Here is a 72,089-nt window from a genome sequence, read left to right as displayed (position 1 = left end):
TGGGCTATAGCCCATCGTCTCGGAGTCATTTTGGTCTTTTTTTCAAATCCTTGTTTTTCATCATTTATGACCATGGCGATGGGCTATAGCCCATGGTCTCGAACGGCATACTATAACATGCCGTTTGGCATCATCTTTGAGGATTTGAAAAAATGACAAAAATCACTCCGAGACCATGGGCTATAGCCCATCGTCTCGGAGTCATTTTCGTCTTTTTTTCAAATCCTTGTTTTTCATCATTTATGACCATGGCGATGGGCTATAGCCCATGGTCTCGAACGGCATACTATAGCATGCCGTTTTGCATCATTTTTGAGGATTTGAAAAAAAGACGAAAATCACTCCGAGACCATGGGCTATAGCCCATCGTCTCGGAGTCATTTTGGTCTTTTTTTCAAATCCTTGTTTTTCATCATTTATGACCATGGCGATGGGCTATAGCCCATGGTCTCGAACGGCATACTATAACATGCCGTTTGGCATCATCTTTGAGGATTTGAAAAAAAGACAAAAATCACTCCGAGACCATGGGCTATAGCCCATCGTCTCGGAGTCATTTTCGTCTTTTTTTCAAATCCTCGTTTTTCATCATTTATGACCATGGCATAGGGCTATATAGCCCATGGTCTCGAACGGCATACTATAGCATGCCGTTTTGCATCATTTTTGAGGATTTGAAAAAAAGACGAAAATCACTCCGAGACCATGGGCTATAGCCCATCGTCTCGGAGTAATTTTCGTCTTTTTCTCAAATCCTCATTTACATCATTTTTGACCATGGGATGTAGCCCATCTCAGACGGCATACTATAGCATGCCGTTTTCCATCATTTTTGAGGATTTGAAAAAAGACGAAAATGACTCCGAGACGATGGGCTATAGCCCATCGTCTCGGAGTCATTTTCGTCTTTTTTTCAAATCCTTGTTTTTCATCATTTATGACCATGGCGATGGGCTATAGCCCATGGTCTCGAACGGCATACTATAGCATGCCGTTTTCCTTCATTTTTGAGGATTTGAAAAAAAGACAAAAATCACTCCGAGACCATGGGCTATAGCCCATCGTCTCGGAGTCATTTTCGTCTTTTTTTCAAATCCTTGTTTTTCATCATTTATGACCATGGCGATGGGCTATAGCCCATGGTCTTGAACGGCATACAATAGCATGCCGTTTTGCATCATTTTTGAGGATTTGAATAAAAGACGAAAATCACTCCGAGACCATGGGCTATAGCCCATGGTCTCGGAGTCATTTTCGTCTTTTTTCAAATCCTCGTTTTTCATCATTTATGACCATGGCAATGGGCTATAGCCCATGGTCTCGAACGGCATACTATAGCATGCCGTTTTGCATCATTTTTGAGGATTTGAAAAAAAGACGAAAATCACTCCGAGACCATGGGCTATAGCCCATCGTCTCGGAGTCATTTTCGTCTTTTTTTCAAATCCTTGTTTTTCATAATTTATGACCATGGCGATGGGCTATAGCCCATGGTCTCGAACGGCATACTATAGCATGCCGTTTTGCATCATTTTTGAGGATTTGAAAAAAGACGAAAATGACTCCGAGACGATGGGCTATAGCCCATGGTCTCGGAGTGATTTTCGTCTTTTTTTCAAATCCTTGTTTTTCATCATTTATGACCATGGCGATGGGCTATAGCCCATGGTCTCGAACGGCATACTATAGCATGCCGTTTTGCATCATTTTTGAGGATTTGAAAAAAAGACGAAAATTACTCCGAGTCGAGACCATGGGCTATAGCCCATCGTCTCGGAGTCATTTTCGTCTTTTTTTTTCAAATCCTTGTTTTTCATCATTTATGACCATGGCGATGGGCTATAGCCCACGGTCTCGAACGGCATACTATAGCATGCCGTTTTGCATCATTTTTGAGGATTTGAAAAAAAGGCGAAAATCACTCCGAGACCATGGGCTATAGCCCATCGTCTCGGAGTCATTTTGGTCTTTTTTTCAAATCCTTGTTTTTCATCATTTATGACCATGGCGATGGGCTATAGCCCATGGTCTCGAACGGCATGCTATAGTTTTCCGTTTTGCATCATTTTTGAGGATTTGAAAAAAAGACGAAAATCACTCCGAGACCATGGGCTATAGCCCATCGTCTCGGAGTCATTTTGGTCTTTTTTTCAAATCCTTGTTTTTCATCATTTATGACCATGGCGATGGGCTATAGCCCATGGTCTCGAACGGCATACTATAACATGCCGTTTGGCATCATCTTTGAGGATTTGAAAAAATGACAAAAATCACTCCGAGACCATGGGCTATAGCCCATCGTCTCGGAGTCATTTTCGTCTTTTTTTCAAATCCTTGTTTTTCATCATTTATGACCATGGCGATGGGCTATAGCCCATGGTCTCGAACGGCATACTATAGCATGCCGTTTTGCATCATTTTTGAGGATTTGAAAAAAAGACGAAAATCACTCCGAGACCATGGGCTATAGCCCATCGTCTCGGAGTCATTTTGGTCTTTTTTTCAAATCCTTGTTTTTCATCATTTATGACCATGGCGATGGGCTATAGCCCATGGTCTCGAACGGCATACTATAACATGCCGTTTGGCATCATCTTTGAGGATTTGAAAAAAAGACAAAAATCACTCCGAGACCATGGGCTATAGCCCATCGTCTCGGAGTCATTTTCGTCTTTTTTTCAAATCCTCGTTTTTCATCATTTATGACCATGGCATAGGGCTATATAGCCCATGGTCTCGAACGGCATACTATAGCATGCCGTTTTGCATCATTTTTGAGGATTTGAAAAAAAGACGAAAATCACTCCGAGACCATGGGCTATAGCCCATCGTCTCGGAGTCATTTTCGTCTTTTTTTCAAATCCTCGTTTTTCATCATTTATGACCATGGCGATGGGCTATAGCCCATGGTCTCGAACGGCATACTATAGCATGCCGTTTTGCATCATTTTTGAGGATTTGAAAAAAAGACGAAAATCACTCCGAGACCATGGGCTATAGCCCATCGTCTCGGAGTCATTTTGGTCTTTTTTTCAAATCCTTGTTTTTCATCATTTATGACCATGGCGATGGGCTATAGCCCATGGTCTCAAACGGCATACTATAACATGCCGTTTGGCATCATCTTTGAGGATTTGAAAAAAAGACAAAAATCACTCCGAGACCATGGGCTATAGCCCATCGTCTCGGAGTCATTTTCGTCTTTTTTTCAAATCCTCGTTTTTCATCATTTATGACCATGGCATAGGGCTATATAGCCCATGGTCTCGAACGGCATACTATAGCATGCCGTTTTGCATCATTTTTGAGGATTTAAAAAAAAAAGGCGATAATCACTCCGAGACCATGGGCTATAGCCCATCGTCTCGGAGTAATTTTCGTCTTTTTCTCAAATCCTCATTTACATCATTTTTGACCATGGGATGTAGCCCATCTCAGACGGCATACTATAGCATGCCGTTTTCCATCATTTTTGAGGGTTTAATAAAAAAGACGAAAATGACTCCGAGACGATGGGCTATAGCCCATCGTCTCGGAGTCATTTTCGTCTTTTTTTCAAATCCTCGTTTTTCATCATTTATGACCATGGCGATGGGCTATAGCCCATGGTCTCGAACGGCATACTATAGCATGCCGTTTTGCATCATTTTTGAGGATTTGAAAAAAAGACGAAAATCACTCCGAGACCATGGGCTATAGCCCATCGTCTCGGAGTAATTTTCGTCTTTTTCTCAAATCCTCATTTACATCATTTTTGACCATGGGATGTAGCCCATCTCAGACGACATACTATAGCATGCCGTTTTCCATCATTTTTGAGGATTTGAAAAAAGACGAAAATGACTCCGAGACGATGGGCTATAGCCCATCGTCTCGGAGTCATTTTCGTCTTTTTTTCAAATCCTTGTTTTTCATCATTTATGACCATGGCGATGGGCTATAGCCCATGGTCTTGAACGGCATACAATAGCATGCCGTTTTGCATCATTTTTGAGGATTTGAATAAAAGACGAAAATCACTCCGAGACCATGGGCTATAGCCCATCGTCTCGGAGTCATTTTCGTCTTTTTTCAAATCCTCGTTTTTCATCATTTATGACCATGGCAATGGGCTATAGCCCATGGTCTCGAACGGCATACTATAGCATGCCGTTTTGCATCATTTTTGAGGATTTGAAAAATGCCACCCTGTAGCATGTGCTCCGAGACCATGGATTATAGCCTGTCGCTTTTCAGTGATTTTCACCTTTTTTTCAAATCGTCCGAAACCGTGAAAAATGCCACCCTGTAGCATGTGCTCCGAGACCATGGACTATAGCCTGTCGCTTTTCAGTGATTTTCACCTTTTTTTCAAATCCTCCGAAACCGTGAAAAATGCCACCCTGTAGCATGTGCTCCGAGACCATGGACTATAGCCTGTCGCTTTTCAGTGATTTTCACCTTTTTTTTAAATCCTCCGAAACCGTGAAAAATGCCACCCTGTAGCATGTGCTCCGAGACCATGGACTATAGCCTGTCGCTTTTCAGTGATTTTCACCTTTTTTTCAAATCCTCCGAAACCGTGAAAAATGCCACCCTGTAGCATGTGCTCCGAGACCATGGACTATAGCCTGTCGCTTTTCAGTGGTTTTCACCTTTTTTTTTAAATCCTACGAAACCGTGAAAAATGCCACCCTGTAGCATGTGCTCCGAGACCATGGACTATAGCCTGTCGCTTTTCAGTGATTTTCACCTTTTTTTCAAATCCTCCGAAACTGTGAAAAATGCCACCCTGTAGCATGTGCTCCGAGACCATGGACTATAGCCTGTCGCTTTTCAGTGATTTTCACCTTTTTTTCAAATCCTCCGAAACCGTGAAAAACTATAGCCTGTCGCTTTTCAGTGATTTTCACCTTTTTTTCAAATCCTCCGAAACCGTGAAAAATGTCACCCTGTAGCATGTGCTCCGAGACCATGGACTATAGCCTGTCGCTTTTCAGTGATTTTCACCTTTTTTTCAAATCCTCCGAAACCGTGAAAAATGCCACCCTATAGCATGTGCTCCGAGACCATGGACTATAGCCTGTCGCTTTTCAGTGATTTTCACCTTTTTTTAAAATCCTCCGAAACCGTGAAAAATGCCACCCTGTAGCATGTGCTCCGAGACCATGGATTATAGCCTGTCGCTATTCAGTGATTTTCACCTTTTTTTCAAATCGTCCGAAACCGTGAAAAATGCCACCCTGTAGCATGTGCTCCGAGACCATGGACTATAGCCTGTCGCTTTTCAGTGATTTTCACCTTTTTTTCAAATCCTCCGAAACCGTGAAAAATGCCACCCTGTAGCATGTGCTCCGAGACCATGGACTATAGCCTGACGCTTTTCAGTGATTTTCACCTTTTTTTCAAATCCTCCGAAACCGTGAAAAATGCCACCCTGTAGCATGTGCTCCGAGACCATGGACTATAGCCTGTCACTCTTCAGTGATTTTCACCTTTTTTTCAAATCCTCCGAAACCGTGAAAAACTATAGCCTGTCGCTTTTCAGTGATTTTCACCTTTTTTTCAAATCCTCCGAAACCGTGAAAAATGCCACCCTGTAGCATGTGCTCCGAGACCATGGACTATAGCCTGTCGCTTTTCAGTGATTTTCACCTTTTTTTCAAATCCTCCGAAACCGTGAAAAATGCCACCCTATAGCATGTGCTCCGAGACCATGGACTATAGCCTGTCGCTTTTCAGTGATTTTCACCTTTTTTTCAAATCCTCCGAAACCGTGAAAAATGCCACCCTGTAGCATGTGCTCCGAGACCATGGATTATAGCCTGTCGCTATTCAGTGATTTTCACCTTTTTTTCAAATCGTCCGAAACCGTGAAAAATGCCACCCTGTAGCATGTGCTCCGAGACCATGGACTATAGCCTGTCGCTTTTCAGTGATTTTCACCTTTTTTTCAAATCCTCCGAAACCGTGAAAAATGCCACCCTGTAGCATGTGCTCCGAGACCATGGACTATAGCCTGTCGCTTTTCAGTGATTTTCACCTTTTTTTCAAATCCTGCGAAACCGTGAAAAATGCCACCCTGTAGCATGTGCTCCGAGACCATGGACTATAGCCTGTCGCTTTTCAGTGATTTTCACCTTTTTTTAAATCCTCCGAAACCGTGAAAAATGCCACCCTGTAGCATGTGCTCCGAGACCATGGACTATAGCCTGTCGCTTTTCAGTGATTTTCACTTTTTTTTTAAATCCTCCGAAACCGTGAAAAATGCCACCCTGTAGCATGTGCTCCGAGACCATGGATTATAGCCTGTCGCTATTCAGTGATTTTCACCTTTTTTTCAAATCGTCCGAAACCGTGAAAAATGCCACCCTGTAGCATGTGCTCCGAGACCATGGACTATAGCCTGTCGCTTTTCAGTGATTTTCACCTTTTTTTCAAATCCTCCGAAACCGTGAAAAATGCCACCCTGTAGCATGTGCTCCGAGACCATGGACTATAGCCTGTCGCTTTTCAGTGATTTTCACCTTTTTTTCAAATCCTCCGAAACCGTGAAAAATGCCACCCTGTAGCATGTGCTCCGAGACCATGGACTATAGCCTGTCGCTTTTCAGTGATTTTCACCTTTTTTTTAAATCCTCCGAAACTGTGAAAAATGCCACCCTGTAGCATGTGCTCCGAGACCATGGACTATAGCCTGTCGCTTTTCAGTGATTTTCACCTTTTTTTTAAATCCTCCGAAACCGTGAAAAATGCATCCCTGTAGCATGTGCTCCGAGACCATGGACTATAGCCTGTCGCTTTTCAGTGATTTTCACCTTTTTTTCAAATCCTCCGAAACCGTGAAAAACTATAGCCTGTCGCTTTTCAGTGATTTTCACCTTTTTTTCAAATCCTCCGAAACCGTGAAAAATGTCACCCTGTAGCATGTGCTCCGAGACCATGGACTATAGCCTGTCGCTTTTCAGTGATTTTCACCTTTTTTTTCAAATCCTCCGAAACCGTGAAAAATGCCACCCTATAGCATGTGCTCCGAGACCATGGACTATAGCCTGTCGCTTTTCAGTGATTTTCACCTTTTTTTCAAATCCTCCGAAACCGTGAAAAATGCCACCCTGTAGCATGTGCTCCGAGACCATGGATTATAGCCTGTCGCTATTCAGTGATTTTCACCTTTTTTTCAAATCGTCCGAAACCGTGAAAAATGCCACCCTGTAGCATGTGCTCCGAGACCATGGACTATAGCCTGTCGCTTTTCAGTGATTTTCACCTTTTTTTCAAATCCTCCGAAACCGTGAAAAATGCCACCCTGTAGCATGTGCTCCGAGACCATGGACTATAGCCTGTCGCTTTTCAGTGATTTTCACCTTTTTTTCAAATCCTCCGAAACCGTGAAAAATGCCACCCTGTAGCATGTGCTCCGAGACCATGGACTATAGCCTGTCACTCTTCAGTGATTTTCACCTTTTTTTCAAATCCTCCGAAACCGTGAAAAACTATAGCCTGTCGCTTTTCAGTTATTTTCACCTTTTTTTCAAATCGTCCGAAACCGTGAAAAATGCCACCCTGTAGCATGTGCTCCGAGACCATGGACTATAGCCTGTCGCTTTTCAGTGATTTTCACCTTTTTTTCAAATCCTCCGAAACCGTAAAAAATGCCACCCTGTAGCATGTGCTCCGAGACCATGGACTATAGCCTGTCGCTTTTCAGTGATTTTCACCTTTTTTTCAAATCCTGCGAAACCGTGAAAAATGCCACCCTGTAGCATGTGCTCCGAGACCATGGACTATAGCCTGTCGCTTTTCAGTGATTTTCACCTTTTTTTTAAATCCTCCGAAACCGTGAAAAATGCATCCCTGTAGCATGTGCTCCGAGACCATGGACTATAGCCTGTCGCTTTTCAGTGATTTTCACCTTTTTTTCAAATCCTCCGAAACCGTGAAAAACTATAGCCTGTCGCTTTTCAGTGATTTTCACCTTTTTTTCAAATCCTCCGAAACCGTGAAAAATGTCACCCTGTAGCATGTGCTCCGAGACCATGGACTATAGCCTGTCGCTTTTCAGTGATTTTCACCTTTTTTTTCAAATCCTCCGAAACCGTGAAAAATGCCACCCTATAGCATGTGCTCCGAGACCATGGACTATAGCCTGTCGCTTTTCAGTGATTTTCACCTTTTTTTCAAATCCTCCGAAACCGTGAAAAATGCCACCCTGTAGCATGTGCTCCGAGACCATGGATTATAGCCTGTCGCTATTCAGTGATTTTCACCTTTTTTTCAAATCGTCCGAAACCGTGAAAAATGCCACCCTGTAGCATGTGCTCCGAGACCATGGACTATAGCCTGTCGCTTTTCAGTGATTTTCACCTTTTTTTCAAATCCTCCGAAACCGTGAAAAATGCCACCCTGTAGCATGTGCTCCGAGACCATGGACTATAGCCTGTCACTCTTCAGTGATTTTCACCTTTTTTTCAAATCCTCCGAAACCGTGAAAAACTATAGCCTGTCGCTTTTCAGTTATTTTCACCTTTTTTTCAAATCGTCCGAAACCGTGAAAAATGCCACCCTGTAGCATGTGCTCCGAGACCATGGACTATAGCCTGTCGCTTTTCAGTGATTTTCACCTTTTTTTCAAATCCTCCGAAACCGTAAAAAATGCCACCCTGTAGCATGTGCTCCGAGACCATGGACTATAGCCTGTCGCTTTTCAGTGATTTTCACCTTTTTTTCAAATCCTGCGAAACCGTGAAAAATGCCACCCTGTAGCATGTGCTCCGAGACCATGGACTATAGCCTGTCGCTTTTCAGTGATTTTCACCTTTTTTTAAATCCTCCGAAACCGTGAAAAATGCCACCCTGTAGCATGTGCTCCGAGACCATGGACTATAGCCTGTCGCTTTTCAGTGATTTTCACTTTTTTTTTTAAATCCTCCGAAACCGTGAAAAATGCCACCCTGTAGCATGTGCTCCGAGACCATGGATTATAGCCTGTCGCTATTCAGTGATTTTCACCTTTTTTTCAAATCGTCCGAAACCGTGAAAAATGCCACCCTGTAGCATGTGTTCCGAGACCATGGACTATAGCCTGTCGCTTTTCAGTGATTTTCACCTTTTTTTCAAATCCTCCGAAACCGTGAAAAATGCCACCCTGTAGCATGTGCTCCGAGACCATGGACTATAGCCTGTCGCTTTTCAGTGATTTTCACCTTTTTTTCAAATCCTCCGAAACCGTGAAAAATGCCACCCTGTAGCATGTGCTCCGAGACCATGGACTATAGCCTGTCGCTTTTCAGTGATTTTCACTTTTTTTTTAAATCCTCCGAAACCGTGAAAAATGCCACCCTGTAGCATGTGCTCCGAGACCATGGATTATAGCCTGTCGCTATTCAGTGATTTTCACCTTTTTTTCAAATCGTCCGAAACCGTGAAAAATGCCACCCTGTAGCATGTGCTCCGAGACCATGGACTATAGCCTGTCGCTTTTCAGTGATTTTCACCTTTTTTTCAAATCCTCCGAAACCGTGAAAAATGCCACCCTGTAGCATGTGCTCCGAGACCATGGACTATAGCCTGTCGCTTTTCAGTGATTTTCACCTTTTTTTCAAATCCTCCGAAACCGTGAAAAATGCCACCCTGTAGCATGTGCTCCGAGACCATGGACTATAGCCTGTCGCTTTTCAGTGATTTTCACCTTTTTTTCAAATCCTCCGAAACTGTGAAAAATGCCACCCTGTAGCATGTGCTCCGAGACCATGGACTATAGCCTGTCGCTTTTCAGTGATTTTCACCTTTTTTTTAAATCCTCCGAAACCGTGAAAAATGCATCCCTGTAGCATGTGCTCCGAGACCATGGACTATAGCCTGTCGCTTTTCAGTGATTTTCACCTTTTTTTCAAATCCTCCGAAACCGTGAAAAACTATAGCCTGTCGCTTTTCAGTGATTTTCACCTTTTTTTCAAATCCTCCGAAACCGTGAAAAATGTCACCCTGTAGCATGTGCTCCGAGACCATGGACTATAGCCTGTCGCTTTTTAGTGATTTTCACCTTTTTTTCAAATCCTCCGAAACCGTGAAAAATGCCACCCTATAGCATGTGCTCCGAGACCATGGACTATAGCCTGTCGCTTTTCAGTGATTTTCACCTTTTTTTCAAATCCTCCGAAACCGTGAAAAATGCCACCCTGTAGCATGTGCTCCGAGACCATCGATTATAGCCTGTCGCTATTCAGTGATTTTCACCTTTTTTTCAAATCGTCCGAAACCGTGAAAAATGCCACCCTGTAGCATGTGCTCCGAGACCATGGACTATAGCCTGTCGCTTTTCAGTGATTTTCACCTTTTTTTCAAATCCTCCGAAACCATGAAAAATGCCACCCTGTAGCATGTGCTCCGAGACCATGGACTATAGCCTGTCGCTTTTCAGTGATTTTCACCTTTTTTTCAAATCCTCCGAAACCGTGAAAAATGCCACCCTGTAGCATGTGCTCCGAGACCATGGACTATAGCCTGTCACTCTTCAGTGATTTTCACCTTTTTTTCAAATCCTCCGAAACCGTGAAAAACTATAGCCTGTCGCTTTTCAGTTATTTTCACCTTTTTTTCAAATCGTCCGAAACCGTGAAAAATGCCACCCTGTAGCATGTGCTCCGAGACCATGGACTATAGCCTGTCGCTTTTCAGTGATTTTCACCTTTTTTTCAAATCCTCCGAAACCGTAAAAAATGCCACCCTGTAGCATGTGCTCCGAGACCATGGACTATAGCCTGTCGCTTTTCAGTGATTTTCACCTTTTTTTCAAATCCTGCGAAACCGTGAAAAATGCCACCCTGTAGCATGTGCTCCGAGACCATGGACTATAGCCTGTCGCTTTTCAGTGATTTTCACCTTTTTTTTAAATCCTCCGAAACCGTGAAAAATGCATCCCTGTAGCATGTGCTCCGAGACCATGGACTATAGCCTGTCGCTTTTCAGTGATTTTCACCTTTTTTTCAAATCCTCCGAAACCGTGAAAAACTATAGCCTGTCGCTTTTCAGTGATTTTCACCTTTTTTTCAAATCCTCCGAAACCGTGAAAAATGTCACCCTGTAGCATGTGCTCCGAGACCATGGACTATAGCCTGTCGCTTTTCAGTGATTTTCACCTTTTTTTTCAAATCCTCCGAAACCGTGAAAAATGCCACCCTATAGCATGTGCTCCGAGACCATGGACTATAGCCTGTCGCTTTTCAGTGATTTTCACCTTTTTTTCAAATCCTCCGAAACCGTGAAAAATGCCACCCTGTAGCATGTGCTCCGAGACCATGGATTATAGCCTGTCGCTATTCAGTGATTTTCACCTTTTTTTCAAATCGTCCGAAACCGTGAAAAATGCCACCCTGTAGCATGTGCTCCGAGACCATGGACTATAGCCTGTCGCTTTTCAGTGATTTTCACCTTTTTTTCAAATCCTCCGAAACCGTGAAAAATGCCACCCTGTAGCATGTGCTCCGAGACCATGGACTATAGCCTGTCGCTTTTCAGTGATTTTCACCTTTTTTTCAAATCCTCCGAAACCGTGAAAAATGCCACCCTGTAGCATGTGCTCCGAGACCATGGACTATAGCCTGTCACTCTTCAGTGATTTTCACCTTTTTTTCAAATCCTCCGAAACCGTGAAAAACTATAGCCTGTCGCTTTTCAGTTATTTTCACCTTTTTTTCAAATCGTCCGAAACCGTGAAAAATGCCACCCTGTAGCATGTGCTCCGAGACCATGGACTATAGCCTGTCGCTTTTCAGTGATTTTCACCTTTTTTTCAAATCCTCCGAAACCGTAAAAAATGCCACCCTGTAGCATGTGCTCCGAGACCATGGACTATAGCCTGTCGCTTTTCAGTGATTTTCACCTTTTTTTCAAATCCTGCGAAACCGTGAAAAATGCCACCCTGTAGCATGTGCTCCGAGACCATGGACTATAGCCTGTCGCTTTTCAGTGATTTTCACCTTTTTTTAAATCCTCCGAAACCGTGAAAAATGCCACCCTGTAGCATGTGCTCCGAGACCATGGACTATAGCCTGTCGCTTTTCAGTGATTTTCACTTTTTTTTTTAAATCCTCCGAAACCGTGAAAAATGCCACCCTGTAGCATGTGCTCCGAGACCATGGATTATAGCCTGTCGCTATTCAGTGATTTTCACCTTTTTTTCAAATCGTCCGAAACCGTGAAAAATGCCACCCTGTAGCATGTGTTCCGAGACCATGGACTATAGCCTGTCGCTTTTCAGTGATTTTCACCTTTTTTTCAAATCCTCCGAAACCGTGAAAAATGCCACCCTGTAGCATGTGCTCCGAGACCATGGACTATAGCCTGTCGCTTTTCAGTGATTTTCACCTTTTTTTCAAATCCTCCGAAACCGTGAAAAATGCCACCCTGTAGCATGTGCTCCGAGACCATGGACTATAGCCTGTCGCTTTTCAGTGATTTTCACTTTTTTTTTAAATCCTCCGAAACCGTGAAAAATGCCACCCTGTAGCATGTGCTCCGAGACCATGGATTATAGCCTGTCGCTATTCAGTGATTTTCACCTTTTTTTCAAATCGTCCGAAACCGTGAAAAATGCCACCCTGTAGCATGTGCTCCGAGACCATGGACTATAGCCTGTCGCTTTTCAGTGATTTTCACCTTTTTTTCAAATCCTCCGAAACCGTGAAAAATGCCACCCTGTAGCATGTGCTCCGAGACCATGGACTATAGCCTGTCGCTTTTCAGTGATTTTCACCTTTTTTTCAAATCCTCCGAAACCGTGAAAAATGCCACCCTGTAGCATGTGCTCCGAGACCATGGACTATAGCCTGTCGCTTTTCAGTGATTTTCACCTTTTTTTCAAATCCTCCGAAACTGTGAAAAATGCCACCCTGTAGCATGTGCTCCGAGACCATGGACTATAGCCTGTCGCTTTTCAGTGATTTTCACCTTTTTTTTAAATCCTCCGAAACCGTGAAAAATGCATCCCTGTAGCATGTGCTCCGAGACCATGGACTATAGCCTGTCGCTTTTCAGTGATTTTCACCTTTTTTTCAAATCCTCCGAAACCGTGAAAAACTATAGCCTGTCGCTTTTCAGTGATTTTCACCTTTTTTTCAAATCCTCCGAAACCGTGAAAAATGTCACCCTGTAGCATGTGCTCCGAGACCATGGACTATAGCCTGTCGCTTTTTAGTGATTTTCACCTTTTTTTCAAATCCTCCGAAACCGTGAAAAATGCCACCCTATAGCATGTGCTCCGAGACCATGGACTATAGCCTGTCGCTTTTCAGTGATTTTCACCTTTTTTTCAAATCCTCCGAAACCGTGAAAAATGCCACCCTGTAGCATGTGCTCCGAGACCATCGATTATAGCCTGTCGCTATTCAGTGATTTTCACCTTTTTTTCAAATCGTCCGAAACCGTGAAAAATGCCACCCTGTAGCATGTGCTCCGAGACCATGGACTATAGCCTGTCGCTTTTCAGTGATTTTCACCTTTTTTTCAAATCCTCCGAAACCATGAAAAATGCCACCCTGTAGCATGTGCTCCGAGACCATGGACTATAGCCTGTCGCTTTTCAGTGATTTTCACCTTTTTTTCAAATCCTCCGAAACCGTGAAAAATGCCACCCTGTAGCATGTGCTCCGAGACCATGGACTATAGCCTGTCACTCTTCAGTGATTTTCACCTTTTTTTCAAATCCTCCGAAACCGTGAAAAACTATAGCCTGTCGCTTTTCAGTTATTTTCACCTTTTTTTCAAATCGTCCGAAACCGTGAAAAATGCCACCCTGTAGCATGTGCTCCGAGACCATGGACTATAGCCTGTCGCTTTTCAGTGATTTTCACTTTTTTTTTCAAATCCTCCGAAACCGTGAAAAATGCCACCCTGTAGCATGTGCTCCGAGACCATGGACTATAGCCTGTCGCTTTTCAGTGATTTTCACTTTTTTTTTCAAATCCTCCGAAACCGTGAAAAATGCCACCCTGTAGCATGTGCTCCGAGACCATGGACTATAGCCTGTCGCTTTTCAGTGATTTTCACTTTTTTTTTCAAATCCTCCGAAACCGTGAAAAATGCCACCCTGTAGCATGTGCTCCGAGACCATGGACTATAGCCTGTCGCTTTTCAGTGATTCTCACCTTTTTTTCAAATCCTCCGAAACCGTGAAAAATGCCACCCTGTAGCATGTGCTCCGAGACCATGGACTATAGCCTGTCGCTTTTCAGTGATTTTCACCTTTTTTTCAAATCCTCCGAAACCGTGAAAAATGCCACCCTGTAGCATGTGCTCCGAGACCATGGACTATAGCCTGTCGCTTTTCAGTGATTTTCACCTTTTTTTCAAATCCTCCGAAACCGTGAAAAATGCCACCCTGTAGCATGTGCTCCGAGACCATGGACTATAGCCTGTCGCTTTTCAGTGATTTTCACCTTTTTTTCAAATCCTCCGAAACTGTGAAAAATGCCACCCTGTAGCATGTGCTCCGAGACCATGGACTATAGCCTGTCGCTTTTCAGTGATTTTCACCTTTTTTTTAAATCCTCCGAAACCGTGAAAAATGCATCCCTGTAGCATGTGCTCCGAGACCATGGACTATAGCCTGTCGCTTTTCAGTGATTTTCACCTTTTTTTCAAATCCTCCGAAACCGTGAAAAACTATAGCCTGTCGCTTTTCAGTGATTTTCACCTTTTTTTCAAATCCTCCGAAACCGTGAAAAATGTCACCCTGTAGCATGTGCTCCGAGACCATGGACTATAGCCTGTCGCTTTTTAGTGATTTTCACCTTTTTTTCAAATCCTCCGAAACCGTGAAAAATGCCACCCTATAGCATGTGCTCCGAGACCATGGACTATAGCCTGTCGCTTTTCAGTGATTTTCACCTTTTTTTCAAATCCTCCGAAACCGTGAAAAATGCCACCCTGTAGCATGTGCTCCGAGACCATCGATTATAGCCTGTCGCTATTCAGTGATTTTCACCTTTTTTTCAAATCGTCCGAAACCGTGAAAAATGCCACCCTGTAGCATGTGCTCCGAGACCATGGACTATAGCCTGTCGCTTTTCAGTGATTTTCACCTTTTTTTCAAATCCTCCGAAACCATGAAAAATGCCACCCTGTAGCATGTGCTCCGAGACCATGGACTATAGCCTGTCGCTTTTCAGTGATTTTCACCTTTTTTTCAAATCCTCCGAAACCGTGAAAAATGCCACCCTGTAGCATGTGCTCCGAGACCATGGACTATAGCCTGTCACTCTTCAGTGATTTTCACCTTTTTTTCAAATCCTCCGAAACCGTGAAAAACTATAGCCTGTCGCTTTTCAGTTATTTTCACCTTTTTTTCAAATCGTCCGAAACCGTGAAAAATGCCACCCTGTAGCATGTGCTCCGAGACCATGGACTATAGCCTGTCGCTTTTCAGTGATTTTCACTTTTTTTTTCAAATCCTCCGAAACCGTGAAAAATGCCACCCTGTAGCATGTGCTCCGAGACCATGGACTATAGCCTGTCGCTTTTCAGTGATTTTCACTTTTTTTTTCAAATCCTCCGAAACCGTGAAAAATGCCACCCTGTAGCATGTGCTCCGAGACCATGGACTATAGCCTGTCGCTTTTCAGTGATTTTCACTTTTTTTTTCAAATCCTCCGAAACCGTGAAAAATGCCACCCTGTAGCATGTGCTCCGAGACCATGGACTATAGCCTGTCGCTTTTCAGTGATTCTCACCTTTTTTTCAAATCCTCCGAAACCGTGAAAAATGCCACCCTGTAGCATGTGCTCCGAGACCATGGACTATAGCCTGTCGCTTTTCAGTGATTTTCACCTTTTTTTCAAATCCTCCGAAACTGTGAAAAATGCCACCCTGTAGCATGTGCTCCGAGACCATGGACTATAGCCTGTCGCTTTTCAGTGATTTTCACCTTTTTTTTAAATCCTCCGAAACCGTGAAAAATGCATCCCTGTAGCATGTGCTCCGAGACCATGGACTATAGCCTGTCGCTTTTCAGTGATTTTCACCTTTTTTTCAAATCCTCCGAAACCGTGAAAAACTATAGCCTGTCGCTTTTCAGTGATTTTCACCTTTTTTTCAAATCCTCCGAAACCGTGAAAAATGTCACCCTGTAGCATGTGCTCCGAGACCATGGACTATAGCCTGTCGCTTTTTAGTGATTTTCACCTTTTTTTCAAATCCTCCGAAACCGTGAAAAATGCCACCCTATAGCATGTGCTCCGAGACCATGGACTATAGCCTGTCGCTTTTCAGTGATTTTCACCTTTTTTTCAAATCCTCCGAAACCGTGAAAAATGCCACCCTGTAGCATGTGCTCCGAGACCATCGATTATAGCCTGTCGCTATTCAGTGATTTTCACCTTTTTTTCAAATCGTCCGAAACCGTGAAAAATGCCACCCTGTAGCATGTGCTCCGAGACCATGGACTATAGCCTGTCGCTTTTCAGTGATTTTCACCTTTTTTTCAAATCCTCCGAAACCGTGAAAAATGCCACCCTGTAGCATGTGCTCCGAGACCATGGACTATAGCCTGTCGCTTTTCAGTGATTTTCACCTTTTTTTCAAATCCTCCGAAACCGTGAAAAATGCCACCCTGTAGCATGTGCTCCGAGACCATGGACTATAGCCTGTCACTCTTCAGTGATTTTCACCTTTTTTTCAAATCCTCCGAAACCGTGAAAAACTATAGCCTGTCGCTTTTCAGTTATTTTCACCTTTTTTTCAAATCGTCCGAAACCGTGAAAAATGCCACCCTGTAGCATGTGCTCCGAGACCATGGACTATAGCCTGTCGCTTTTCAGTGATTTTCACCTTTTTTTCAAATCCTCCGAAACCGTGAAAAATGCCACCCTGTAGCATGTGCTCCGAGACCATGGACTATAGCCTGTCGCTTTTCAGTGATTTTCACTTTTTTTTTTAAATCCTCCGAAACCGTGAAAAATGCCACCCTGTAGCATGTGCTCCGAGACCATGGATTATAGCCTGTCGCTATTCAGTGATTTTCACCTTTTTTTCAAATCGTCCGAAACCGTGAAAAATGCCACCCTGTAGCATGTGCTCCGAGACCATGGACTATAGCCTGTCGCTTTTCAGTGATTTTCACCTTTTTTTCAAATCCTCCGAAACCGTGAAAAATGCCACCCTGTAGCATGTGCTCCGAGACCATGGACTATAGCCTGTCGCTTTTCAGTGATTTTCACCTTTTTTTCAAATCCTCCGAAACCGTGAAAAATGCCACCCTGTAGCATGTGCTCCGAGACCATGGACTATAGCCTGTCACTCTTCAGTGATTTTCACCTTTTTTTCAAATCCTCCGAAACCGTGAAAAACTATAGCCTGTCGCTTTTCAGTGATTTTCACCTTTTTTTCAAATCCTCCGAAACCGTGAAAAATGCCACCCTGTAGCATGTGCTCCGAGACCATGGACTATAGCCTGTCGCTTTTCAGTGATTTTCACCTTTTTTTTCAAATCCTCCGAAACCGTGAAAAATGCCACCCTGTAGCAAGTGCTCCGAGACCATGGACTATAGCCTGTCGCTTTTCAGTGATTTTCACCTTTTTTTCAAATCCTCCGAAACCGTGAAAAATGCCACCCTGTAGCATGTGCTCCGAGACCATGGACTATAGCCTGTCGCTTTTCAGTGATTTTCACCTTTTTTTCAAATCCTCCGAAACCGTGAAAAATGCCACCCTGTAGCATGTGCTCCGAGACCATGGACTATAGCCTGTCACTCTTCAGTGATTTTCACCTTTTTTTCAAATCCTCCGAAACCGTGAAAAACTATAGCCTGTCGCTTTTCAGTGATTTTCACCTTTTTTTCAAATCCTCCGAAACCGTGAAAAATGCCACCCTGTAGCATGTGCTCCGAGACCATGGACTATAGCCTGTCGCTTTTCAGTGATTTTCACCTTTTTTTTCAAATCCTCCGAAACCGTGAAAAATGCCACCCTGTAGCATGTGCTCCGAGACCATGGACTATAGCCTGTCGCTTTTCAGTGATTTTCACCTTTTTTTCAAATCCTCCGAAACCGTGAAAAATGCCACCCTGTAGCAAGTGCTCCGAGACCATGGACTATAGCCTGTCGCTTTTCAGTGATTTTCACCTTTTTTTCAAATCCTCCGAAACCGTGAAAAATGCCACCCTGTAGCAAGTGCTCCGAGACCATGGACTATAGCCTGTCGCTTTTCAGTGATTTTCACCTTTTTTTCAAATCCTCCGAAACCGTGAAAAATGCCACCCTGTAGCATATGCACCGAGACCATGGACTATATAGCCTGTCGCTTTTCAGTGATTTTCACCTTTTTTTCAAATCCTCCGAAACCGTGAAAAATGTCACCCTGTAGCATGTGCTCCGAGACCATGGACTATAGCCTGTCGCTTTTCAGTGATTTTCACTTTTTTTCAAATCCTCCGAAACCGTGAAAAATGCCACCCTGTAGCATGTGCTCCGAGACCATGGACTATACTATAGTCCATGGCACGTCAAAAAAGCACTTTCACCTAGAATCTAGGTGAAAGTGCTTTTTTGACGTGCCAATATCTGCCATTGAGCCCCATTGTAAATGTCTCAAATTTGAAAGCACTATTTCTAAAACGATGAAACATTTCAAAGATTCCTTTTTAGGCAAACATGTCCACAGTAAGATGACAGATAATGACGTGTTTCCATTGTGGTTCATAAACATTCGAACGTCTAGAGATAAACAACAGCAAAATAAACAATAGACAAATCTCCTGTTATTTTATTTTTTGTATTTTATTTTTGTATCAATGTTGTACTCAAATGGAACAGCAGACTGTGTTGTGGCAGGTAGCAAGTAGATCAGTGACTTAGCACACTGGCTGCATGATCTGGAGATTGTGGGTTTAAACCCCACTCAAATCTTTACTTGCCAAAATCTGCCATTGACCCCCATTCTGAATTTCCCAAATTTAAAAGCACTATATTTCTAAAACGATGAAACATTTCAAAGATTCCTTTTCAGGCAAACATGTCCACCGTAAGATGAACCTAAATAGGTTTGAATGGGGTTTCTAGGTGTAAGTATGTAGGACTAGTAGCATGCCAAAGTGTGTGCTATTGCCATTGGGAATGCATTGGGCGTTTAACTTAAATAACTGAGAAACTACAAAACATTTCAAAGTAAAAAGTTCCAGCATGTGTCTCCACAGAAAGCTGAATTATAAAAAGTGTGAATGGAGTTTCTAGGTGAAAGTGCTTTTTTGACGTGCCAATATCTGCCATTGAGCCCCATTGTAAATGTCTCAAATTTGAAAGCACTATATTTCTAAAACGATGAAACATTTCAAAGATTCCTTTTCAGGCAAACATGTCCACCGTAAGATGAACCTAAATAGGTTTGAATGGGGTTTCTAGGTGTAAGTATGTAGGACTAGTAGCATGCCAAAGTTTGTGCTATTGCCATTGGGAATGCATTGGGCGTTTAACTTAAATAACTCAGAAACTACAAAACATTTCAACGTAAAAAGTTCCAGCATGTGTCTCCACAGTAAGCTGAATTATAAAACGTGTGAATGGAGTTTCTAGGTGAAAGATTTTTTACGTGCCACTATCTGCCATTATAAATTTCTCAAATTGAAAGCACTATATTTCTAAAACTATGAAACATTTTGTCATGCCACTTGAAGGAAAAGAGTATTTAGCATCATCTAGTGGTTGCTTTGAAGACTGCTGCCAGCTAATGTGTTCTATTTCCCTGTGTTCTTATTGGTGGTTGTGATCACATGTGCAAGCCTTTACTTCCTGGTCAGCCATTGTTTTGAGAAAACACAGTATGTTCTACAAGGGTTACAGAATATTGTATCTCTTGCCATCCACCTATAGTAAGGGCATTTTATCAGGTATTTGACCAATCTGGGAACTAAATCGTTACCAAGAAATTTCTTCACCAATGTGTTTCTAAAGGTGTCTAATAACATGTACTAAAAGTTTGAAATTCAACTCCCGTGGGAAAATTGAGTTATTAGCATAATATGTGACCATACCCATAACATCCTATATAAGGCAAAAAAGTCCAAATTTCATAATTCTTTAAGTAGCATGTGACATATGAAACTAGGGTGATTTCATGATTCTGAATCCATTCCAAGCATTAGTTTTGCACAAAAAACACTCCTTGGGCTAAATTAGGCCATATCCAGTTGACCAAATGTGCTGACCTCATCACGTTTGTGTGGCCGTTTTCCTCCCAAGGAGTGTTTTTTGTGCAAAACTAATGCTTGGAATGGATTCAGAATCATGCAAACACCCTAGTTTGGGTACATGTGTTTGGTCCGATGATTCATTGATCCGATACCCCTAACCCCTAACCTAACCATAACCGCAAGCACGGGAGCAGGCGCTAGTCCGAGGTGCGGACGCATATCGAACCAATGCTCCGTCCCTAGTTTCATATGTCACATGCTACTTAAAGAATGATGAAATTTGGACTTTTTTGCCTTATATAGGATGTTATGGGTATGGTCACATATTATGCTAATAACTCAATTTTCCCACGGGAGTTGAATTTCAAACTTTTAGTACATGTTATTAGACACCTTTAGAAACACATTGGTGAAGAAATTTCTTGGTAACGATTTAGTTCCCAGATTTTCATAGATTTCTCTTACTACTGTTTTGAGCCTTGGAGAAGCTTTGTCTGTGAGTTTATGTTACATGTTTCATCTTTGAGAATAAGTAATGAAGCATATTTTGCCGTTTTATTTTACATTTGTGAGATTTATGGTCAATTGTCTACCATGCCATTTGCTATTACTTGCTTTGTCATTTGTAATGCAGTGTTCTTGTCTAGCTGATTTAGGCATTACATTTATGTTTTAAGAGCTTTTTGTGCATTTATTTTCAGTTTCACAAATTGCTGGAAAAGCATTGTAAACAAGTGATGAAGAAGTGTGAAGTAAACAACCTCCAATTCTACGTCCACGTCTCGTCAAGTCTTTCAGTGCCTAGGCTAGTACCTTTCTGTTTAGCTATCTGTCACTTCGTGGAGTCACACACGCAGGGGACAGAATACATTTCAAAGATTCCTTTTCAGGCAAACATGTCCACCGTAAGATGAACCTAAATAGGTTTGAATGGGGATTCTAGGTGTAAGTATGTAGGACTAGTAGCATGCCAAAGTTATAATTTTTTTCGGACGGCATACTATAGCATGTCGTTTTTCGTGATTTTGGACTATTTGAAAAAAAGATGAAAATCATGAAAAAACGACATACTATAGTCCATGGTTTGGGACGGAATAATATATTATGTCATATTTTCATGATTTTGGGACACTATGTCAGAGCCAGGACTTGAACCTGCAGACTCCTGCTTCCCAGGCAGGCTCTGTATCCAGTGACCCACTGTGCATGCTGTTCTTAAAAGGCAGAACAGATAATGACAGAAGAGCCAGAGACGTGTTTCCATTGTGGTTCATAAACATTCGAACGTCTAGAGATAAACAACAGCAAAATAAACAATAGACAAATCTCCTGTTATTTTATTTTTTGTATTTTATTTTTGTATCAATGTTGTACTCAAAGGGAACAGCAGACTGTGTTGTGGCAGGTAGCAAGTAGATCAGTGACTTAGCACACTGGCTGCATGATCTGGCCATTGTGGATTCAAACCCCACTCAAATCTTTACTTGCCAAAATCTGCCATTGACCCCCATTCTGAATTTCCCAAATTTAAAAGCACTATATTTCTAAAACGATGAAACATTTCAAAGATTCCTTTTCAGGCAAACATGTCCACCGTAAGATGAACCTAAATAGGTTTGAATGGGGTTTCTAGGTGTAAGTATGTAGGACTAGTAGCATGCCAAAGTTTGTGCTATTGCCATTGGGAATGCATTGGGCGTTTAACTTAAATAACTCAGAAACTACAAAACATTTCAAAGTAAAAAGTTCCAGCATGTGTCTCCACAGAAAGCTGAATTATAAAACGTGTGAATGGAGTTTCTAGGTGAAAGTGCTTTTTTGACGTGCCACTATCTGCCATTACAGATTTCTCAAATTTAAAGCACTATATTTCTAAAACTATGAAACATTTCAAAGATTCCTTTTCAGGCAAACATGTCCACCGTAAGATGAACCTAAATAGGTTTGAATAGGGATTCTAGGTGTAAGTATGTAGGACTAGTAGCATGCCAAAGTTTGTACTATTGTCATTGAGAATGCATTGGGCGTTTAAGTTAAATAACTCGGAAACTACAAAACATTTCAAAGTAAAAAGTTCCAGCATGTGTCTCCACAGCTAAGCTAAATCATTTTTCATGATTTCGGAAGATTTGAAAAAAGGCAAAAATCACGGAAAAGCAACAGGTTATAGTCCATGGTCTCAGACCGCATACTATAGGGTGCCATTTTTCATGATTTCGAAGGATTTGAAAAAAAAGGTGAAAATCATGAAACCAAGCAGTAATTAATTTAAGGCTGCTCAACAGGGCCACTTTAGTAGTATGAAAAATTTAGCTGATCAGTCTTGATTACATGACTGATCATGTGTACCGCTTTGCATGAAATTTGGATAAGTAATATATATTTTTACATAAGTCGACCACCTGGTGGCGCTATAACAGGCCATTCAGGGAGCATGCAATCAAGCCAACAGTGTCATAGATTAGCTGTTCACAGACGGACAGAGTGCAAAACATACTCACTCTAAAATTAAACCAAATGGTTCATTTGGTTTCATTTTACGCTCAAGAGTTAAAAATCTATTAAGGGTGCATTTGGTTACCAACTCTCCATTTAGCTGGGGACCACTGGTTGTCCCCGGACCACTGGTTGAAAACCTCTGGTCTAATAAATTAGGATTCATAAAGATTACATAAACAGTTAGTCTTAATACTTTTTAATGCACTTCAAAGATAAACATGACATATATTCTTCACATCTGGGTAAGTCACCGTTAATGTAACCACAAGACGACATGCACCTAATGTTACACCTAATAATGGTGTAACATTTCCATGTTCAATTGCCGCTTTACATTGAAGTTGGGTGTTAACATTGCAAAACAAGAACATCTTTGCCCATAAGGAATGGATTGAAATGAAAAATGAATATAGTCAGGACAATGACAATTCTACTCAAGAATGAAAATAAGCCATCAAAAGGTGAAAAAAAAAAGATTGAATAGTTTACCTCAATGGGTAGTGTAGCCTTCTTAAGTAGAGTAGTTTGTCTTGTGTGCTTGATTTATGTGTGTACACACAGGGTATGCATCGGTTCGCATATACAGTATATGTATCACGGCTTCTTTAAAAATCACTTTTGTCAAGTGATTAAAGCAACCCACTGGATATAGAGTACATAGTCTAAACTTTAACATAACTTAAGAAATTATACAATATAAAAGTTTTACAAATGTACAATTTAACTATAAAATAACTGAGTTAAACTGTTCACAGCTGGTCTTAATAAAAAGGCCTGCAAGTTATATACTGTAGTTATTGTAAATCCCTATCAAAGATAGGTGGCCATTACATATTTGTTTTACATTTTTCAACATTTAAGTTTTGTTCTTTCTCATCACCTACAGTAGTTCTTGGATGCAATCCTACTACAGTACAGTACATCACTTAGATTTTACCCAGCCTCACACACTAGTCTCAAAACGTTTCATGAATCCACATTGCTAGTAGATTATGGAAAGAGTTAAATATTTTATGACAATTTATAAACCAGGCCTGTACAGCCAAGGATTAGTTGGAATCCAGTCATTTCAACAATATAGTTGACTTAATACTTCTACCTTCATGGATCAAATAAGAGTCATGTTCCTGAGAAAATATACATAATTCTTTCAGATTTGCTCTACAATTTAAAATGACTCAGCTAGCGGGAATGTAAAACGACGTAAAGACCTGCATTACAGTGCCGCCTTAAATGCCCACATACTGTTAGAAAAGCACTGCATGTTTATTTGTGTTACAAGAGTCTCAAGAACATCCAATATCAACTGAAAACAAAGCCTTGTTTCTCACTGCTACATTACCATCTACAGAAACCACTGTGGTCATCTGGCTAATGCATCCTGTAATATTCACTACAATGGAATCCAACACCACCAGCATAATGTGACTGGTCATACCGGTACATTACAGAATTCCTCTGGTGTTAGCACAGTAGCACAAGTCGCTCCCACTAAGTACTATGACTTAAAGTAGCACAACTCTTCGCCACTATCTATGACCTAAGTCCTAACCTAACCAGTTTATCCAGTTGATGGAGTGAGACATGCAGGTCTCTCTTGTTACTTTGTGAGAAATCCATAGCTAGGCCAGAACAATAAATGGGACAGAATTACTTCAGTACATGACTGCCCGTTTAAGTTTAGCAACTAAACGGGCAGTCATCTATTTTGACAGGACCAAAATTATAAAGACAATAAATCTTAAACACCATATGGAGTTACACATAAAATAACCATTAATGAAGTTTTGTGAGGACATTGTGTCAAAAAAATTAAAAATAAGAACCTTGTAGGCCAAACCAGTCAAAGAACTAGATACAGTAAAAAGTGTTCCACTGTGATTTACATTTCCTCTGAAATGTGTCAAATATAGTTTTAGGTGTTGCCGAGGATGCCGTCTGAACTTCACTGGCCACCACCTGACGGAATGTCCAGAACTGGAATGGAGGCCTGCTGCGCTTTTGTAAGGAGAAGCCGTAAAAAGAGTTGAGGGCTCTCAGGACTCTCGATCCTCTATGAAGACATGTCGACCTTCTTAACGTTGGTTATTTCCTGGGGGAGATAAAACTTTGTTTCACATTTTCTGTTTGGCTGTGGCCGGTAGGTCTGTTCAGATCAGATTTGGGGACACCTCAAAACATAATCCTGGTCAATTTTTGTTATCAGTTTTAATCAATGCTCATGGAATAATAAACGGCATGTATCCATAACAGTAACAAACTGTAGCAGTAAGTAGAAAGTAGTTATCCAGCAGATTCTTCCCCTCAATTATGAAAGTAGGAAAAGAAACATCCGTTTTTTGATAAGTGGCCTTGATATAAGCGTGATACTGATGCGAGTTGTCCCAATATGGGAAAATAACCGACTTGGCAGAGAGAACTTCACCTCTTCCTGCCAATTAATAAAACCACAATTCAAACAATTTAGTTTTATAGCAGCTTCCTGTTTCATTTGCTAGTCTTGTAACTCATATCATAATGGCTTGTCTTAATTCTAATCCCTCAAATGCCCTATTCATTGTACGTATCCCACATTGATGTTATAAGCCAGCCACTATTTTTCTTGCATTTCCATTACTAGAGTGGTGCCCGTTGGGCACTGGCCTACTTGGAACGATGCAAATTGGAAATGAATGTCCCACCCAGTTATGTCTGTGTCCCTTTTATGCCCATATATGAATCAGGCATGCCCAAATATGGATTCTATGCAGATGTCAGAACATCATGTGATGTCAGAACAGGCCAGCTCCATATATGGAGATATTAGGAGTGATCAGGTTCAGAGCCTGGACAGAGGCTTTTGTGCTGGTTCTGGACAAAGGTGTATCCGACGGACTCGACACCGGGCACTGCACTCCCTGTGGGGGTGTGGAACACATGTGTCGAATTTGACGTACGTACGTACGTACGTACGTACGTACGTACGTACGTACGTACGTACGTACGTACGTACGTACGTACGTACGTACGTACGTACGTACGTACGTACGTAAGTAAAGAGAGGTGCACACAGAGGTGCATTTATAGATAGCTGGTATTTAATACAAGTTTCAGGATATGTGTTTGGGCTATCCTCACTGGTAACTTACCTCAAGAAGAGCATCTTTTAACTTGGCATAGGCATCCTCCAAGTTATCATTGACAATGACAACATCAAATAAGCCATCTTCTTTACCTGGGAGGAGAAGGCAGGATGGTTCAGCAACGCAGCCCAACAAGTGAATCAATGTTTTGGCCGAGTGCCAACCTGGCTTACAATCACTATTGGGGCTTGTACCGTAAAAACGACTCTAAACAAGTTTGGTTCCCAAACTTTTTCATGTCAAGGAACCACAAATTGACACTAATTACCCCCATTTGAAGAGATATGCCAGGGACCCCCATAAGAGAAGATTTCTATGGCTCAAGGACCCCAGGTTTGACCTGAATTAGGCTACAGCGCACCAGTTAATGGCATTTCTATCTCTGGGACCCATTATATTGTCAAAGTTAATTTAACTCTGAGTGTACACTTTTTTCCCCCTCATTTGCACACCGAGTTACAGACCCATAAGGGTCCATTTGGTTCATAATTATCATTTAGCTGGGGACCCCCTGGAACTCTCTCAATGACCCAAAGGGGTCCCCGGACGCCACTTTGGGAACCACTGCTAAACACGACCTCATCGTGATTGGCTGCCTCCTAGCGACCTTACTAGCGAACTAGTCATGATTGGCTGCCTCCTAGCGACCTTACTAGTGAATTAGTCATGATTGGCTGCCTCCTAGCGACCTTACTAGTGAACTAGTCATGATTGGCTGCCTCCTAGCGACCTTACTAGTGAACTAGTCATGATTGGCTGCCTCCTAGCGACCTTACTAGTTAACTAGTCATGATTGGCTGCCTCCTAGCGACCTTACTAGTGAACTAGTCATGATTGGCTGCCTCCTAGTGACCTTACTAGTGAACTAGTCATGATTGGCTGCCTCCTAGCGACCTTACTAGTGAACTAGTCATGATTGGCTGCCTCCTAGCGACCTTACTAGTGAACTAGTCATGATTGGCTGCCACCTGGCAGTCATGACTAGAGTGTCAATTCTTGTTAAAATAACTTTTGAACACTTACTGATCTCCATGTCCACCTGAGCTGCCTGTAAACGCTTTTGGAGACTTTCCTCTGACTCGGTTTTTCTGTCTCTTAAACGCTTTTCCTGGGAAGACAATAAATAAAATATTAGGATAGCAGGATAAATTTCACATATCAATAGAAAATCGGTGCAACAGTTAAACTGTTGGATTTAAAAAAAAGAAATAGCTACATTTGCTCTGGTATACATACAAAGACTCATTTTTAAAAAGTACAGGGTTTTTAAAGGTTCTATATTGTCAAAATCTGTTTTGTTTGCATTTGTTTACAGGCTAAAAGAGTGACTTCATGAGAGCCGTTTCACTTTACAATGCAAGTGAATGAGGAGCATATTTTGAATCATTTCTAAATCAATGGACAACCATGTTAGATTTCCTTCCCACCTTTGGAGTTGCATCATGGCAAGGCGACTACACAACCCTAACCTATACCAAAGTGTCCTTGGCCCTTTGAGTGGTTAATCAATTCATTGATATACGTAAACATTATTCCATTAAATCGAAAACGTTATCAATGGAATAGCTAGGAATTGCATAGATAAAAATATCGATCCATGATAGCTCTGCAAGACTTGTGACAATACTCATGTCCTGCACAAGTTAGTGCATATGCTTTTATACGGTATAGGGCATTCACTTCTAGTCATTTTTACTAGTCGACTAGTTGCCTAGTTTACTAGTCGACTAGTTGTTTAACCACCTATTATGTAAAAAAAAAATGTACATTTAAAAACTGTGTACATTGGTGACTATAACTATAATCTACCTGTTCTTGAGGCCTACAAAATCGGGGGGAAATAAATAAATAAACTTTTTTTTTTCTTATTAACTAGTCAACTAGTACCAGCAAGGTCGACTAGTGGATTTACTAGTCGACTAGTAAACTAGTCGACTGGTTGCTTAATGCCCTAATACGGTATACATGAAACGTGACGCATGAAATCTTGTATCGCCGACATGGCTCCACAGAGACTGCGTGTCCTCGTGTCCTCACCAGGATGTTCATGGACGGAGGCTGGATGGACACATAGACGGGCGTTAGGTCTGTCCCCTTGATGTTTTTCACACCCTGCATATCAATGTCCAGTATGCAGATGAGGTTCTTGGCCTGGACATCTTGCACAGCAGCTTTGCTAGTCCCATACAGGTTTCCGGAAAACTCCGCGTTCTCAAGGAACTCCCCGTTGCCGATTGCAGTCTGCATAACTTCCCTTGTAACGTAATGGTAATCTGCGATGAGAACAAAATAGACGATTATACTCAAATCTTGAGCCAAAAGGGCAATGGCTTGAAAGAAGGAGTCACAGGAGAATAAGGAGAACGTACCTTTGCCATTCTCTTCACCAGGTCGAGGATTTCTTGTTGTATCTGAGGAATGACAATACATATGGCTTAGAGATTTTGTTGTTGTTTTGAACAGGAAACATCCTGACAACAAGAGACCTAAATCAACGAAGCAAATAAAATACAGGCTAAAATATATGCTGTTACTGTATATGTTCATAAGAACACGAGTCATGCGTCAGTACTATCGTAGTTTACACAGGCACACTTACGTGACACACTGAAGCCAAAAACACCATTGTATTCCTTCATGAGCTTCTTAACCAGCGTGCTTTTCCCTGCCCCCGATGGGCCACTGAGCACCACAGGCCTGGGACCAGCCATAGCTTGAAGAGAGGAGAGAGAGACTGGGTTAAGTGGATGCAAGCAGAGAGCAAAGTGAATCACTGGGCAAATGGGAGGGAAAAATACAAACACTGGAATCTTATGTGGGTGGAGTTAGAAGAACCACATTTGCAAAAGCATGAGTCATGGAGCATACTTTTTACACCTTTCTCTGAGAAGGGAAAAGAGGTGGAACAAATTAACAAAGCAATGACTGCCTCGTCTTTTTCGAACTACGCTTTATCATGTGTGATAAACACAATTAACATTACAAAATAATCAGCAGTTTCCAGATACTGCTGAACCATCGCTAATGATTTCCCATAAGACCAGCAGAGGTCCTCTTGTTAACAAGGTGCTGTCATGGAACAATTCCACCTTAATTGGGGTTGCAGACGAACCCTATCTGGTGTCAAGAAACGGTTGCAAGGTTAGGAAAAACAGAAAAAGAAGCTAATTCACCAGCTATTTTTTCTTATAGGTCCAAGTTTGTTAACCTTAAACAGATACATGTAAGATGTAACAAAAGCACTAAAACCAATAAATCAAACCCACTGGCTCTAGTCTCAGGTTCTGATCTGACTGTGCAACTTTTACATCCAACCATTTGGCCGACATATCATAGAAATATCTGTCTGTAATGACTGCAATGAAAGCCAGAGACAAAAAATGCTCTGAACTTCTTCAATGCAAGTCCAAGCTAGCCAAGCGCTTTGACAGTGATCTCCAAACTCAACTGGGCATCCTAAAAACCCAACGAAACAAGCTAAGAAACATTGTAACTACCATGACCAAATCCGCAAAAAGATACTTTATCAATGATAAAGCAGAGGAAAACAAAAACAATCCTGGGGGGTTCAGGGGCCCGTTTCACGAAACTTGGATTAGAGATTAAACCAGGATTTAACAGATATCCTGGTTTAATATATCCTGGATCAGCGATTAACCGGTTTCATGAAAGCTGGTTAATCTTGCCAGATTAGGTTTGCCAGTTAACCTGGATATAGCCTTGGAAAGCCAGACGTTTTTATTTCCAGGGAGAAAAAAAAAGGCTGGGTCAGAGTCCACTTCAATTCGGCATAGAGTAGCGCAAACATCGCTCACTCTCTGCCGATTTCTGATCGTCTGCACCTTTGTTAAATTGACACACACACGCACACACGTACACTCCTCTCTCTCTCTCTGTCGCTCCAAGTAATTAGTCTCATGTCGCGCAGCTGCGCAGTTTCTCGCTGCCTATGCCATAAAAAGCATAGGCGAGTTCCAGGCTAACCTGGATATGTTGAGGCTTGATTCAGTTTCATGAAAGCAATGCCACACTAGTTACCATGGAAACTAATGCTGTGGATTTAGCCTGCTCCGGACCAGGCTAACAGCCAGGTTTAACCTAATCCTGATGTCTTTACTGTTCATTAAGCAGTCAATCTGATCACAAACCAATTATTTTTGCCACACTTATTCAATTATGGGTTTATGTTGCCTTGTTTTAAATCGGTCTGCATTAAAGAACTAATTTAAGCACTATATACAAAATCAAAGAACCAAAAAATATAGGCTGCACAACCTCATCATGACAGCTTGTAGATCAGCTGCTTTTGGTGAATGTTCCCCCAGAATAGGTTTGCTGTGGTGCAAGTGGTAAAGAAGAATTATATTATAAAATGTTTTTTTTTTTAAATGTAAAGGTGAAAACATTACTAAACTAAAACTATTACTATTACTAAACTAAACTACTCATTGTTTTACAACATATTACCATTGTAACATTTCACCCACTATTGAACCCATGACCCACGGTTCACCAGTCTGGCCCCTGTCTGGACAAGTGGTAAAATGTAGACTATATTTTTGGGGTAATTAATCATTCAGTCTATCCACTATTGAGAGTATTTTCTCTCTTTAGCTACTGTTTCTTTTAGAAGCTTAAATCCTTGTATCAGTAAATCTGGAATAGATTAGTAAAGATACTGAGATATACAGAAGGGGGCAGTAATGCAACTATTAAGGATGCCAACTGCCATAATACCCCACGAAGAAGAAGGATCTGTAAATCTGTGTTCCACCGAACTGGGTCTAGAGAGCAAAAGCCAGGCTCTGCATTCAGCCAGGCTTTATGATCCTGGCTCCATAAATCCACCCATTCTAAGCCTCGCTTGGCTTTAGTGGAATGGAATAAACCAGGCTGTACAGACCAGGATTTAACAAACCTGGTTTTGCCTTAAATCCTGGATTAGTTAATCCAAGTTTCGTGAAACAGGCCCCTGGAAGCCGCAGTCAGAAACTAAAAACCAGGTTTACAAACATAAAATCGAACGACATCCTCATCACTGACAAGCTTGACGTGAACTACTTAAACATCTTCTTTACAAACATTGCAACAACGCTGGTTAACAAACTGCCCTCCCACTCCGGGAGCTTTGGTGTAGAGCACATCAAAGCCTTCTACAAAAGCCTAGGTGTTTGTAAAGATGATTTTAAACTAGCAATGGTAACAACAGAAGAGGTATTTTTAAAAAGAAAAGAGTGCCCTTCAACCCCACAAGGCCACTGGCCATGACAATATTCCCTCCAAATTTCTCAGAAACTCGGCCATCTCTATAGCTCATAATAATTTTAAACCTCTCCATCAAACAGGGACAGGTCCCCCAAGATTTCAAACTGGCTAAAGTAACCCCCCTGCACAAGAAAGGGAGCAAATTAGATATCCTTTATGATGATTTCCTGTTTTTTGGCTATATAGAAGTGCATATTTGTATGTCTCTATATGTTAAGATGAATTGAACAAGGTGGACCCTTTTGTAAACAAGTGTGCTTTATTGGGTCGTCCACTCAGTTACGTTTTTTGTATTGAGTTGTGCTTGAAATGTACTGTAATTCTGCAAACTGTTAATAAATACTTCAATCATGCATTGCTTTTTACAACTTTTGCCTGTCCAGATTATTAAGGACCACGTCACCACTTTTGAACCCATCTTCATATAATACGTCCTCACTAATAATCATGATAAAATGGCACCATTTTTTTCTACTCAGTCCGTGTCTCATAGGAGGGCTGTGGGCAGTTCAGAAACACGTCCACCAGTGACATCATCGATGGGGAATCCAACCTAATAGAAACTGCAGGCTTTCTAGTCATGAAAGTTGCAATGCGAAAACGGAAGCCATCGTTCTCACGATAATAAAAATCTAAACATTTTTGTGAAAATAGTTTAAAAAAAATCTGCCTGGTGGACGGGTTTCTGAACTTTCCACAGCCCTCCTATGAGATGAGACACAGACAGAGTAGAAAAAAAGCATGCCATTTTATCATGATTATTAGTGAGGACGTATTATATGAAGATAGGTTTCAAAAGTGGTGACGTGGTCCTTTAATAATTAATCAGATAAAGTTTCAGCAGCCTGAAGAATCAAGTTGTCTCTAGGCATTGTCCTTACCGTTACTCACTAGGGAAGTGTGTGAAAGTTCGGGCAGATGTCAGCTATGGATGGTATTTTAAAGAGATGGGAATTGTATGTGTACATGGAGTGGAGTGTAGCCTAGCTTTTTGTGGCATACCATGTAGGCAGGGACAAGACGAAGAGAGCGAGAGAGAGAACCAGATGATGATTACACAGCCCTCCCACCAGTTATCTTCTTGACTTGCACCATCCTCAGAGAAAATCCCCATACTGTACATGAAAATATACTACTGTATTTTTCCAAACAGTAACACTTAATATGCAACATCGATTTGGACACCGGTGTTTAAAAGGAACCAGGGCAGGGGGCTGTAGGCTTTTATTTATGTTTGCACCGGCATGCACCGGACCATTATTTGGTTAGAGTTCCTGTCGAGCATGTTATTTAAAGGGACACTTCACCCTTTTTGCAAAATGGCGTTTAGAAGATTTAGAACACTTTCCTGGGAGTCTGTGTGTGTAGTATGTGGTTTTAGATATTTTAGATTTTAGCAGTGTCCATGACATCATAGACACTGGGCCCACTTCCTTCCTGGACTACAATTCCCATAATGCTTTGGTGCACTGCTCCTCCTTAGCACACATTACACGCAAAAATAACCCCAGGGAAGTGGGTTTTTTTTTTGCAAAAGCGGTGAAGTATCCCTTTAACTAAATACTCAATCCAAAGACACTGGAAGGCTAAAAATACCAAAGTGATTCCATTATCTTTGACCAGACAATGCTAAAAATCAATGAATTAAAACCATGCCTCCAAGCAAAACAGCACGGATGCAGTGAGGTTGCAAGGTTTTGCAGGTGCAAGTGACAGTGCCATTCTTCTCCACAGCCTCTTGATTGTTTACTCTAAACAGCAATGTGATGGAGACCCTGTTCAGGAAGTACATAAGGGTGCGTAGTATCGACTCAGTCGGTATAAGCCAAGTTCATCCTTTTCGGAACCTTGTCCTGTTGATCACTAATGATGTCCTCAATGAATAAAGTCTTCCCCACAGAGACATCTTAGAAATGAAACGTAGCATCACTATTTTCAAAGTCAAATTCATATCATAGTTGCTATTTTGGAAGCCAGTACTTGATTTATTTCCATGGCATTTGCCGTTCTTTTTATCTTCTATTTTTTACTCAAGCAAAATGTTCCTCTGGTCTTGATATTTAAGTGGCGAGAGAGCTAATTTTAATGGAGCATGATGGTCGGTACTTGGTAGAGCACTTATAGACAAGTAAAGGATGCTTCTGTCCACACATCGCAATTATCAGAGAATGGAGAGAAGGAGGCAGCTAAAACGGGCTTGACAGGTTTTTTTCCCCTTCCATGATTTTGGAGGTCAAAGAAATATTACAGGAACAACAGTTCAGAGAAAACAGTGTTCAGGGAGAGGAGGGAGGGATCCCACAACTTTGTTCCACATTGATCACATGTCTTTCACTTTCACTGTGACGTGACAATAAAGTTGATTCTGCCCAATACGTTTCACAGCCGTACTCACTCAAGTCATTCCTACTGAGAAATTTGCAATAGCATTTGTTTCCCAACACTTTTGGCTCACATGGCATGCAAGCAATTCCATAAACATCTTACAGTAACCATAAAACCATGTCAAGTGAGGGGCGCTAATATATTAAAGTCTAACTCATGATTAGGTGATGTAAAACAAACAGTGTCAAAACAAACATTAAATTATCTTTATTCTAAATTTCCCTTCATTGTCAATGGTGTTTTTTGAGGGGCGCTAGCCCCTCCTATATACAGGTGGTTTAATGTTTGTTTTTAGTTCAATGTTTGTTTTAAAAACGCCATTGACAATGAAGGGAAAATCATATTGTCCCTCATTACGTCATATTCACTCTTTATTGTTAATGGCATTTAATGTTCGTGTTGGCACCGTTTGTTTTACATCACATCACTTAATCAACATGAGTTAGACTTTAATATATTAGGGCCCCTCACTTCACACGGGTGTGATTTTAAAAACATTAAACCTACTCAAAAATTGGCAGCACTATTTTAAAGGATTCATCTATCTATATATATATATATATATATATATATAATTTTGAGCATAATGGAAAATTAGTTAGGCCAAGAGGTAATATAACAGTGTTTAAAAAAAATCTGACGAAGCCGTTGACCTGACCCGGCTCCAGAAAAATGCAGCTGTAATGTTACTGCTAATTCTCACACATTTCACAGCAAGTCTCAACATTTCTAATCTGACAAAGGCTCTATTATAGAAAATGTGGGACATGTGACTGATGTGAATTCATTTATGGGTGGGTACCAATTAGAATCAAGACATTGGATTACATTACAACAAACCTGTGCATTGAATGGTATGCAACTGATCTTTGTCTGTAACCAATTAAGAAATCTGCTATAATTAACTTCATGTGAAATCCGTTAGGACTTAATTTGAAGTGTGTTGCTGCAGACAGATGCAATTTGGTCACAAGACAAAACGTACAGTATACAGGACAGGTTCCACATTGATCACATGCCTTTCACTTGTAAAACTGTGACGTGACAGACAGGTCAGTCAAAATGACAATGTCTTAAAATATGCTCAACAAAAACTGTGAAAATAAGCTCTCCATTGTCCATTCCATTGCATAGAGGTATAGTCATACTCATATAGAATAATCTCAGTTAGAGCAAATAGTGCAGACCTAAGCCATGTACTGTACTCCAAATTGTCCATTTAAAGGATGTGTGCTTCAGATAATCATAAAAGATTTAATCATAAAGTGCGCTACACTTTATGATTAAACCTTTCAGGTAGCGTATCAAATGAACACAATTAAACAGTTGAACAGTACATCTCAGACAGCATCATTGGTTTTCTAGTTTTGGTTATTTACAATAATAATAATGGCTGAACTTGGAAAATATCAACTGACCGCCTTCCAGACAGTTCCTACCTGAGAAGAGTCGAGTTGAAATGTATCTCATGTACATGAACATTAAAGCTTTTTTAAATCCAAGGCTGTAGCAGCGTCCTAGATGATTGTGTCTCTCTTTCCTGTGCCCGGTCTCCTTGTGAGAGCCATTACGGACCGAGTCTAACGTCATTACGTCATCGGAGCCACAGCAGCATCAGTACCCATTAGCACACAACTCACTGGAAACACACAGCAAACAAAACTACTGTGATCAAATAGTTTGATCGCCGAGGCTTCATCGTCAACACCAATACGCTTGATCTCGCATTTCAGTCATTTCTAGGATGATTCGGGGTTTCAGAACGCCCGAAAGCGGAAAAGAAACAAGTGTGTGGGGGAGGAATAATTTTTACAAAATTGTTCTTCTATTTTACCTAGCCATCTTGTATTCTTGTTGTTTGTGTTTTTGGGCGGGAATATCTGCCATGGCTTTTAAGTTCTCAGCCGTTTAGTAGAAACGTGTAGGGTAAATAAGAGTTCTAAATATAGTAGGTAAGAGATCATAAACTAAAACATCAGCGTTGTGACCATGGAATAGGTTGTGACGCGCACGCGCAGAAACTAGTGTTGCCGGATTTTGCGAGAGAAATAAGCAACCAAGGTATATCAAAAGAAGACAACAAAATAGCGATGAAAAAGGCTGATCTACCAGCTTTATTTACTATTATGAAAGAAACTGGAACATTTTGAAATCTTGTTTGAAACATAAAACAAATCTGGTACAGGGTCACTCACTCGGTGGCACAATATATTTTCAGATGGGGGGGGGGGGGGGGGGGGGTTCAATTGCTCAAATACATACGCCTATTAATGTGGTGGTCCTTGATTTGAGAACCACTCGTTTAAACTGCATTAGGAAACAAGGCCAACATAACTACACTTTAGAAATAAGCCCCAGGAAAAACAAGCCCAATGTCGCTTAGAATAAGCAGACACGGCAACACTAGGGCAGACGCGCATGGAATAGATCCCACCTCGCGAGATTATCCTTCCCTGAAGAAGAGTCAAGAGAGAAGTTACTAAAGTAGCAGGCCTGCTAGCTAGCACTGTGGTACACTGGTACCTATTCTACTGCCTGTGGTGGCTGGTACACGTGTGGGAAAGAACCGTATCTACGCGACGCAGACATGTTTGGCTCCTCGAGGTCTGGAGGAGTTCGGGGAGGCCAAGACCAGTTCAACTGGGACGACGTGAAAGTCGACAAGCACAGAGAAAACTATCTTGGTGAGTCGACTGGCGGCTAGCACTTAGCCCGGCTAACTCGCTAGCATCCCGGCTAAATGGCCAGAAAGACCAACCAAAGGCAGTTAGTAGTTCCATCTGTAAAAGAGCAGTCATAACGCAGCATAACACTTCGTTTTACCTGATCCTGTACTGTTTGTACACCAATCCCGCATTGTAATGGTTCCAGGGGCCGCAGCTTCTGTACAACTGGGTTGATGACTCAATGAAGTTTGCTGCCCGTGACACACACTACTGACATCAATAGAAAACTGGCCCGAATAGATCACACCAGCTGCTGGTCCTCTTGTAAGATCGGGCCAACCACTTCCGTGCACGCGCAGATTGTTATGTGCAATAAATAGTAGGCTTACACCCTATTCATGATTGTTGTTGATGATGATGTGCACCCTATGGAGTTTGACCTGAGAAAAGTGCAACAGATACCTGAAAAAGTGCAACAGAAACCAATACATTAAAACCGTGATTGCTTAGGGAAAGTTTATTTGATTTCTGACTATAAAATGCTTCTTATCAAAACACTACCATAATGTCACCTCTTTTAGGGAACTCATTAATGGCACCTGTAGGGCGCTGGCAGAAGGGCAAAGACTTGACATGGTATGCTAGAGATAAACAAGGTGGCGTAAGGGAGCTGTCCAGAGAAGAGGAGATTGCTGCTGTGAAAGCTGAAGAGCAGGAAGCTTTGATGGCTGCCTTGTAAGTGTCATGACTCGCATTTTTGATTGATTGATTGAAATATGTATTAACAGTTTGCAGAATTACAGTACATTTCGAGCACAAACTCAATACAAAGGCTGTTAACTGTGAGTGGACGACCCAATTAAGCATTACACTTGTTTCCAACAGGGTCCACCATGTTCAATTCATCAATATCATGTAATAATTGTTGAAGGAAGGATGTGTAATGTGTACACCACTACGCCCACACATGAATCCCTGTTATGTATATTCCCCTTTCTATTTAGAGGACACAAGAATATAAGGAGACAACCCACTGGCCTGACCAAAGAGGTATTTCCCTTTTGTCATTAGGCTTGCTTTGGTTTTAATTCACTTCTTTCCGTCACCCAAGTCTGACATTTTCTGTGTCCCACACCAGGACCTTGCAGATGTGTGTAGGAGGGAAGAGCCTGATGGTGAAGAGAGAGATGTGGACCGTATCTCAGGCCTGGGAAGCTCTGGGTGATTGTTGTTTTTAAAAACGTTTTCATAGGACTTTTGGTCATTTTGGTTGCATTGCTAGTCCCCCAGGCCTGGCCTTGCACTGTATTAACGTTTTATATAAAGCACTTTTAATTGCCCCAGTGTATGAATTGACTAAGTGAGCTTTACAAATTAACTTGCATAGTATCACAGAGTAATGTTTTAGTTGTTTAAATTACCTCCATCAGAGGAGATTATTTTAATGCTTATGCACGTCGGGTGCAGTTTGAGCTAAGTTGCAGTTAAAGCAGCGGTTCATTTGTCCATTTTTATTTTCCTGAAGCAAAAATAATCCTCTTGAAACTCAAGTGGAGGAGAAGGGGTTCTTCATTTGAGTGGACCATGATTGTAGTAGGGTACTTACGTTTACAAGTATGTTTCTGTCCACAGTGTTACGTCACGGAAAATTATGCTCTCCCAAAAAGAGAAGGAGGCTGCTAAACTTGGCTTGGCAGTATTCACAGTAAGTTTTTGGTCCTCAGACACTTTAAATGTAATCTATTGTTATACTCCTCATTGACTTACATTGTACGGTGAAACGGCTCTAAAGTCACTCTTTTAGTATGTGAACAAACACAAAGTTGATTCAGACAATATGAGCATCACCAAACCTCATACAGTTTTTTAATAATGTTAACTTCCTCTTGATTTTACTATTTGAAGACCTGGATCCAGTCCGGGTTTTCTTCCTAATAAAAATGGCAAAATCAACAGGAAATTAACATTTTTAATAAACAAAAGAAAAACAGTATGAGGTTTGGTGATCGTCTAAATCAACTTTGTTTGTGTTTGTTTATGTACTAAAAGAGCAACTTTGAGAGCTGTTTCAGTGTACAATGTAAGTCAATGAGGAGCATATTTTGAATTATCAATTTCTAAATTCTAATCACTGGAGGAATTATTTTTGATTTCTTGTCCACATTTGGAGTTGCATCATTGCAAGGTAACTATACAACCCAAACCTCTACCAAAGTGGTCTTGCACTTTAATTTCAGAAAATAAGACATGTAAGACAAAATGGGGGTCGATTCAAACCCGGGTCCTTGCAGGAATGGGTCATGTTTGAAGGTAGTCCGTTAGCCCATACCCGAGATATTGTTCTTGAGATATTGATGCATAATTAACTATGCAAATACAGGTCTGTGGGCTAGTAAACTGTCTACATTCCAAATAGGTGATAAACATTTTACAACATGGTCAACTAAAGACTTGGCAAGTAGATGATATTCGGCTCTATTGACAGGACCTTTTGTGGTGCAAATGCCAGTAGACGGACAGCTGTATTTTCTTTGCAATTAAAAGCTTAATTTCCTTAATTCTAAGTTTAAGGGGAAAAGGGAGGTTGGAACAGTGTGTTGCAAGCTGGGAAGTCACAAAGCAGGTCTCCTTGCCCACGTCACTGCGTGGGTGCGCACAATCCCACTGAAGAGGGAACCACTGGTCACTGTCTGAGGTGCTGAAAAGAGTTTTACAACAAGACGTTTGCTTGTCAAACTATCTTCAACAGGACCCATAGTTTAGGAGACAGAAAATGTCATGTAGTAGTTATTGAGGCAGATTTGTAGAGTGAAGCTAGATGGATGCCAAGTTTCTTGTCAATCGGACTCACAGCTTAGGAGTTAATTATTAGGGTCCCCATCAGGCCAATTGGGGTCATAATTGTTGTGCAAGTAAAGGCAGAAGAAAAGCCATCTTAAAAACAATAGTTTCAGCCCATTGTACTCCTAATTAGAAGGATTATGCCCATCACATATGAATGCATTTGAGTGTATGAGTGATGGGCATTGTCATCCCAGGTATGCCATTATAATGTTTCCTAAAGATACAGAAAACATAAATGCACATTTCACAAATTATGCAGATTTTTTGTTATGGGAGCTGAGCTCTACATAGATTTCCTGCAATATTTGTAATTAATTGGCTTTTCCCCTTTTTTACTGTTTGTGTCTTGAGTACATACACACTGAACATGAATTCTACGCGGCGATAAAGACAATGTTTTTTTTTATTCATAACTAGACTTTTCACTGCAAATATAGACGTCGATCTATATTGAGGCATTGTCTATGAATAGTTTTGGGGAAAAAAATATGAAAGGACTGGGCCATATGGACAAGATCAAATATCACAATATATATACGCCTATAATATTCCTTCAGAGCGTAAGTTTTTTGTAGAATTGAGCTCAGGTCTAAATGGGTTAATTAATGCAGCCTTTAAAATCAGGAAAGATTACACTTAATATCACAATATTGTGATATCCCTGAATATTAGTACAACACAATATATTATATATATTCTAATTCTTATATATAATATAGCCCTAATTATGAATATTCCCATGTTCCCACAATGTCACAGTAATAATTACACATGAATTTGTCATTCGACAGCTTAAGCTGAAACAAGGGCTTTTCTTCACAGCACCACAAGACTGAGGGTCGCTCCGAAACTTCAGCCAAAACCATGGACGAGAGTCTTGAAACGGAGGTGAAGGAGCAAAGGTGAGTACATGCAGAGTAATATCGAACACAAAATGCACCTGTCCTGCATATTGTCGCTGTCTGGCAGAAACCTTGTATCCATTATTTATTTTTTTCACTTTTCTTTCATAAATGAATGCCCTTCATTGTTGGGTTGTGAAGTAGCAAAAATGGCCAATCTACAAGTTCAACGCATTACGACACGGTGAGCGTGTAGATCCGCTATTTTAGAACTGTTTGAAAAGGCGCGTGGCTGCGGCGAACAGTTGAACTCTCAACACATGCACTTTGCTTTAATTTAAATTTTAAATGTATTCTTCAGGCATGAGAGCAAAAAGAAGAAGAAAGAGAAGAAGAACAAAAAAGAGAAAAAGAAGAAAGAGAAAAAGAAGAAAAGACAAAGAAGAGACTCCGCCTCCTCAGAATCCGATGACGACAGAAAGAGGTGTTGTATTTCTCGCAGTTGGAAGAACCTGGAGTTTGAAATAAGCCAAACATCTGGTGATGCATGACAGAGCACTAGAGGGCGCCAATGGACTGTCAGAGACTTGTAGCGTCATAATTTATTAGCCCATAACCTATTTTCAAAGTTCTGCTGGAAGTGATAAAAGTTCAATCTATTAATTTAGTTTACTATATGTGTGGATAAAGCCTAGACTTCATTGTAGAAGCCATATGCATCAGTGGTGTTAGGTGGATGAAATGTTCAATTGAATTCACCAAACCTTTACTTTTATTAACTGTACTTTGCTGTGGAGGAAAAGGAATCATATTAATCTGCAAAGTCCATTGATATTTCTGTTGAGTGTCACAATAAGTCCCTCAGGAAGCGGCGTAGTGCGTACTCGCAGCCCTCCCACCAACTTTACTCGACCCCCCCGCCGGGTCCCAATCATTGATGGTTTATTTCTTTCTACTCCCCAGGCATAGAAAGGACCACCATCATCATAATCCATCATGCCACAGTCAGAGTGGAGCCAGACCCCATGACAGCCATTCAAGGGGGGGGGCAAAGGCCGAGCGCCACGGCTCCCCCCCCTCCGATCGTCGCCAGCAGCGGCGTGACACAGACTCGTCCGACAGGGGGTCCCCTGTCCCCCGTAACCGTGCCAGCCACAAGGCGGCCCCTGCTGCTGCCACACAAAGCCGCAGGCGGCGCCATGACACAGACTCGGACGACTAGTGCCCCCCCTCCCCCTTCCCCCCCCGTCAGAGACACGCGGATAGAGCGCTCCTATAATAGGACCTCATTTGCCCTGGACAGGACAGCCCACATGACTGGATGGAAGTGGGACAATCTGTATGACCAGCAAATGTTTTTAACTGCATCACAGTCTTTTTTTTTTAATTGCAGGTTGTTTTTAATTGTTTACCTACTGTTGCACAAATAATTATGTCTGAAATGGTGTGATCATTTGTTTTTGTTTTTTTTATATCATGTTGGATGTGTTTTACGTTGAGCTACATGTTTTTTGTTTTGCAAAACGAGTAAATGAGTTACCATTGCATTGGACAAAGTATTGCTCATTTACAATTTCTTTACATTCCACCTATTAGCATCTCATTTAAGTGCAGCAAAACCTGTTTTGGAGTAGCCTCTGACTAGCACACCAAAAATACACTGTCAGTATTGATTCAGGTGTCATGCGTTTATAACCGTTAAGCTAAACCGTTGCCCTTTAGCTATATGGACTCCTGCACAACGCTTCTCTTTTTGCCATCTGTTGAAAATCCTCACAGATGTTCCCTGATGGTTTCCATCCTAGCACCTCTCCTCCATCCCACTGTGCCTCTCACACCACAGCAGCTCCTGGTCCCTTTTTTTTCTTTTCTCTATCAAGCCAGTGGTCCTTTGTCCCTCCCCGTTCTAGGTTAGGCTCCCTGGCTGGTGAGATACCGTTGGAATGCACTCCACTCGTCATAATAGAGTGTAGTGTTTGCATTTGCCTTGAAATGGTCTGAAAGAGGGCGTTCTGCAGGCTGGCACCTGGGGGTGCACTAAAAAAGAGCAAGGCATTCACAAAGAAGAGTGCAAAAAACCAAGCTGGTCCTTTTATATGGCCGAGTACTGTTAGGACCGCCACACACAAACCAGGGCTGATGGACCAGCAGGAGAGAAGAGCAGACAAAGCCACCCTGTAAGGGACCCAAGACTCTTTCCCCCTCCCTTTCCACGACCACCATACTCTTCCGCCATGTTTTATAGGCTTGGCTGCGTTAACCATAGCAGCCTAATTAACCTTAAAGAACGTTGTCCTAGATTGCTCCCCAATTGCACCCCCAACCCCACCTCCAGTGTTGGCGCCTGTGCATGCTTCTACCAGACAACACCCAGGCTGAATGATCCACATTTACCACTCCTAACACAAATACAGTGCCCTCACCTTGGGGCAACTTTTTTTTTTATCTCGGGTCACAGGGTGACAGTCCCAGACTCCTAGTGAATGTAATGATAGGAATTGCAATGTAGAAAGATTGTTCAACCAACCTAGTGTCCTTTCCGAATTTCAAAATGTGTGATTATACAGTGCAAACGGCACACCATGAGACATTCTTCTGAGCTTGTATTTGTCATAAAGTTTATCGGCCTTCAGTTTAAATACTTTTATATACATTTTACATTAACGTTGTAAAATATAAATTGCATAAGCTATATAAACATATTTCCTTTTTATCCACATATATGAACCTTAATATGGCGTAATATATGCAGCATAGGCTATATTCTGCATTAATTACATATTACTACATAAATTTAAAATAAAACCATAGCACCACCATTAGACTTTTCATGTCACGCACAAGGGGTGCACACACCAGTTTGGGTTAGATGTCAAAAGGTTTAAGCCTAGTTGTAGATGCTTTACAAAGTGAGGACATACGTTTCACAAATACATTTTATTGCATACAATATAACAAATGAAAATCAAAAATGCTAAACGGTTAAATCCAATCGCTTTAATTACAGTGCTTCTCATAAAACAAAGGCTAAGGTAACTTGACATAAAAATGCTTAGACAAAGTCGGCTAAGAGATTAACGTACAGTTTTCAACAAACATATAGGCAGTTATCAATCAAAAAAGTGTTGAATGCATCACTAAGACATTTTCAGAGCAGTAGAGTGAAGTAACACCCACACACCTTGAAATAAAAAGCTTTGAAAAATAAAAATACAACAAAGAGGCAACATGTGTCTTGGATTAGAAGGCAGAGGTATGGCTTCTTTATCGCCCCAAGGACATGTGCAACAAAACTATGAATACTAGCACTATGCTCAACATATAGGTCAAAACTGAATTGGTATTGCCATCAAAATGCCTTCTTCCACATGGATTGCATTAGTCAGTTTTCAATAAAAAAGGCATGTTTTTATGGAGCCTATTGTAAGGACACAAGGACATCACAGCCTGCAACTGCTTGTTACAATTGCACCACACAGTACATACATTAGGTTACAGTATAGGGCAGTTAAAATGTCACATGTCCACAGTTTTAAATGTTCTCCAACACAAACAGTGGGGTAATAAGAGTTCTTGTGCAGCCTAATGATGTAAACAATCACTTAGCAAGTCCCATGACGACAATCATTTGCATGTCCGACAAGACCAATAGACCACATCATGCATCTTCTTTGCTAATGCGGGTATATTGCAAAGGCATAACACGATTAACCTGAGACACTGTCATATGAACACAAAAATTGAATACTGCCTGTACAGACAGCCTCTCTGTAAATCGTAAAGCAGGTAGATGAGAAAACATGGCAGAATTTCTCAATTCAAGCTAACCACTGACTGCCATACTGTATAACAAAAGCTGGTAAGTGTTCACAGGAGTTCTTGAATCAGATCAATCCGACTAATCTCACAGTACAGATAGTATGACAAGTTAATGCCAGTGTTTGCTAATGGTATTTTGGGGGCTTGATACTGGTATCATTTAAACGTAACCATATAGTATTTGCAAGTAGTGCATGAGTGTTATGTAAATAGAGTCATAATAAATTCATAATTTGTGCCCCAAAAGTAAAACACTCCTTTTACAGTACAAATCACCAGTTTACATACAAGCTGACATAAGGAAGTTGCCAGGTTACAATGAGGTCTAGGGCCCGTGTTAGCTGGTACAGTTAAATTATTTGCCTCCCTTTCTCATACACTGCACATGACTGCCCAAGGCCACCAAGAGAAGTAACCATGTTAGGTGTTGTGTGCAATAAGCTGCCCAATGACCAAAATGTCTATTTACATTAAATAAGAAACCTGACAGCTTTACAAGAGCAGATTACACCAGGGCCTATATTTGTGTTGTAATTAGAGATGAAGTGAGAGCAGCTTCCAGTACTTTTTTTGGGACAAAGTAGCTCAATTTGCAACATCAGATGAGTAGAGAGCAAGGGAAAATAGTGGGTAATATTTGAGGACAGTGAGTGATTATTTTGCGTTTTTGAGCTGATTGGACAACCAATCCAGTCCTTCATAGAGACCGTCGCCACTGGTGGCACAGGTTGCCTGGATGTACCAGTTTCTATGGCGGAGGGAGTGAAGTGCCAGTTTGTCCGTGATTTCCGCAGCATTCATAGCATTTGGAAGATCCTAAGAATATAAATATGAACAAAACATGATCAGGATTGCCCTCTGTACAAAAATTGAATAAGATATGTACATCCCCACAGTTTCTAAATACGGTGCTGGATCCAAAAAATGATCAAATTAAGAAAAAAGGGAATGTCCGCACACGACACATGTACGTTTGCTCCCCGTCCTCTCTTTATTTTAACCAAACAACGTTTCGCCCGTCCGGGCTTTCTCAAGTTACATGGAACCCTTAAATAGGTCAGAAACAAATGGGTGTCATCACCCAGTTAACCCATTTTGACCTGAGATCAGATTCTAAAAATGTCTTCTACATCCTGACAGTTTTCTGAAAAAGCTATGTTTCTATGTCAGTCGTTCTTCGATTTTTCAAAAATAGCAGACCTACAAGCTCATAGCGCGCCACTCGGTGGGATCGCCCAGAATGGGTTAATAAACCAATAGGCTGTATGTGAAGAGCCGCTCCAAAAAAAGAAAAACATTAGTTAGGGGGATTTCCCTTTGTACAGTGAAAGATTTACAGTACATGAGGAAATATGACTTACCTGTTTGTTAGCAAACACTAATAGCACTGCTTCCCGTAGCTCGTCCTCTGCCAACATCCTCATCAGCTCCTCACGGGCCTCGTTGACTCGCTCTCTGTCATTGCTGTCCACGACAAAGATGAGACCTGCGAGCAAAAAACACATGGGAGAAGAAAATATGTAGGTGTGTGAACGTGTAGCTATTCACATACAACGCTGTGATATATGTCTCATCTAATAAACAACTGCCTAACACTACAGTGGTCACTACAGTACAGAAACTTACCCTGTGTGTTCTGGAAGTAGTGACGCCACAACGGTCGAATTTTGTCTTGACCACCAACATCCCACACGGTAAAGCTGATGTTCTTGTACTCTACCGTCTCCACATTAAAGCCTGCAAAGCATTGCAATATGCTGCTCAATATTCTTATAACATATGACAAGCTTGACAAATCTCTGCAATCTGCATATCATGCCTAACAACCATAAACATTCATTGCAGAGAAATAAAGATGTTATATTACAGAACACTACGACCCAAGATATCCGTTTGATTGATATAAATCAAATAATTCTGTCCTCCTAGTTTCTCTACTTTGCATTGATCAATGTACCTATTGTGGGAATCGTAGTCACAATCTCTCCCAGTTTGAGTTTGTACAGAATTGTTGTCTTTCCAGCAGCGTCCAGGCCCACCATGAGTATCCTCATCTCTTTCTTAGCGAGCAGTTTAAAAAGGCTTGCAAAAATATTCCCCATGGTGGCAACTGATCGGAGACAGCTTTGGTAGAAACCTGCAATGAAAACAAAAGCAGAGGTGCCGTTTCAATAAGGGAGCCATGCAAGAGGAGTGTGGGCAGACATTTATATTGTAGATGTTGTGCAGAAACCTTCTCCATTTTTCAACGTTTTTTATGTTTTTACCAGAGCCATCTAATAGAAGAGTTGCGATATTGAGGGGGCAGAAAACAGCCCGGTCACGTGGTTCATGTACCCGCGCGAGTCCATAGACTCCAATGCATTCCGTAAACTTCCGGTTGTCCCTATTTGAAGCCTTCAAATAGGGACGAACCAATAGAAGTCTATGCAGAAGAACCGCCATTGGACTGGCCCCATGAAGTGAACGGAGTTTGCGTAACTCTGTCTTACTCTATGGCTCTGGTTTTTACTAGCCGCAATTTGCAACTCTAGATTTTTGAGTGGTGCAAACCACTCCAACAACCAGCTTTGTCTGTATCTATGTTTGTGTCTATGTATGTGTGTACCTGTACGTGTGTGTACCTGTACGTGGGACCCAAAAAAATGAGCATGGTTACTATGGTCACTGACATTACGTCAGGCTATATAAGACCTTGCACCACTCAGTTCACACGGGTGTGGTTTTTATTTTATAATGGGATGAATCTAGAGTTGCAATACCCTCCATTGACTCCCCACTCATCCAATTTGGTTTGTGATCTGCTTGTCTTAAACAACGTTAAACTCACAAACATTGCAGCTGTAGTCCAAGCTTGAATTATCCTCTTTCAATCTGCCGAGCTTGTTTTTCATAAAAATCCCCCGTAGACATGTTATGAGCTACTTTCTGTCAAGACATCCTCTGCAAGTGATTCTTTTTCTAAGTGTTGCAGTTTGGAAGCACTCGTTTTTGTCGGGTCGCGCTGCTGCCTCCTGCATTATGTGCAAATTCGAAACAGGTGGTACGCAGGGCCGTTCAGTGACTTATGACGAGTGCTTCCAAACTCCAGCACTTAGAAAAAGAATCACCTGCACAGAATTTCTTGAAAGTAGCTCATAACATGTCTACGGGGGATTTTTATGAAAAACAAGCTCGGCAGATTGAAAGAGGATAATTCAAGCTTGGACTACAGCTGCAATGTTGGTGAGTTTAACGTTGTTTAAGACAAGCAGATCACAAACCAAATTGGATGAGTGGGGAGTCAATGGAGGGTATTGCAACTCTAGATTCATCCCATTGTAAAAAAAAATCTAGAGTTGCAAATTGCGGCTAGGTTTTTACGTGATACTACAGTTAGTGTCATGCAAAAATAGCCAATCTACAAGCGATGCAACTCGTTTGTGACCTTAATTGTAGATCAGGTATTTTTGCCATTTCTGAAATAATAATAATAAGTTTCAAAGGTGGTGTGCACTGGTGTGTGGATTTTATAAATATTTAACCAATTAAGTGTTAAAAAGAGCGTGTGACTAACTAATAACACATTCAGATCTATTGCAACACAGCTTATTTTTCCATTTCTTGAAAAGTAACAGTTTTGGACATGCAAGGCATTTACGATATTTAACTGTATGGGGTTTGAATAGGGTAGTGGTAAAAACACTCAAAGTGGGTTCCAGGGATCCCCCAGCTAAATGACACACCCGTATGGGTCCATTTGGTTCCATTTGTACACAGAGTTAAATTAACACAGGGTTTTATTTAGTCTGTAGATCGGGGTTCCAGAGATAAAAAACAAAACAAAAAACATCAAATCTAGCCAAAAATTAAATACATCTAGTCTAAATGTTGGGCTACATCGAATCGGGGTCGTTATCAAAAAAGAGGGTCCTTGAAATGAAATGCACGTTTCTGATATAACGTTTTTCTTTACGTCCATCAACACTGGACACAAAGTGACATTTAGGACCATAAATAAGGTCAATGGCTGAACAGTGATCCACACACAGCAATGCTAATGCTAAGGCTACCCAGCTTGATAAACGTTTAAGTGGTACAGAGTTCTTCCTAATGATGGACCATTAATTAATAGAAGAATACAGTAATCTAACATCAGAATACGGCCACTTTATGCACTTTCAATAGCATTATATTAGCAATATGTTCACATGAAAACAATCCGGTCTGTCTGTCTGTCTGTCTCATCCACCAGCTAGGCTAGCGTTAGCTCTTACAAATAGTGATTTATTTAGAGCCAGTAATGCACCAGTAATTCACCAGTAATGCCACTAAAAATAACTTTTATTTACACAAGCGGTACATTGAGTTTGACACCTCAACGCGTAGCTAAATCAATAAATAAGGTTAAAATAATGTCCTCTTACAAAGTTGTTATCGTTTCTTTTCCTTCTAGGCGTTTCCTTCCTCAAGAAAATGGCGATCATTTGACACGTCAGACGTTCAGTGGAACTTCCGTGATCCTCTGCTCAGACGCTACCGCCCTCTATGGGCAGGAGTCGAGAGAGAGAGAGAGAGAGAGAGAGAGACTTTTTTTGACTTTTTATAAAACCTTTTTATTTACAAACTAAAAAAGAACAACAAACACTTTACTTGTTTTCAGTCAAACATTCATGTCATTCATGAACCAATGGCATTTTGCATAAAGCTCGAAACAAAAACAAAACAACATAATTATTCATATTCAAAACCATTGTTACAACAAGAGAGAGAGAGAGAGAGAGACACAGACAGACAGACAGACAGACAGACAGACAGACAGACATGTCTCTCACACACGTCTCTCACACACACACACACACACACACACACACACACACACACACACACACACACACACACACACACACACACACACACACACACACACACACACACACACACACACACACACACACAGAGAGAGAGAAAGGGACAGACAGACAGAATGCCCTTCTAATGCACAAGGGGGATGTTTATTTTATTTGAAAGTGAATTATCCCTTGGCTTTACGTAAAAGTAGCAATAGTCGCCTACAGCAATACCATAATGTAGTAGGCCTAATTCTGTTACAAATAAATGTAGGCCTATTCAAAACGTTACTTGAGTGAACTGAAGGTACGAAAGTAGTGGTATTATTAAGTGCAACATGGGACTTAAATTGCTTATGCATGTTTTGCGATAATAATCAAAAAGTATACAACATTTGGCTCTGAGATGTAGTGGACAGTATTTTGGAAAAATGCAAATACTTCAGTAAAGTAAAAGTACCCGAGTACGCCAGAACTGAGGATGTTTCTATTTTAAGACTAAACTACAAACAAGTTGTCAGGTTGGCTGCGCCAACAGAGCATGAAACCAAGCCACACTGTAGCATTGTTTGCAAAATATGACAATCACTGCAGACACAAACACATCCAATATCATATCACATCTCCAGTGGTATACCGGTGGCAGCCAGCATCAAACATTCACTTCATCGTCTCAGTTACCTAGGTTTGGGCAAACAGCCATGAAATCTTTCACTTCATCTTTTCATCTGCGTCGCTGAATATTTGCCTACGCCTCCTCAGAAAGGAAAATAACCATTATCCATAGACCATGTCAACTGATGCTGGTATAGCAACCAGAGAGATCCTGACCTATGGTGTTGCGTGTTGCCGTCATGGTCCATCGACATTGGAAGGAGGGCAGAAACCCAACAATCCTTTTCCTATAGGCTTTCACACAAGGCTGTCTCAGTCAAATATACACGTCCCCTCACAAAGACGTAACTATAGGCTATAACAGGAGGTTGTAGGGGCAATGGTGGTAATGGATGAGGTTCTGATCTGATTAATTATTTTTGTAATTAAAACAAGGGAAAATTACCATTTGCCTTTAAGGGAGATATTGCACTTCATGAGCTTCAGGCAGGGCTACTTGCCAACCAGTATTGCGTCATACCTGACAGGCTGGAACTAAAGCTCTCAATAGAAGAGTGTTATGTTATGAAATGTGCTACTGCTGTTCCTGTTTTAGTGTAATTGTGTAGCTTTCAGTATACCTGCTCAGGGACTACAGTTGAAAATGTGCCAAGATGGCTAAAATAGCATTTATTTTTATGATTCAAAGTATTCAGTTTAGGCACAAAGGAATGACTGAGACAAGAAAAAAAAATACAATACACTACACTACCAAACCAAAGATAAAACAATACAATACAATACAATACAATACAATACAATACAATACAATACAATACAATACAATAAAAAGGAAAGAAAGAGAAAAAGAAATTAAGACAATGCCATTGAACCTGGGTAATATTAATTTACACTGTATCCAAGGAAAAAGAAAAGACAAAAAACGCTCACCCCACAATGGGATCTCTGACTAAAATAGCATTTTTACAGAAATGCTTAATGTGCACTGTCCCTCTAACTTGTATTTGTATTATCTGTATTAATAAAACAGTAAGCGAAAAGGGATATTCTCAAATAACAAAAAAGAAGTCCGCAGTTTAAATGTATATTAATTCATTCAGACGTCTCCTTTCAAACCCTTCAGCATTCACTTCCACTCTTGATTCATGACCAGTTCATTAAGGGAGAAGTCTAACTGAATCTTATTGTTGGGTCAGTTGAATTTTAACCAGGGTCAACTATATGCCTGCCACCCCCAGCAGAGGGGGCAGCGGGAGGGTAGGAGGGACAGGGAGGGGATCAGCAGGGAAGGAGTCAGGGTCCATGGTGGGTAATGGACCACACAGTGAAGGCTCATAATGCCATCTCACTGCGGCACCATAATTTGTGGTTTTGTCCTGCCAAATGCCTGCAGGGAAAAGTTTTCAGCATATTTTCACAGCGACTACTGTCTTCACTTAATTGTACACAAGAGCAGCTTGTGTTTGCTCGGAGAGGTAATTCCTTTGCTTTTAGATTATTCTTCTTTTTTTTTAAACATTTTGTTTCAAAATGTTCATTCACACAGCCTCGTACATTATGGGGGGTGGGGATGGGGGGGTCAATTAGAAACAACAATGCCCTATTTGTCAGGAAAGTTAGATCTGCTATTTTTCAATAGCTAAAGCACAACATAATGCTAACACCAAAAGGGGTTCCCGCCCAAAATGGTTGGTGCTTGGAGTCACACTGTTTTGACCACATAATGGTTGAAACAATCTGAGAACCCATCGGCAGGAAATAAAGGAAAAACAGCGCCCTTTTTTCCTTTGAATTTACACGCGAGTCAACAGTCTGTCTCGAGAGACTATGGTTGAAATAACTGCAATGAATTCCATTACATTCAAATGACTCACTTCGGTCTAAAAAAATGTTGCTATCTAGTGCAAGGCAATGATCGTTTAATTAACGCCAAAAGAGATTACCCTAGAAATTTAAGCCAAACAACAATTTTGGCACAATTAATTGAGTATCTTTACTTACCACACATAAATATGTTGCAACAAGCAATTAAACATTAAGCAATCTGTTTGCCTCATGTTCTGAGGCAAGCTCACCACACCCGAGGGATTTGCACGCTCTTAATTCAGAACATGGAATAGCTCGTATAGTTGTATACTGCATTTCAGATTATTTTGCATCGTGCAGTGGAATCACATGCAATGTATGTCTCAAAGTGACAGCAGACAAAAGGCCTCAACACTGCACTGCTCTGTGACTCGTCACCGCTGCTTATGCTTGCACTGCAAAATCCTGAGTGACTCTGATGAGGGACGGGTGTAAAAATGTACCCTTATGGATCCATATTCTCACAGTAAAAAAATGAACACTCTGGATTTTACGGAGTGGATGATACTACAGTTCAGCCCATGCCTAGGGCCACTTTAGTAAGCCCAGTTTACAAGACAAATGAAGCGGATCTGACAACAAAGTGCTGTTTGATTGGAAGAGATATTGCCTCCAACAGGAACAAATGATTCAACCCCCCCCCCCCCCCCCCCCCCCCCCCCCCCCCCCCACACCACAGATCTCTATCATGCAGGGAGCTACAGAGCACAGGTGCAGGTTTTGGGGTTTGGCAGGTTGGGTTAGGGGGAAACACCTGCTCTGCATCCTGTCAGTATACTTCATTCATTCCTTTCTTTCTGCCTCCATCACTAATAGCCACAGTGCAGTTCAGAAGTACTGAACCATGAGAGTGCAAGAATGGACCCCCAGTCCATTATTACAATGACAAAATGACAAAAACACATTTTCTATATTGACGAAATGAGGTGCTCTTTGTGTAAGTCAACAATTCTCAAAACCTACTTAGAATACATACTTTATAGAATACAACACATTTCATACTTAGAATACGGATGACAAAACATTCAGAACCAGAATGGCTTCAGTGACATTATCACCACAAAAAGGGCATCCAACGTACCGTGCAGTCGACCAAAGGTACAGTAAAGTTCCTGAAGGGCACCACTAAATCCTCCTTTTCCATAATCCACAGATAGGCAGATAGAGCGGTGGGTATATCCATTTCAACAGAGATTGTTCCTTTTAGCTTCATTATGTCACTGACTGGACACTGACAGCTGTGATGGGTGGCCAGAGAGCTACTGATAGGAAGCAGGGGGTGTATATATTATGCACGGCCCCCACCCAACGAACACACACGCACACACACACACACAAATTCTGATGCTTCTCCCTTCGCACACCCTTCCTCTCACACATACAATATTAGCACAAATACGCATGCGCACACACGCACACGCACACGCGCGCACACTCAAGCACTCGCTTTACTCATATCATCCGTGTCTTCATGACCCCTACTGCGCCCACCTATGGTGTCTCATAACAGACAGGTACTGTAAGCTTGTTGTGATGTTTTGGGAAATTACTGTAAGCCTCTCTATACAGTGATGAAAAATATGTCCTTTGGGAATTTTCATAGGCAACCTGCAGGGGTTTAGGTCATCAGCCAATTATCCATGTCGCTGAGTCAGTCATGGCCAAATCAAAGTGAATGTATTGGTGACCAAGCAGTGAGAAAGGCTTGTCTGCAGTGTGTGAATGGAGCAAAGGCCGCCAAGGGTCCAAACAGTCCTCGCATACACAAGTGGGTGTGGGTCACAGTAGGGGCCTTGCTCCCCTCTGAGATGAGGCCTAGTAAGGATAAGAAACGCTCAGTAAGGGGCTTGGGAACCCTTGTCTGCTGTACGTGTCTGTGAATGTGTTTGAGTGTGTACGTGTTTGCCTGTGTGTGTGTGCATGTGCGTGTGTGTGTGTGTGTGTGTGTGCGTGCGTGCCTGCGTGCGTGCGTGCGTGCGTGCGTGCGTGCGTGCGTGCGTGCGTGCGTGCGTGCGTGCGTGCGTGCGTGCGTGCGTGCGTGCACAGGAGATTTGTCATCTGTACAGCTGCATGGCCTTCCAATTTCGTTAAGTTCATACTGTGCGTGGAATGCATCCGTCCACTGGCAAGGCTGTTCAACAACAATAATCCTAATTCCGACGATAATAAGTACATGTTATGGAACGGGCCTTTGGGGCAACCAATAGTCAGCCCTGTATGAAACGCACAATGGGGCCATATTGGGCCATGCAGGCGAGGCTGGAACTGGGACGGACAGGCGTGGGAGGGCCAGGCCTCCCTCTGGGCCTCATGTACTGGATTATGGGTCGGGCAAACTCCCAAAGGGCGGTGCACACAGCGGGGAAACAAACCCAACATTATTACAACGACCCACATCGTTGCCATGAGAGGATCCACGCTGGCTTTACCCCATTGGCAGCGAATGCCACTGGGCATCCTACCCCCCCATGCCTCTCACAGCAGGGGGCGCCCTAGAGAAAGGCGGGCCGGGGGCAAAGGATAAATGTGCACCGCGGTGTCGACTGCCAATCACCTTTGTATGCCCCGATTGTCAGCAGCCTGAAAAGGTCGTTAAGGGGATTTACATAGCATTTTGCACTCCGCCCTGCGGGCGCATGAGGAAATGTTTGACAGCATATTGAGGCCTCCCCTACATGAAGACCGTTCTTGTGTGTTATGAGTATGACGGCGCAGATTTATCAAAGCAAAAGTAATGCGGTGAACTCTCACTTTCCTCACGGCGTTAGGATGGTGCCAAAGACTGTATATGACACTTTAGGGTCCTTGATGGAGAGGAGAGAGGACAGCATCTGTGTGGGCCATATTATGGAGTCCTTCATGGGAGATATCTGGGGACAGATATCCGTGACAGATGGTTCAGACAAGCCCTCGAAGCGCTCACTTCCTCAAAGGGGGCGGAGGGGGGGGGGGGGGAGCCTGTGTGTGTGTGTAGCAAAGTATAATGCCTGATTTATACTTGGTTGTGTGCCATGGCGTGCATGGAAAATAGCTGATCTGCAAGCTCACAATGCGTCGTAGTGGCGTGATGCGTTGTTTTGCGATGAGCTATAGTGGATCTGCTATTTTCGGCACGTGACAACTGTGTGAAAATAAGTGTCGCTCAGGCTTAGAAGAAAGAGGATTGCACAGCCAGGTATATATACCGTATAAGGAAGTGGGTGACATTTGTGACGTTTTTTTTTTGTGCCAGGTCTATCGTTTTTGTTGTTTTCAGAATGAAAGAGGAATGAGAAGAAGAGGGTGACAGGGGGAGAGTTTAACCCATTTTGGAGCGGGAACCCCTTTTGGTGTTACATACATTATGTTATAATTTAGCTATTGAAAAATAGCAGATCTACAAGCTCATAGCGCGCCACCGAGTGGCGCGCTATGAACTTGTAGGTCTGCTATTTTTTGAAAAATCGTAAAAATGCGGCACAAATCTTTGAATAGGTATATATTCTTTCAGAGCGAACTTTTTTTTATTTCGATGTCAGGCCTAAATGGCTTAAGGGAAATCAAATGAGAGTGACAGAGTGCATAGAACACTATCTCTGTGCCCGTGAGTTGGATTTCCTGGTAACGTATGTGAGGTTATTGTTACCACATCTATAGTTCTTCAAATGAGTTCCTAAACATCCCTCGAATGGTGCCATTTCATTTCAGTCGACTAAAGGGACAGACGGTCTGAAATACCCTATTTATTTATTTCAAGTATCCAGGTATAGGTGAAGTACAGTACATGTCACTGGAAGATGAAACAATGACGAGGATAAAAAAAAAGCATTTCTTAGAAAGACCTTTTGTTTACCTCCAGTGGGTTAGTTTGAAGTTGATTCATGTCTGCGTTGTATATACAGGTTTTTTTTTAAGGAGTTGCCCCACCCCTATTCCCTGTTTTAAATCCAGCTATATCCCATTTGGAGGAGGCATCAAAGTTAACCTGTTCCACCTTGGGCTCGATAATAATTGGCTGGAATGCACAGCATGTCGAAGCAGAGGCAGGAGACCCATGCAGCACCAACTGAAGCCATGTGGCATCAAAGGTAGAGGTATAGATGGATGCCCATACATATACTGCTGGGCACTGCATCCTCCCACTGTCCTGCTCGTTCAGCCCAGGACAGCTCAGTCCTGCCATTGTGACATTACTGCAACAGGCTGTGTGTCAGTGTGTGAGTGGCATTGTGACACCTCCATCTCATCATTTAGGCCTGATGTTGAAATGTAAAAAATGACAGTTTTCTGAAATATCTATGTTTCTATATCAGTGGTGCTCAAAAATGTATGTCAAGGACCCCAACAATGATTTGAGCCACATTTTCAAGATCTTTCAAAAATAGCAGACCTACAAGCTCATAGCTTGTAGATCACATAACGCCGTACATAACATGCACATCACAATATTTATGTCCAAGGTGAACCACTCACTCTATATTGCTACTGACCATTCTCCTGGGTCGTCATTTTGTTTATAACTAGCTAACACAACAGTACAAAACACTCAAGTCTTTATTTAACCCGATGGGACAATATGGAGATGTTTGGGTTTATCCAAAGATCTTGAAATTTATAATAATTGATAACCAAACACACGGTATGCTATATAATACAACCAACACATTCTTAGTATGTCTACTGTCACTGTTTTGACAACTTTCTTGTGTCTGTGTGCGTGCATACGTGCGTGCGTGCGTGCGTGCGTGCGTGCGTGCGTGCGTGTTCATCGACAGCGCACCTGTCTGCCTCCAGGCCAAATGGGCTGCAGCCTCTCATTTCTGGCTGCTGCTCATGTGGTAATGCATTAGAGGGCTTGTCACTGCGCTTTATTGAAGGCCTCTGACAAACACATTTGACACTCGTCTCGACAGGGTCAGAGGTGTCAACCTGCCCCGACTGACTGAGAGAGATGGACACATTAGGGCACACGGGCGAATTAGGTTGCTCCTCTAGAGTCAATTGCAGGTTGTAGCCCAAAGGCACCTTGCTGATCCGCCAATAAAGCTACTGACAATCACTGGTGGTATATGTGGATTTCTTTTGGACTTTTCTGTATTTGAAGACAAACGCAATGCTGTTCCCATTGTTTTTGCTATGTGAAACAATAGCTGGCATGACTTTAAGAAAGTGAACGCGGACAGTAGAATTGTACTCATTAGATTACACTTTCTCACTAGTTTTACACATGAACCCAGTGAAGTATGTATGCAGTATGCGCGTAAATACAAAACAAGCTGGACATGAATGGATTGTCATTCCTGATCCTATACCGCTGATACGAAAAACAAAACGAATGCATTTCGTCTTCTTTAATATGTAGGCCACGTGCATGCATTTGGGGTGCATGTGTAGATGTAAGGATGGGAAGGAATTGGGGGGGCTTGTATGGGCCATCATTTTAGTTGAAAACTCATAGGATAGAAATAATGGCACACAATGAATTCTAAAGTCTCAAATCCTTGGTAAGACCCTCCATCTTTCAAACTAAACTGGATCACACCAAGAATCTCTTATCCCTTTATCCTGTTTGGATCCTCTAATCCTTCTGCCATTTCTTCTTTTTTTTTTTTTCTTCTTTTTTTTTCATTTCAAATGGCGACTGTTTGGTTGTCCGGCGCTGGAACGTTGAGAATTTGTCCTCTCTCTCCTGAAAAGAAAAGTAACTATATTGAAGAAGCGAAGAACAGCTTGACTGAGCCAAGAATGCCACTGATCTCTTTAAGTCCCGTAATGAGATGTTTTCTCTGCTCGGAGCTTGTATTGACATGGAGACTAATGATTTCCACATAGTAATAGATTGAGAGACTAATGCAGAGGGGTGGGAAAGACAACACAGGGTGATTAAAGAAGCAGAGTAGCCAAGATGCTTAATACGTCTCTTTATATGGGGATGCCATCAGTGATCTGTGACATAATCTCATATGGTGCAGTGCGTGTGCGTGTGCGTGTGTGCGTGTGTGTGCGTGTGCGTGTGCGTGTGCGTGTGTGTGTGTGTGTGCGTGCGTGCGTGCGTGCGTGCGTGCGTGCGTGCGTGCGTGCGTGAGCCTGCCTTACAATAAAGGCATTTGGGATTCATATAAAATAGACTCCATTTGAAAACAGGACACGTATACATTTACATTATGTTATTATTGTCATATTAATAATTGCATTCATCAAGGCACAACAACACCAACTTTGCATCAAACTTATCCTTGCAGTCTAGACTTTTCCAATTAGGAACTAATGCTATCTATATTAACCCTTCACCCCCTCCTTGACACGGCTTGTGAGAGGGAGGGGACAAGGGGGCCGTGCGGGTGCCTCAATAAAAACAGCACTAAAATGCAATTACAGTGCAGTGAAGAATGGGACTTGTCAGTAATTTGCTGGCTAAAACCAAGGAGATTGCAGGTCTGGGGCCCATTGGAATTCTGAGCCTGCAATGCAGTGTGGGAAAAGCAGTGGGAAGGCAGGCAGCACCCTTTGTGAGGTAATTACTGGAACTACCAGAGAGCAGCGCCAGTCCCTGCTAATGATAACCCCTCTCATCTGCCCTGCCAGTCACCTTGTCATTGATACACCCTGTCTGTCTCACTCACTCACTGTCTCACTGTCTCACTCACTCACTCACTCACTCACTCACTCACTCACTCACTCACTCACTCACTCACTTGTTCACTTTCTAACTTTCGTGGACCTTAGAGATCCCACCCGTGTCCTGTCCCGCCCTATGTCTGCTGTCCCTTTTTGCACAGACGTTGATTCGGCTCTGTGATTCGGGTCCTACTGGCTTTGCTCAGTGGCACTTTGGCAGTGATGAAGCCCTTTCTATTCGCAGGGATTGAACCTGGTCTCTCGACCTCACTCAAGGGGTGTAGGTTTCATCCCCACAACAGCCATTTAACCCGTTATTTTCTGTGCTAATAACAAGTAAAGATTCAATATTTTAAGCGTACACAGTAATGAATCCCCGCAAGCAGAGAGAACAATGAATGTACAAATGAAGTGCCTGCGTGCTCAGAGAGAGGTCAAAGGGTGAGCAGAGCTGACACCTTCTCCTCCCCATCCCAGTGACCACTAATCAACCCCCTGCTGGCCAGCAACTATACCGGCAACCACCCCACCACCAACAAATACCCCCTGAACCCCCTCCCCTCCCCACCCCAATGCCCCCCGGCCCCATTCTACCCCTCCAACCAGCACAGACACATGAAGACACCGCAACCTCATCACCTTCTGCGGCAGCATGCATGCTGTATACCTGAACATGCAGAATAGAAGAACCTTCAGTGTCCCTCTCCTCCTCTCCCGCATGGGCCACTTCAAAGAATGTACTGCATGCAATTGCAAACACAGACACACTTATCAATGCACGCATGCATGTGCAAGAACATGCGCATCATACAGTGCATCATTAGCGCACGCACGCACGCACGCACGCACGCACGCACGCACGCACGCACGCACGCACGCACGCACGCACGCACGCACGCACGCACGCACGCACGCACGCACGCACGCACGCACGCACAACACTATTATCTTCCAACTTTGACTAATGTTCCCTTGTAAGTACAAAGGTGGCAAACATTCCTTTGTTGGCCTCAACAATACAAACAAGCACTTCAAACGGGATAAGGCTGCTTTACAGGTGCCCTGTCTGTTCTGATGATGATGGGGGTCCTTTTTTAGAAAGCTGTGGATAACCCATCATCCTCATTCACGGCAGGTGACATACTTCTCACGTATCCCTCCTCCTCCTCCTCCTCCTCCCATTCGCTCACTGCAGATGTTAAAATGTGAGGTTTTACAACAGTACTATTAACACTCGCCATGGGAGAGAAATGCTTCATTTCGGCGTTGCTAAAAAAAAAACCCAGCAGATCTACAGTACAAGCTCACATGCACGTCAGACTAAAAGTGAATATGCGAGAGTCATTTTACGCCACCTGTAAACCTCTGCTATAGGTTGATAATCCTGCGCACTGTCCAGTGGTATAATGGTGATCTAATGGTGATCCAATTTGTGTGAGAAACGACACATTTATCAGCCTAAACTTAGACTATAGTGAAGGTGAGAGTGCTGTCGAGATCTATTTGCTTGGAAAACAGAAGCGCAAACGTTTCACAATCCACAAGTAATAAAAAAGACAAATTGTGAAGAACCGATCTATAAAAGTGTATTGTGACACGATCTGTTATTTTGGAGGACAAAATAGACACATTGCACAATGCTGACTATCCCGTGCCATGGAATATTCAAGTAAAAGGAATGGGTATACATGTATAGAGTTTCTTAGGCCTGAATACTCTCATGGCCCTCTGAACTGAGGTATTGTATCGTCAAGTGAGTGATCTAATTTCAGACTGAAACACACATGCACATCAAAAGGTTGGCTTCAAAGTTACTTGCATACTGAAATGCCCACACACTCAAACAGCTCTGTAGTTCTATTATGGCGGAACATTTTTTTTTGCTGTGCACAATAATGTGCACAAGAACAGCTTTGAGATTCACCCTGTCCCCATCCTCAGGCGTTAATATTGGTCAAAGGGGACTTCTTTGGAATGGTCAAGGACTGCAGACTGATTTATTTATTTATTTATTGCAATTGATTTATTAACTGAGTGTTATGAGAATTCCAATGTGGCTTGTTTCAACATCAGTGAAACTGTTAACCCATTCTGGGCGGGAACCCCTTTTGGTGTTTTAAGCATTATGTTATACTTGAGCTATTGAAAAATCGTTGAAAATGTGGAGCAAATCTTTGAATATATATTCTTTCAGTGCGAACGTTTTTAACTCAAATCTTTGCTTCTGGGGGGGGGGGGGGGGGGGGGGGGGGGGGGGTCCGCAGCCAAATACAGATAATTCTGGGGGTCCTTGACATGAAAAAGGTTGAGCACCACTGACATAGAAACATAGTTTTTTCAGAAAACTGTTAGGATTTAGAAGGCAATTGTTTTTTTAATCGGCCTGCAGGTCTAAATGGGTTTTAAACAAGAAGTACAACAGCCCCACTAGAACTATTCTCCCCTTGTTGGTTTTGAATGTCACAGTGACAACGACGCAGCTCTCCCTACTTATCCAACAGTAGCAAACGTAGGACATAAAAAGGGGTGGAGACCGCTGATTGCAATTAGTTCCATTGTCTCCCCATTTATATGGTTATTGGGTTTGTGCCACTTGGGGTGTCTGGCCGTGTCAAAGTTCTCACAGTCAGGATGCCATGTCGCTCACTGGAGCCGCCATAGCCTTCTCTGGCAACTATCTGCTAACAATGTTGGTCTCACTTGGGTGACAATGACATGCTGCTAGGTGGGTCTGGCTGAGGGGAAGGGCCCATTTCCTTCAGCAAAGCACCAGTGTTGCTCCAGGGTCTGAGTTTCTGTCCATCCTGTGATCTGTTTCATGTTTTCTCCCTTTCAGATAGTGTGAAAAGTGTCAAGGGTCGAGGTGTGGAATGAGCTAGGAGCTCTCTCTCTCTCTCTCTCTCTCTCTCTCTCTCAGCCTCCTTGTTACTAAACCAAACCACAAACCTGCTCCTGGAGGTCATATATAATGCAACAAACTCTTATTGGGGAAGAAGAGAGAGACCACAGGGGAGGTTTATACGTTATAGCGTAAATTGTACTGTGAAAGACAGCTTAAAAATAAATATAAGTTGATGTGTGTGTGTGTGTGTGTGTGGGGGGGGGCAGACAAATGATTCCACATGAATGGAAACGGTGATGGTATAGCTTTTATTTTGTGGCGCTTCCACACTCCGGAGGTGGAGGCGGAGGGGTGCGTGTGGGGGTATCAATCTTTCTGTGTGATAATGGGGTTAGATAGCAGTGAGACCTGGCCTCTGGTGGTGACATTGTTGCAGACCTCAAAGACTATCAGGGGTCCAAAGGGGCTGAGCCGGAGCACTGGTGGGCTCCATTCACATCTGATCGCTAATCTGTCTCCAGATCAGCTCCTTCTCCTCCCCAGATCACCCTCCATTTCTAAAACTCTCTATATTGCAAAGAATGTATTCTGTTTTTACGTCTGTGTCTTTTAAAGAGCACAGCTGGCTTCTGCACTCTGAAAAGAATCACATTATTACTGTACGTTAATAATAATAATAATAATAATCATTATTATTATCACCCTTATTATTATTATTATTAGTAGTAGTAGTAGTATTATCTCTAACAAATCCATAGCCTATAGACATCTGTGCATGTGGAATATTCCCTAAATCAAATGGTTACAACCTAGCAGCTCACTCCAATCGTTAATCAATTTAAATTTCACATGAATATGTTCTGTTACATGTGGAGGTTCAAAGGGAATTGTTTTGCACATCCATATAGATTGCTGGTGCAGGACAAAAAGTAAACACACATATCTATAAGAATAAATAGTCTCTGCATCTCTTTACGTGGAGTGCCAGAATACACCCATAGTGTAGGTTAATGCCGTCTATACACGACCCAGTCCACAAACTAGAACTGGATAATACAATAACCTTCAGGCATTTGAAGTGGGAGCTTAAAGGGATTATGTCCATTTTGTCAGGAATGCATTACGGGAGGACCCAAAAACAGGCAACAGGATGCAAAGCAAACTATATTCAAAGTGTTTATTTCACTAGACCAAGCAAAAACACTCACTTGACAGAGGTCTATGGACCAACAAGGACACACTGCAACCAAAGGGCTTAAATAGACAGGGGTAACAGGACACAGGTGAACTCAAAATACAATCAACCACAGGATAGGCTGGGGGACTAAAAGGACACAGGTGGAAACACTGACAAAATACAAAGTAGGTTAGACAAGGTAACTAACAGTAACTAGGAAGACAGGAAACACTAGGAACAATACTACAAAATAATAAACACAAACAGTCAGGAACACATGAGCAAAAACATACAAACATACTGAAATCAGTGAAATGACAGAAATACATATTAAAGTCCAATATCAAAAAAAAGGACAGTCAGAGTTCACGGTCCGGGGAGCGGATCGTGACACATTTGCTGTCAATTGTACTTTTCCCTGCCTGTAGAGATGGTTATTGAAAAGGACCAAGTTTGGCAGTATTTATGTATGATGGTAAACCATCTCGGACTCGGTCGTGTGAATCCACATTATCATGTATCTTCTCCAGACCGGTCTGGCCCCCCAAGTGCTGGCTGGGCGTTTTGCAGAAACCAAAAAGTGGAAGAGCCAATCAGCGTCTGCGCTCAGGGCTCTGTGATTGACAGACGCTGATTGGCGCTTCCACGTTTTGGTTTCTGCAAAACGCCCAGCCAGACCGGTCCGCAGAAGACACAGATAATGTGAATTCACACGACCGGGAAGGTTTACCAAGCTAGGCTGGAATCCTGCCTCAAAGCAAACCAGAGGTAGAAAACTGTCGTTCCCTGATGTCATCGCTATAGGGACATATGCATCAGTAAGCAGGAACTGGGGATGGCAATGAAGGACCGGAAAGTCTGGCGTGGCATTGTGAAATCCATGATCTCGACCACGGTCGAAAAATGATGATGATGACCCAGGCTAGTATAAAAGTGAAATTCATCGCCAAACCATAATAAATATATTGCTCGTTTTATATTCAATAAAATATATATTCCATTCATTCATGAATTATTGTCCTGACTGAACCCTATTTATGGTGTCCAGTGTTCTAATGCAAGGAGACCTCCTATACTTCTTGTCAGGAACAAGTCAGGAACACATGAGCAAAAACATACAAACATACTGAAATCAGTGAAATGACAGAAATACATAAAGTCCAATATCAAAAATAAGGACAGTCAGAGTTCACGGTCCGAGGAGCGGATCGTGACAGTACCCCCCCCCCCCCTCCACGGACGGCTCCTGCCGTCCTTCAAGGACCCCCACCCAGGGCGGGTGGCGGGGGCCAGGAGGAGGGAGTCAGAGGCAGGGAAAAGGGGTACAAAACAAAAACAACAGGTAGGGGCATAGCAAAAAATACAGAGTCAGCTGAGTAGAACAGGGCAAGAGTGGACTCTGCTAGGGAAGGGTAAAAGGCCACTAACTGGCCAGGACAGGGCCGCACAGAAAACACTGAACTGGGCAAAGGGCAGGGCAATTAACACAGAACAGATAGAAAGGGAGCCAAGCCAAAACTGACAGAAGCATACGGACAGGCAACACACACTACAGACAAAGAAAGACAAGACAAGTGCAATCAAACCAGAGAGACAGAACACAGACAACAGACATCACAGACTAGCCAATGGGCAGGCAGCTAGCTGTAAAGCTGAATAACCGGATAGAGAAACAAGAAAACACTAACAGACAGACAGCAGAACGCACAATCATACAACCAGAATCACACAGAAAGGCAGGGAGGCAAACACACAGACAAGCACATAGACAAGCACACAGACAGAAGATGGAACAAACCGAGAGACAGACAGATCAACTGACAGACAAGCAGGCAGGCAGACAGACATGAGGTTAGACACAATAGGCAGGTAAAGGGGTCAGAAGAAAGACTGGAGGTCTGGAGAGTACATAGACGGACAAACTGGTGGGCAGACAGGCTAGCGGACAAACATACAGGGAGACACGCCGACAGGCAGAACGGGAGACAGGTTAAAGGGTCGGTAGGTGGACTAACTAGACCTCTCACTGTCGGGCCGGACACAACAGGATGAAACTGAGAAGAGGGAACAGTCTGGGGGAAATGAGGGACAGGGGAATGAGGAGCAAACGGGCGGATGGAAGGGAAAACAGTGGGGTTGGACTTGGGAACTGGAGAAGGAGGACTAGCTACAAGAGGGGCAGAACTACAGACAGGGCTGGGGGCCGGGCTGCAGACATGGCTGGGAACGGAGCTAGATTTGGAGAGAGGAGACAGACAGTGAGGACACATGGACTGGGGCACCTGAGAACAGTGAGACTGGGGTACAGGGCAAGGAGAACCAGAATCAAGTGGTTGAAGAGCAGTCTCAGGGTCCAGCGGCTGGAGTGCAATCCATGGGTCTGGCGACTGGGGAGCCAGCCAGGGGGACAGCTGCTGGAGTGCAGGCTCAATGTCTTGCTGCTGTAGTGCAGGCCCAGGTTCTGACCGCTGGAGGTCAGGCCTGGGGTCCGGCAGCAAGAATGCTCCCCCAACATTGGCCGTGAAAACAGAGGACAGTTTGTGAAGTTCGCAGTTGTCAGAAGGGAGAGCTGACAAAGGCAGTTCATTGGAGATGGCTGAAAAGGGTTCAGGTGGGACAGGTGGGATGCCGGCGGGGACAGCCGACGAGGACTCAGGTGGGACAGGTGGGATGCCGGCGGGGACAGCCGAGGAGAACTGAGGGGGGACAGGTGGGACGTCGGCGGGGACAGCCGAGGCAGATACAAACATGATGTCAGCGGGGGGCACCGACGCAGGAACAAACATGTCGGTGGGGGCCGCCAAAACAGGAACAAACATGTCGGCGGGGGCCGCCGACGCAGGAACAAACATGTCGGCGGGGGCCGCTGACGCAGGAACAAACATGTCGGCGGGGGGGGCGCCGACGCAGGAACAACCATGATGTCGGTGGGGGCCACCGATGCAGGAACAAACATGTCGGCGGGGGGGCGCCGACGCAGGAACAACCATGATGTCGATGGGGGCCGCCGACGCAGATACGGGCATGATGTCGGCGGGGGCCGCCGACGCAGGCTTTGACGTGGTGTCGGCAGGCGCAGCCGACTCAGAAACAGACAGGGTGTCGCTCGGACACAGAAGCACCTCGGCATGGCTGGGTAGTAGCAGCGGAGACCCGCCGCCACCGTTACTGGACAGCTGGAGAGGTGCACGCAGGTCGCCGGGCGGGTGTGCACGCTGCTCGCCGGGCGGTTGAGCACGCTGCTCGCCAGGCGGTTGTGCACGCAGGTCGCCGGGCGGGTATGCACGCTGCTCGCCGGGCGGTTGTGTACACTGCTCGCCGGGCGGTTGAGCACGCTGCTCGCCAGGCGGTTGTGCACGCTGCTCGCCAGGCGGTTGAGCACGCTGCTCGCCGGGCGGTTGAGCACGCTGCACGCTGAGCTGCAGTTGAGGCCCACCGTCACTGAACAAGTGCGGAGATTCGCCGTCGCCGCAGGTGGACAGCAGGGGAGCCTCAACGTGGCTGGGCAGCAGTGGGGACTCGCCACTTCCGTCGTTGGGCCGCAGTGGAAGCTCGCCACCTCCGACGCTGGGCCAAAATAGAGCCTCGCCGTCGCTGGTCGACAATGGAGGCTCACCGTCGCCGGAAAGCAGGGGCTCCTGGATGCAGGGCAGTTGGGAGCGTTGGTGGTGGCGACGACGCCCCCTTGCCCGGTTCCCCCTGACGATGGCCAAAGGAGACCCAATGTACGGACCTGGGGCTGAAGAGGTCTCCGCATAGACTGGCTCGGGGGACACCGGGTCAACAGGGGCAGGTTCAGGACCGACAGGCTGGAGACCTACAAACCCTAGTCTGATAGACTGGGGCTCAATAATAATAATCTTTATTGTCCCGAAGGATATTTGTCTTCACAATCTGTTCAACACCCACATCAAAACAACACAGAGCACATAACACCAAGACAATACAAAAACAATAACATGAGGTCCCCACTGTGTACAGAACCATCCTATCGGCGGGGCAGTTTGTTTAAAGCCGCGATGGCTGAGGGGACAAAGCTCCTACTAAAACGGACCTTTTTCCATGGCAAGGTTCTGTATCTTTGTCCAGATGGCATGAGGTTAAAGAAGCGATACAGGGGATGATCAGTGTCATTTGATATCGAAAGTGCTAGCCGTGTGATGGCATTATTGTTCATATCAGAAAGTGTGGGTGTAGGAAGTCCGATGATCTTGGAAGCAATACGGGTGATACTGAAAAGTTTGTTCCTGTTAGGCATGGACAGTATGGTGTAGAAACATGCAGAACAGTACAACAGAACAGGTTGAATAATGCTTTTGTACAATAATAGCAGAAGATGAGGAGCAACAGATAATGATCTTAATTTACGGATTACATGGAGTCTTTGCTAAAAGCGTGACTGGATAGATGTAATGTGTTGATCAAACCTAAGTCTATTGTCCAATGTGAGTCCAAGATATGTAAAGCTGTCTACCTGTTCTACTGTTTTACCATTTATGAGGAGTGGGTTGAGTCCGGTGTGGTTTGTTTCAATGACCAGTTCTTTTGTTTTGACCACATTCAACTCTAGATAGTTGTCAGTGCACCACTGTGTGAAATGAGAAATGGTATTCTGATAGACCGTAATAGAGTTATTGTCATGGAGCAGTCCGAGAATGGCAGTGTCATCAGAGTATTTAAAGTATGTGATGTTAGTGGGTGAGGGGCTAATGCAGTCATTTGTGTATAGAGTGTAGAGGAAGGGGCTGAGGACACAGCCTTGAGGGGCCCCTGTGTTGGTGATAACTGTTGATGAGAATGATGTACCTACTTTAACTGTTTGTGGTCTATTGCTCAGGAAGTTGTGAGTCCAGTGTATGAGGAGTGGGGGGACGTTGAGCTCAGGCTGGGCACTGGCAGGCTGGAGTGCAGGCTGGGAAGCAGACCTCTGAAGGCAGGCTGGGAAGCAGACCTCTGAAGGCTTGCAGATTGTGAGTCAGGAGTATCGAGGAAGTCTTTAGCCCACTGAGGTAACGAACACCTCAGCCAGGGTTTACAGGAAACCTCCCTGCGTGCTAAAAAGAGAGCCGCTTGTCTTTTTTCTTGACTGGCGGCCCTTCTCCACTCACCCTGGTAGCACAGTATGGAATAAGTTGCTTCATAAAGTTAATCTTCCAATGAATAAGCAACTGGGTCCATTCCCATGTTGTCAATCTCCTCTGGGGCTGGTACAGGAATGTCTTCCATGTCAGACTGCTTCATAGGCTTGCTCCAAACCGGCATGGTGAAAATAATCAAAAAACGAAACTTGCCCGCTGGGTCCAAACTGGTTGGTCCATACTGTCAGGAATGCATTACGGGAGGACCCAAAAACAGGCAACAGGATGCAAAGCAGACTATATTCAAAGTGTTTATTTCACTAGACCAAGCAAAAACACAAACACTCACTTGACAGAGGTCTATGGACCAACAAGGACACACTGCAACCAAAGGGCTTAAATAGACAGGGGTAACAGGACACAGGTGAACTCAAAATACAATCAACCACAGGATAGGCTGGGGGCAGGGGCGGCAGGTTCCTATAACGGCAGTGGGTGCCCCCCGCCCCGCCTCCCTGCCCCCCCCCCCCCCCCCCCCCCCCCCCCGGCCGCAGCGGGGGAAAAAAACATTTTTTTGTACTTTATAATTTACAGTTCGCTAATAAATACAGTGGTGCGCGCTTTCAGTTCACAACAATTAACGAACACATTAAATTGTTTCCGCATCTTGTTTCAACATTTCAGCATGATCAACAGTAAATAATTAAATTGTTTCAGCCATAAGCGGCGGGTGGATTTTACCTTTAGCTAGGTGGGACGACGACGACGCAGATTTATTTCCCCCAGATGGTCTAACAATGTCATGATTTGACCAATTTATTACCAATCTCGTACACCATTGCTCACGAAAGCAAGATCCTTGACCCAATTACAGCCACTGCATCTTACCTTTTAAAGTAAAAGTAGTCTGAGGAAAAGGAACAGTTCTGTTCCCCGGACATTGTTTTGGGATATTTTGGCTGAGATGGCTCTGTTTGTCAAGTCTCAAGTCATGGCTCTTTACAGACGGGCCGACGGTACACAGACAGCAGCCTCTCCGCTGACTGTGTTAGTGTTAGTGTTGCTGCAGGAGACGGGGTGTGAATGAACCGTGCGGTCACTGGACAAAGCCACCGTATTAGCATTTGAATACCTGTTCTGTGAACACCGTAAAGGTGTGCCTACGTGACAAAATGACCAGGGGGAGGGGAGCTTCGGCCTTCAGTCAGTGGGTGCTATTTGGCTTATTATTTTTTCAGTGGGCGCCCAAGCCCTCAGGCACTCCCAAAGTTGACGCCGCTGGCTGGGGGACTAAAAGGACACAGGTGGAAACACTGACAAAATACAAAGTAGGTTAGACAAGGTAACTAACAGTAACTAGGAAGACAGGAAACACTAGGAACAATACTACAAAATAAGAAATACAAACAGTCAGGAACACATGAGCAAAAACATACAAACATACTGAAATCAGTGAAATGACAGAAATACATATTAAAGTCCAATATCAAAAATAAGGACAGTCAGAGTTCACGGTCCGAGGAGCGGATCGTGACACATTTGCTGTCAATTGTACTTTTCCCTGCCTGTAGAGATGGTTATTGAAAAGGACCAAGTTTGGCAGTATTTATGTATGATGGTAAACCATCTCGGTCGTGTGAATCCACATTATCATGTATCTTCTCCAGACCGGTCTGGCCCCCCAAGCGCTGGCTGGGTGTTTTGCAGAAACCAAAAAGTGGAAGAGCCAATCAGCGTCTGCGCTCAGGGCTCTGTGATTGACAGACGCTGATTGGCGCTTCCACGTTTTGGTTTCTGCAAAACGCCCAGCCAGACCGGTCCGCAGAAGACACAGATAATGTGAATTCACACGACCGGGAAGGTTTACCAAGCTAGGCTGGAATCCTGCCTCAAAGCAAACCAGAGGTAGAAAACTGTCGTTCCCTGATGTCATCGCTATAGGGACATATGCATCAGTAAGCAGGAACTGGGGATGGCAATGAAGGACCGGAAAGTCTGGCGTGGCATTGTGAAATCCATGATCTCGACCACGGTCGAAAAATGATGATGATGACCCAGGCTAGTATAAAAGTGAAATTCATCGCCAAACCATAATAAATATATTGCTCGTTTTATATTCAATAAAATATATATTCCATTCATTCATGAATTATTGTCCTGACTGAACCCTATTTATGGTGTCCAGTGTTCTAATGCAAGGAGACCTCCTATACTTCTTGTCAGTGCTGTCGTACCCTACTGGCTCACCTGCCAGTGAAGACGAGCCCCCACTGTGAGGGAGCAAGTAACACCTTATTCGTTCTACCCCCACCTGGCTTCTCTCTCCCAAGCAAGACAAATGCACCGTGATGAATTCGAACCCCTAGACTCCACAGTGGAGGGCAGGTACTTTACCCCTGTTTCACCCGAGAACCTCAGGGTCTGATTTTGAGCAGTGGGCACACCGTCTCCATCATGTAGCTTTGTGTGTGACGTCCCTGACTCCCTGTGCCTGTCTGTTAAGGGTACCAAGTATACCAACAGGTGAGAAAGTGGCGCTCTTCACACTGTGCACAGGTGCATGATGGGAAGCTGAGTTTTTAGTGCAACACCAGTCTTGTTCAGCACAGTGTCTGTCTGTACAGGAGTTCAGTACAGTATAACAATTACAGTACCCAATCACTTGCAAAGTTCATGTGAACATTGCCAGTAGGCCACAGAAATACCTATTTCTTTCCACATACTTACACTAATATTACATTTTGTTTCTCTTTTAAATACAAGTCTCCACGTCAGAGTCAGAAAAGGTAAACAGTGTGATCTCATCTGAGGGAAGAATGAAGTTTTCAGGCAAGGATATCCCCCATGCACCCTATAGTCTGTTTTTAGAGTTCCCTTCAAGATGAGCATGATTTCACTTCTTCGTGTGCCTAAGTCAACATCATTTATCAAGGCAAAGACAAGCAGGCTTGTCCAACTTGTCCGACTTCTGAGGATGTCTGTGGAAAGCAACGGTGACAACGGCTGTTTTTGTCAGCTGTTTTCCACCCAATTACATAGGTAGATTACAGTTTGAAGCTACTTGAAGCGCCAGGTGGATGTGTTTTAATCGCTGCAGGAGAATTTGGAAAGCGTTGCTTAATATAGTGTCAAGCTTTGGTATTCACTCTGAGACACACTACAGTAGGTGAATAAACCAATTTTAATTAATGATTAAAAAATGTGCACATTAGCAAGAATTAACAGTAGTACAACAAGACTGTGAAAACAGTGTTTTGTTTACGTGCAATAAAACAATTTGTTGTCACTAAGCTCAACGAATAATCATGATAAATGATCATGATCTCAGCATTATCATTGTGCAGACCTAAAAAGTATTGAAAATGTGGCATCTATATTCAAGTAAAGTAAAAGTACCAGTAACAGTTTACTTACAGTACAGTACAGTACTACTAAATGTGCTCATTTATTTTACACCACACCCCCCAGGTCTCATGGAAGCGATACATATCAATTCTTCATTCTACTCAAAGGAGATATTTGATATCCAGATTTAATCAAACATGTCAGCCGGGGGATGGTAAACTGTCTTAAATATAATATATAATAATATAATATAAAGGGAAACTTCACCCTTTTTGCAAAAAATATATGTTAATGACGTTTAGTAGATTTAGAACACTTTCCTGGGGGACTTTATACTGTGTGTAATATGTGGTTTTAGATATTTTAGCAGTGACCCCAGTGTCTCTGATGTCGTGGACACTGGGCTCACTTACTTCCTGGACTACATGTTGTCTCAGTAAGACAGCCCTCCCCCTATCCACAAGGAGGAGCAGTGCACCAAAGCATTATGGGAATTGTAGTCCAGGAAGGAAGTGAGCACCAGTGTCGATGACATCAGAGACACTGGGCTCACTGCTAAAATCTAAAATATCTAAAACCACATATTACACACATAAAGACTCCCAGGAAAGTGTTCTAAATCATTTAAACATTAACATATATTTTTTAGCAAAAAGGGTGAAGTGTCCCTGTACGTTTCTTACAACTTTCACACATGCAAGAATCAATGAAGAGGCAACACAGTAGCTATTGTTTATGTTATTTTATTTTGGTGTTATAGAGTTAACATCTAGACATCTACTACAGGTACCTGGACAATACCAGGACCATGTGTGCAGTCAGGGGGGGGACAAACGTGTGAGGTAAAAATGCTGCAGTGTCAAGGTGGTTGCACACTGGACGCGTTTTTCGGGAAAAAACGACGGAAAAACGCAGTGTGCAGGGACCTTTAGAAGTGTTTCAAAACACTGTTTCAAAAAAAAAAACGTGGTTTCTTTCTTTCTTTTTTTATCTGCAAATATATACTTTTACCTACCTAATATATACATGAAATAAATAATTATAAAAAACATCAAATTTTAGAAATCCATAAAAAGTAAAAACTAGTTTGTACAAAACTTTGGATTTACAGACTTTTACAAAAACATTTTTTTTAACATAAGCAAACAACAAAATGACTCTTATACACTCTACAAAGATTGAAGCAAGATACCAAATCTTGTACTGCATTGTTGCTGTGTAGTTTGTTATAGATATTTCAATATTCGAAACTGGGAATGTACTTAATTATTAATAATCTTCATCACAGAAAATGATACACTGATCTGCCATTTAGATTAGGATTTTGAGAACTATTCTTGCCTGAGACTTTACGTCACCTTGGCTGTAAACATTAATTGATCAACCACTATACAACTGGTTTCATTGTGAAGACCATAACATAAATCATGAAATGCAATGTCAGTGTAGACTGTTAAGACTTGTTTCAGCATTCAGAAGGCTAGTATTTCATATCATTGCTGTGGGGTAGAAACCTTGAATCTCTATATTTAAACATTTTACAGTTTCGCAAATTGACACCCTACCTACATCATCATACAAGAGTGTCACGCAAAAGCAAATAGAAGATTGACACTTTGTGAAATTGTATAGGTCAGCTATTTTCACAATCTTTTTAAATATCTTTTCAAATAATAATAAAAAAGGGAAGTGTTTGGACATACAAGGTTTCAATCTGACAGAAATAACATTCTAAAAAAATGTTGAATTTTTTAACCACTTTCAACCTGCTGTCCCAACAAATGGTCAAAAACAGTGAAAGCAGAACTACAATCTCACAATGCATCACAATGTAACGTGTTGAGAGCTTGTAGATCGGCCCTATTCTCAGAAGTTTTGACTATTTAAGGGCTTAACCACATCCACCCTAACATACCTATTCAAGGCATGTCATAATAGTCTATACCATTTGGCAAAAATAGACAAGCATTCACTGAAAATAGCCAATCTACAAGCTCACAACATTGTGAGCTTGTAGATAGCCTATTTTTGGCAAATAGATTTGGTGTAGAGGGGTGAAAGGGGGAGGGGGGGGGGGTCAAGTATAGACCCCTGGAAGACCCCGGTCAACAAAGTACAGGGTTCAAGTGGTTGAGT

At 42.6% G+C, this 72,089-nt stretch overlaps 3 protein-coding genes across 6 annotated transcripts; 1 reads left to right on the top strand and 2 right to left on the bottom strand.

The window, feature by feature from the left end:
- Positions 1-23,294: 23,294 nt before the first annotated feature.
- Positions 23,295-36,449, bottom strand: guk1a (guanylate kinase 1a). 3 transcript variants are annotated; one of them, XM_079488635.1, is made up of 7 exons: positions 34,873-35,475; positions 28,383-28,496; positions 28,153-28,194; positions 27,821-28,056; positions 26,807-26,891; positions 25,790-25,875; positions 23,295-24,753 (listed from the first exon to the last, which is right to left on the bottom strand). In XM_079488635.1, exons 1-7 carry the CDS (start codon positions 35,021-35,023, stop codon positions 24,715-24,717), a joined length of 753 nt encoding a protein of 250 aa, XP_079344761.1. In that variant the 5' UTR covers positions 35,024-35,475; the 3' UTR covers positions 23,295-24,714. The 3 variants fall into 3 exon arrangements, with proteins under 3 accessions (XP_079344761.1, XP_079344762.1, XP_079344760.1); XM_079488636.1 differs by lacking the exon at positions 34,873-35,475 and adding an exon at positions 36,257-36,449 and having other exon boundaries at positions 27,821-28,194; XM_079488634.1 differs by having other exon boundaries at positions 27,821-28,194; positions 34,873-35,501.
- On the top strand, positions 35,766-41,342 carry cUnh1orf35 (chromosome Un C1orf35 homolog). Its single transcript, XM_079488633.1, has 8 exons — positions 35,766-36,117; positions 36,681-36,834; positions 37,104-37,149; positions 37,238-37,320; positions 37,732-37,804; positions 39,766-39,845; positions 40,147-40,269; positions 40,749-41,342. Exons 1-8 carry the CDS (start codon positions 36,021-36,023, stop codon positions 41,005-41,007), a joined length of 915 nt encoding a protein of 304 aa, XP_079344759.1. The 5' UTR covers positions 35,766-36,020; the 3' UTR covers positions 41,008-41,342.
- Positions 41,343-42,707: 1,365 nt separating this feature from the next.
- Positions 42,708-48,133, bottom strand: arf1 (ADP-ribosylation factor 1). Of its 2 annotated transcripts, XR_013792390.1 has the most exons (6): positions 48,011-48,133; positions 45,562-45,741; positions 45,231-45,341; positions 44,966-45,090; positions 43,711-44,420; positions 42,708-43,663 (listed from the first exon to the last, which is right to left on the bottom strand). XR_013792390.1 is itself a non-coding variant. In XM_079529619.1 (5 exons), the coding sequence occupies exons 2-5, from the start codon at positions 45,704-45,706 to the stop codon at positions 44,259-44,261; spliced, it is 543 nt and encodes a 180-aa protein (XP_079385745.1). In that variant the 5' UTR covers positions 45,707-45,741; positions 48,011-48,133; the 3' UTR covers positions 42,708-44,258. The 2 variants fall into 2 exon arrangements, 1 of the variants encoding a protein (XP_079385745.1); XM_079529619.1 differs by having other exon boundaries at positions 42,708-44,420.
- Positions 48,134-72,089: the final 23,956 nt, after the last annotated feature.

The sequence above is a fragment of the Electrona antarctica genome (assembly GCF_951216825.1).
Source record: "Electrona antarctica genome assembly, chromosome: 19".
Classification (NCBI taxonomy): domain Eukaryota; kingdom Metazoa; phylum Chordata; class Actinopteri; order Myctophiformes; family Myctophidae; genus Electrona; species Electrona antarctica.
The sequence above is the reverse complement of the archived record's forward strand: the minus strand, read 5'-3'. Positions and strand labels throughout refer to the sequence as shown.

Coding starts and splice junctions, on each gene's coding strand:
- guk1a (XM_079488634.1), bottom strand. CDS start 35,023: ATGACGTTAGACTCGGTCCGTAATGGCTCTCACAAGGAGACCGGGCAC. Junction 26,892..27,820: donor CTCCGTCCATGAACATCCTG/GTGAGGACACGA, acceptor TTGTCTTCCCAG/GAAAAGCGTTTAAGAGACAG. Junction 24,754..25,789: donor TAAAAGATGCTCTTCTTGAG/GTAAGTTACCAG, acceptor TATCTCCCCCAG/GAAATAACCAACGTTAAGAA.
- cUnh1orf35 (XM_079488633.1), top strand. CDS start 36,021: ATGTTTGGCTCCTCGAGGTCTGGAGGAGTTCGGGGAGGCCAAGACCAG. Junction 36,118..36,680: donor GCACAGAGAAAACTATCTTG/GTGAGTCGACTG, acceptor CACCTCTTTTAG/GGAACTCATTAATGGCACCT. Junction 37,805..39,765: donor TTGGCTTGGCAGTATTCACA/GTAAGTTTTTGG, acceptor TTTTCTTCACAG/CACCACAAGACTGAGGGTCG.
- arf1 (XM_079529619.1), bottom strand. CDS start 45,706: ATGGGGAATATTTTTGCAAGCCTTTTTAAACTGCTCGCTAAGAAAGAG. Junction 45,342..45,561: donor GACTACGATTCCCACAATAG/GTACATTGATCA, acceptor AATGCTTTGCAG/GCTTTAATGTGGAGACGGTA. Junction 45,091..45,230: donor CTACTTCCAGAACACACAGG/GTAAGTTTCTGT, acceptor TTTTGCTCGCAG/GTCTCATCTTTGTCGTGGAC.